This window comes from Aplidium turbinatum, chromosome 6 (genome assembly GCF_918807975.1).
Source record: "Aplidium turbinatum chromosome 6, kaAplTurb1.1, whole genome shotgun sequence".
NCBI lineage: Eukaryota > Metazoa > Chordata > Ascidiacea > Aplousobranchia > Polyclinidae > Aplidium > Aplidium turbinatum.
In genome coordinates this window covers 24,187,091-24,258,614 of record NC_137477.1, presented here as the reverse complement: position 1 = coordinate 24,258,614, position 71,524 = coordinate 24,187,091, and the positions used below count along the sequence as shown (strand labels likewise).

The 71,524-nt window shown below is 38.0% G+C and overlaps 4 protein-coding genes and 1 long non-coding RNA gene across 6 annotated transcripts; 1 reads left to right on the top strand and 4 right to left on the bottom strand.

Moving 5' to 3' along the window:
• Nucleotides 1-16,249: 16,249 nt before the first annotated feature.
• On the top strand, nt 16,250-20,825 carry LOC145772268 (uncharacterized). Its single transcript, XM_082584132.1, has 2 exons — nt 16,250-16,880; nt 18,801-20,825. Exons 1-2 carry the CDS (start codon nt 16,299-16,301, stop codon nt 19,302-19,304), a joined length of 1,086 nt encoding a protein of 361 aa, XP_082440258.1. The 5' UTR covers nt 16,250-16,298; the 3' UTR covers nt 19,305-20,825.
• A 5,332-nt stretch (nt 20,826-26,157) lies between these two features.
• Nucleotides 26,158-31,793, bottom strand: LOC145772865 (adipocyte plasma membrane-associated protein-like). Its single transcript, XM_082584747.1, has 6 exons — nt 31,473-31,793; nt 30,998-31,200; nt 30,479-30,709; nt 29,957-30,154; nt 27,699-27,846; nt 26,158-26,450 (listed from the first exon to the last, which is right to left on the bottom strand). The coding sequence occupies exons 1-6, from the start codon at nt 31,718-31,720 to the stop codon at nt 26,243-26,245; spliced, it is 1,236 nt and encodes a 411-aa protein (XP_082440873.1). The 5' UTR covers nt 31,721-31,793; the 3' UTR covers nt 26,158-26,242.
• An 884-nt stretch (nt 31,794-32,677) lies between these two features.
• LOC145772035 (adipocyte plasma membrane-associated protein-like) lies at nt 32,678-41,373 on the bottom strand. Of its 2 annotated transcripts, XR_014289275.1 has the most exons (7): nt 41,038-41,373; nt 39,512-39,714; nt 38,445-38,672; nt 37,961-38,158; nt 35,388-35,535; nt 33,059-34,732; nt 32,705-32,778 (listed from the first exon to the last, which is right to left on the bottom strand). XR_014289275.1 is itself a non-coding variant. In XM_082583843.1 (6 exons), exons 1-6 carry the CDS (start codon nt 41,301-41,303, stop codon nt 34,522-34,524), a joined length of 1,254 nt encoding a protein of 417 aa, XP_082439969.1. In that variant the 5' UTR covers nt 41,304-41,373; the 3' UTR covers nt 32,678-34,521. The 2 variants fall into 2 exon arrangements, 1 of the variants encoding a protein (XP_082439969.1); XM_082583843.1 differs by having other exon boundaries at nt 32,678-34,732.
• A 7,282-nt stretch (nt 41,374-48,655) lies between these two features.
• LOC145772537 (uncharacterized) lies at nt 48,656-67,968 on the bottom strand. The gene is made up of 21 exons (XM_082584401.1): nt 67,961-67,968; nt 67,700-67,821; nt 67,176-67,337; nt 66,785-66,949; nt 65,146-65,301; nt 64,621-64,782; nt 64,275-64,427; nt 63,667-63,816; nt 63,006-63,164; nt 62,136-62,294; nt 61,077-61,241; nt 60,643-60,801; nt 60,129-60,287; nt 59,720-59,870; nt 55,087-55,259; nt 54,262-54,434; nt 53,925-54,007; nt 53,499-53,658; nt 51,923-52,031; nt 50,577-50,725; nt 48,656-49,105 (listed from the first exon to the last, which is right to left on the bottom strand). Exons 1-21 carry the CDS (start codon nt 67,966-67,968, stop codon nt 48,905-48,907), a joined length of 3,078 nt encoding a protein of 1,025 aa, XP_082440527.1. The 3' UTR covers nt 48,656-48,904.
• Nucleotides 67,969-67,987: 19 nt separating this feature from the next.
• Nucleotides 67,988-69,144, bottom strand: LOC145771914 (uncharacterized). The gene is made up of 4 exons (XR_014289262.1): nt 69,070-69,144; nt 68,642-68,800; nt 68,413-68,571; nt 67,988-68,116 (listed from the first exon to the last, which is right to left on the bottom strand). It is a non-coding gene; the product is annotated as an uncharacterized LOC145771914 (long non-coding RNA).
• Between the last annotated feature and the right edge of the window lie 2,380 nt (nt 69,145-71,524).

Here is a 71,524-nt window from a genome sequence, read left to right as displayed (position 1 = left end):
AGCATAATTTCGCTTTGCATACGATTCCACCGACAGACCAATCTGATTGTAGTTTTAGGTAGGGGTCGTTTAAAATTATTCCAATGCGATGTCCAGCCACACTGTCCCATTGGTTGATTAAAACGTCTGTTTTCGAATTTCGAAAATGTCTGTGAGCATAGTGTTGCTTACTTTAAGTTTGTAAATGTCCTGTAAACACTGGTGTGCGTTTCACCGTCATTGGGTTTCACGAGCAGTGTTCCTTCATGCAAGTTTTTGTTGGCAAAATAGGTCGGTGTGCCAACTCAATTTATAATAAATTGGAAAAATATTTAAGACTTTTTCTGGTATTATGAAAATATTTAGCTTAGTACTGCAAAATGTTGTTAATCAACAATTCTTGCCATGCTAATAAGCACCGCAAGTGACATTTGTCTAATTATCAAGGAATGACGGTTTTACAGACTCTCACAAAAAAGATGACAAACCAACTCATTGCTTTTTTAGAGGGAACATTTTTTTGGTGATTTCCACAAGCGTTTGTTTCATGGTGCCTGGTTTGTTTCTCCCTGTTGTTGGAGTCTATTTTTCAATGATATGTTTGCAGGTCACTATTGCTGCCTGTATTGCGATGTGTCAAACATTTCCTTGTTTACTGATACTGTTAATGGCAAGATATCTTTTCTGAAGCAAAGTGACAACACCACCCTTGCTTGGCGATAAATATTCTGATGAAACCGCTCGCCTCGCTACAAGTGCGCAAAACAAGTGGCCTCGTTTATTAGGCATTGTTAAAGAAGTCAAAAGTGTTGTTTAAGGAGCTTGGCCTGGCAGTAGCGTTGTTCGACTAATTTTGTTGCTGCGGTATTCTAAGATAAATATTAACAACATGTAACGCTGGATACTGGGTACGAAATGCGTTCTTTTCTAGCATAAGAGTCAACTTACCTAAAATTTTATTAATGCGGCCCGCCACAACTCTCCTAAGTGCCAAAGTGGCCCGCATGCAAAAAAGGTTGGTGACCCCTGAACTAGATTCAAAATCTAGACCAGATTATGCAATTTCAAATTAATTTCTTGATATCCTTAAGAGAACCAAAGATAATGTTTCCTTCTTTTTATTTTACTTTGATGTTCTTTATTTTGCTCTTGACAAGCCCTAACGGGGGACAATTTTTATATGTAATGGACACTAGAGGTCGTCGTGTACTTGAGGCAAAGGAATGACAGTCAGTAAAGTCATTGTTTCTGAAATATTCGTCGCTAAACAAATGACAAATGAATTTTCAATGCATTTTCAAGTTTATTTTGAATTTTCAATTGTTTCACTGGTCAAGATTTCTCCATTTTTGACTTACAAAGTTGGTTGTCCATTTATTTTTTTGTTAGGCAAGCATGAAGCGCTTTGTTGCCGACAGCAGATAATAATAGTCCACTCCATAATGCAGTTTAATCGACGCCTTCGGAATCTGAATCGAGATTTTGTTTTACAACCTTTCGTTTTTTTAATTCCAAAACTCTTAAGCTACTAAGTTAGTCAATTTTGAAAATATCAAAGTTGCAGACTACTCAACTGATTGTGTAGTTCTTGTTCTCTGCAAAGCCACAAGCCCACAATTGTGCTTCAAGTATCAAAAACCTTTAGTGGACAGCGAAAGAAAGATTCTAATCATTCAAAGTATGTCGTGCAAGACATAGCATCTTTTCACAAATTGGGACTAGGTGGGCAAATTTTCAAAAAAGGGCACTTTTAGCGCGAGAGTTATGTTAAAAAGGGCACTTTTCGCACGTAAATGATGGAAAAAAGGGCATTTTTCCCCGAGCGTAAAACATGTAAGCTTAAAAATGTAGATTTATCAGGCAAATTGTAGGTAAAAAGGCATATTATAACTAGACTAAACTTTTGAGACCCATAATTGATTCCTATATTCATCCCCGTCCACAATATTTTATAAATAATAATGTAATAAAATTTAATCTAGCAACATTTAGTTGCAAAGGTCTCTTGTACTAAAGTAAAAAGAAACAACTATGATAATATATGAAACACAGCTGCTAAGATATTATAGTGAGTTGAATCTTTTCAGAATTAGATGATTGTAAAGAGCTGGTATTTTATTTTGATGAAAATCAGGAAACAAACTTCGGTAATTCAGACATTTAGAATCTCACACAAAATTTGAGGTGCTCACAACACAAATTGATAATTAATCTGGTTGAATGGAACATTAAGGATATTATAAGTAAGGTCAAAGGTAGGCTCATAAATTCTAAATGTATGCTGAAGCTTGAAGCTTTCTATTTAGCTGTTCATTCTTTAACTAGGATAAAACTTGGATCTAACTTAAACAAAAATTAAGTTTTAAAAACTGCTCACCTAGTTTTAAACTAGGGGGGCAAAGAAAAGGCTAGGGGGGCAAGCAAAGGGACTAGGTGGGCAATTGCCCACCTAGTTTATATGTGAAAAGATGCTATGGTGCAAGAGAAACGACAGCAAACGTTATAGTGAGCAGGGAGATGAAGGAAATGTAAAAACGGCCTTATCGTTTTGAATGCAGCTCGGAAATTGGAACGTAGCCTATATCGTCACGGTACTTGAACAGACCGTTAAATTATACTGTCACAAGCGGCACGGGAGACATAACTTGCGTTACAAAACATTTCCTCTCAGCTGTGGTTCGGTGTGGTTCACGACTCATTGCCATAACTTTAATTATCCAGAACAGTTGACTTACAATAAGTTCAGGTATCACGTGATATTGAGTACTCAATGATTAGTGTTGCCTTTCCTATGTTGGTGCTTTGGGTATGATTTATTGTCGTTATGATGTCACATGTTCTTAATTATGTAAAGTCTTGCACATGTTTATAACGTCACACTCTTTATGTCGCATACCGACACTGAAAAGACAGTTATAGTTCTCCTTTTTTTGACAACAGCTTACTTGTTAAATGTGTGAGTTGGAAACTTTTTCATCATAGCATCGTTTTTAAAAAAATCTTACTGTCATCATAGAATAGAATCTCACGCCAAAAGAGTTTACCACAGTAGACAGTAAACTTTTCCATCTAAAATTTCGTTGAAAAGAAAGGAGACATTGAGATTTCAGCCAAAAATCTATCAACTAGGCATTTGATTTACTTTCATAAATCATAATAATCTATTCTAGCAATGTAATAAAAAGGTTTGCACATTTTTGAAAGATTTCGAAAGACATACGTTTTCAAGTGATAATTATTTGATTCCAATGCTTCACGATATCATTTGCAATCTAAAATTGCAAACACTTTGTATTATATAACAATTTGGGTAGAGAAGTTACTTTTATTAATCATAGACAAACATAACTGAGTAACAGCACAACATTTAACATTGTAAAAGTCAAAAACAAAATAGCAAACGTTTTCGGCTGTGCATTTGGCCCTTATCGAGCCTATAAAGAAAAAATAATTTTACATTGTAGTCTACTGTATAAGAAATACTGAAGAAACATACAGCATAACAACTAAAATGCGGTCTAATCAAAACATTTGAGGAACTGCTTTACCTTGCTCACACACAAAATGATAACTGAAAGATTACGCAGCAGAACGGGAAAAGCATTTGAAAGCGAAAAAAGTTAATTGTTTAGAGAAGAAGTGTCTTAGAAAATTACGCAAGATGGACGGAAGCACAACACGAGATAATTGCACAATATTTTATCAAAAAAATTGAACAAGTTTGAAATTTTTGCAATATTTAAAAATCTCACGAGGAAGGGCCACTTTTTATAACAACTCTTCTTGCAGTTTACTGGTAATTGCAACTGATAGCCCACAGTTTGAAAAGTACCGGGTTAAGAAACTCAAAATTTTCTTTGTGGTCTGTATGAAACCACATCGCGGATCCCTAGGAGGAGACTTTAGGCCCCAAATTAAAACCACTGCACTAATGGAAGATGACAAGAATCAGCTGTGAATGGCATTCATTGAATGACAATGAAAAAAGATGTTGAGACCGTTCCAAATTCTGTGATTCTGTTACGGTCTCGAGCACACTATGAACGTTCGCATTTGTCTTTTTTACTTTTTGTAGAGCCCTGCTATGATCAGGAATGTTGAAATAAGATTTTGGGCCTGGTACTAACAAGAGACCCTGGCTCTGTAAACAAGATATTTTTAAAGAAAACAATAGGGCACTAAAGACTATGTCACGCATTTTTGTTTCCTGGCCCATTGTAAAAAATTCAGGCCTCTAAATGATCTCGGGCCAGGGTCTAAAAGTGTTTCCCGGAACCCCCTGTTAACGCTACTGGTTATGATATGCAAAGTAAATATTTTTCCCTTTGATAACTTAAACAAGAATAAACCAAATTGAATACTCAACAATGAACAATAAATGGTGAAGGTGTTGTTTGTGTTTAGTATTCTTTTTTTTGAACGGTTTCAACTTTAGGAAGAGAACATTGCTTCAATATTCAAGAGAATTAGTCAGACAGATTGTAACCTGCTGCTCTGTTTAAAAATGTTTAATTTCCGTCTTGACAGTGACGCCACAGTCTCATTGCATTCTTTGCAGGCAAGCCATGCTGACACTTTAGTAAAGCACATAGTTTCCGGCCATTGTATTCTTGCAAAATTAACGAAACCAAGAAAGCATGTGAGGCAGGTTCAAACAATTGTGACATTTGCTATTCAGATAACTTCAACATGTAAAACTCATGATGCAACGTAGCCTAGTGTTGCTGGTTTAAAGCTAAAAATATCATTTACCGGATTTCTCATACGCTTGAAAAGGACTGGGAAAATTTAATTCTATTGCAAGGTCCTCGGAATTCCATGGGGGAATATTATCTACATAACCACAATGGCATGAATCGCAAATTATAGCCACCTTAAAATCCAAGGCTGCACCTCAAAATCAAACAAAGCAGGTTAAACTAACATATTCTCAAGTTTGCTTCAGTTTATTCTTTTTTCTTGCCACAACTTTGTAAAAAAACGCGTATTGGCAGAGCGTCGACAGATCTGTTCTGCTACCTTTGTTTGAAATCTTCAACAGGTTCATTTACCATTAGGGTGGATCGATTTAGGTGGGTAAAACACTTTTTTCCTCATTTTGCTTAGCTTGGGGTTGGAAAACTTGCCATTGGGTGTATAGAACACTGTGTAAAAAGTTTATTTCGATCGAACAAATTTTTGATCTGCCACCAGCCACTTGAAAATTCACTATTTCCTTCTACATTAGGGTGGATCAATTTAGGGGGGTGTAAAACTTTTTCCTCATTTTGCTTAGCTTGGGCAGCCAAAACTTGCCATTGGGTGTATAGAACACTGTGCTAAAAGTATATTCCAATCGAACAAATTTTTCATCTGCAACCAGGCCATTACTTATGGACTAAAAACGCAAAAATACAAAAATACATACAAATGTATTTGAATTTGAGGTTAGCATAGAGATTTATTGCAATGCAATGGAAATGATAATATGTATCAAACTTCCTCGCTTTAGATGAAATAGTCACGTTTCGATTCGAACTTGGGCATTTCTTGTCGTGATTCAAATGCGTGAGGGTATAAATCCATCTCGTGAATTAACCCCGCACACCGCCGCTGAAGCTTCCGTCACCAACTTGACGCACCTTTCCACCACCTGTGTGTGACACGGAAATCGAGGAAATAAAAGTTCTGGAGTGTCCTTAGCTGCAATCATGTCTCTTAGTTTTTGGTCCCACATGTGTTTTGCAGTCTGAGATTCTGAGGCACATGCACAAGATGGTGAGTTGGTGAGGCCCCATTGAAACATCTTGCTGTTGAAACGGCCCACCCCAGTCAGCAAGCGATAGAGCTTCACCCATTCCTTCAGAGATAGTTCTGCTCCGGGTGGTGTGTTGGTATTGGGAGGGACTGTGAATTGGGTTGGTCTCGCAACTTCTCTCCATTCACTGTTCCAAACTTCCGTAATGTGGAAGTTGGACTTGCAGATATCTGCAGCATGTCGGGAGTCGAGATTTCAAGCGCTGGGGCTTTTGAGGGTGCGAATTTAGGACAATCTGGTTGAAGAGGTGGTAAAGTCGGTGAGAGTTGAAAGTATAGGTAACCAGTGATTATTCTCATGGTGGTGTTGAGGGCAGTGTCAATTTTGCTAGTGTGTGCGCTGCGGCACCAAGTGGGGGAACATATTCCGAGGTGCTGCGGTAAACAAGTGCAAAATCACTTGTACCGAATGCAGATGTACTAGAACCCCAAGATGTTCCAGCTAAGCATCTCAGCAAGTTGTTGCGTGCTGATAGCTTAGCATGGAGGGCTTCAGCATGGTGTTTGTAGATTAATTGTCGGTCGAGATTCACTCCTAGGTCGGTGGAGCATGGGCTGTGTGAGAGTGGGTTTCCGTTGAGACTGACAATTGGAGCGTAAATTCCATGTTGCAAAGGGGAAAAGGTGTTACAGTGATCTTTGCCAGGCTCAGTTTCAGCATCCAAAGCTTCAGGTAGTCTGCGATTTGGGCCATGTCATCTGTAAGTGCTTCCTCTACCACATGCCAGTACTTGTCAGAATGGAGTAGTGCCAGAGCATCAGCATAGCCGTACTGGCGTGACGAAGTCTCTGGCATGTCACTAATGCAGATGTTAATAGTAGGAGTGATAAGTGTGATCCTTGCGGAACACCATTTCTTAAGCGGCTGGGCCGGCTGCACTGCTCATCACTCGTCTTCAGAAAAAAGGTCCGATTTTCCAGAATGTTGGCGAGAAATCGCACTACCGTTTTGTCTGGGATTATGCGGAGGAGCTTTAGGGTTAGCCTTTGATGCCACACAGTACCATAGGCAGCAGTGAGATCTACCAAGATAACTCCAGCTTTTTTACCCTTCTCGAAACTTTCCTCAATATCCTCGGTCAGGACTGCTTGATGAGTCGCACAGCGTCCGTGCCGAAATCCAGCTTGTTCTTTTGGTAGCTGGGGATCAACAACTGGCTCGAGTCTAGTTAGCAGGAGCCATACCAGGATCTTATATGGGACGCAGAGTAGTGATATTGGACGATAGCTCTTGGGATCATCAGCTGGCTTGTTTGGTTTAAGTAGTGCTACTACAGTTGCATTTCACCAGATTTTAGGTATGGCCTGGAGGGTCAGGCAAGCAGATTAGAAGCTTTTCAACCATGCCAAACATTTGGGACCACAGTGCCTTAAGAATTCTGGAGGGATATTATCGGACCCTTGTGCTTTCCAACTTTTAACTTGTTTAATGACAAATGAAAGTTCTCTTGTTGCTGAAGGGGGCTAACAAATGGCCATCTGCACTTGGGGCGTTCCAGAGCCACCTGCATTCCTGCTTCACTGCAAAGGTGTGCTTCTTATTTGCCACTTTAAATTTGCCATTGGTAGTGATAATCCGTGAGCTTGGACTTAAGCGAATTCAGAAAGCTCGATCAAGCCATCGCGAATAGAGAACAATGCGACGATTCTGCATTACGCCCTTAAAGTTTGACGCCAACAAACACTACGATATGGTTGACTGGCAGGCTCTCAATCTCACCGAGCCTCCTATAACAATAAACATGGGGGACAAAGAACGGCGAGAAATGATTGCAGCTAAGGACACTCCAGAACTTTTATTTCCTCGATTTCCGTGTCACACACAGGTGGTGGAAAGGTGCGTCAAGTTGGTGACGGAAGCTTTAGCGGCGGTGTGCGGGGTTAATTCACGAGATGGATTTATACGCTCACGCATTGAATCACGACAAGAAATGCCCAAGTTCGAATCGAAACGTGACTATTTTATCTAAAGCGAGGAAGTTTGATACATATTATCATTTCCATTGCATTGCAATAAATCTCTATGCTAACCGCAAATTCAAATACATTTGCATGTATTTTTGCGTTTTTAGTCGATAAGTAATGGCCTGGTTGCAGATGAAAAATTTGTTCGATTGAAATATACTTTTAGCACAGTCTTCTATATACCCAATGGCAAGTTTTGGCTGCCCAAGCTAAGCAAAATAAGGAAAAAAGTTTTACACCCCCCTAAATTGATCCACCCTAATGTAGAAGGAAATAGTAAATTTTCAAGTGGCTGGTGGCAGATCAAGATATCGTCAGATCACTTTCTAATTTTGCACAACTGTTTTTAGTAGTAATTGGCAAGTTTTCCAACCCCAAGTTAATAAAATTTTTATAAAAAGTGTTTTCACTCCACCCTATTTACCATGCGTTTCATTAAGCTAAGGTACATATTTTTTATTTAGCGTTTTGGTTTCATTTATAAAAAAAGTTGTGCTTACTGTGGGAAGGACCGTGCGAGCACAATCACTCCCTCCCAGGGTAGAAAGTTTGGTTAAAAATTTAAGTTAGCTTACCGTTTCAAAAAAGCTTCATTTGAGACCACAGAAAGATTTCCAATAATTAATTTCTTGAAAAATTGTATAGCCTATAGTAAGCTATAGTCCAGCCTTTCAGCAGGCTTAAAACTTCGAAAATCTATCTGGGGTATCCTTACCTTTGCTTATCCTAACTTATAGTATTTTTACGGCATGTTTCACTGTTTAGGCTAGCCTATCTCCATTAAAACTTAAAGTTATTAATTTAATTGTTAATTAATTAGGCTATTTGAGTGAGCACTCCTGAGCAGTGTTTACTTTGGAATATTATGCTACATTATTTTGTCAGTATTTTTTGTGGAATAAAACGTTTTATTTCCATAATCCACTTCTAAAACTATGCATGCTCAAGGTCGCTGGTGAGATGAATAAAATGTGGTTGGGCAAGCAAATCTAGCAAGAAAATTTGCAGAAATGAAGAAAATACATATGAACTGTTGCATGTAAAATTACAAGCCAAAAAACGCTGCACCAACTAAATATGCGTGGGCCTCTAGACGGAGGTGCGCCTCCAGCCGGGTTTGAGAAGTAGTAACTACGATCTTGCATGATTTAAGCTATTGAATATTGAGATTCTGTACCTGCATATTTATTTTTTAATGTTAAAAAACATTAAACATACTAAAATAAGTGGGCTCCTAAATAGCAGTTGGCCCCACGGCCGGTGGGCACGGGAGGCGGTTAACACGGCCCTGACTGGAGGCCTACATTAAAAAATAATATGAACAAATTCTTTGAATCAACAGCAGGACTTATACAGCTACAACTTGGAAAATTCTCTAAAAAGTTTTTGTAAAGCCGGGTACCAAAAAAGTCATGATATCTAGGGAATTTTCGCTCTCCGTATTCAAACTCTAGATTCACTTTTTTTTTACTAAAGTACTGGAGGTTTTTATAATTAGACCATATAAATAGCTGCGGTAAACGTTAGAATATGCGGTTGAGTGCGTTTCTCTAGGTTCAAGAAAATCAACGTAGTAGGCCTGTACTGTATTTGCTAGTCATGTCACGAAATGACACGGGGCTGTATCTAAAACGTGCAATGAAGTAAGACTTTAAAAAGCCCCAAAATTTTTCAGTGAACAAAATGTGGCTTAGGTTCATGTGATAGCTATGAGTTACATGTAAAAGTTTAAAAGCGCGTAATGTTACTACATGAGACTATCGATGACTTGGCTGGATGTAACAAACAAATGTGTGAATTAAGTTTAAAAATAGAAAGTTTTGGCGAAATTTTCTGTTGAAACAAGGCTCGCGTTCAAGAAGCTTACTCAAATATCAGAATGCAGTTTAAGGAAAGCATGTTTTAGGAAAGGTGAAAGCAACATGTTCTATCGGATAAGTGGTGTAATTTTTTAATTTAATTTATTTATTTGTATCAGACAAGAATGTCCATATTCGAACCACAAAAAGAAACAGCACAAAGAAAGTATAAAAATAAGAGGCATATAAACAACAGCAACGCAAAAGCATTCAAAATGAAATTACGAGCTCATTTTGATCAGACAACCAACCAGTAGAAGTTAACGTTATCAAACGATGAATACCCATTTTTGAGCCATGGCAGCCATCAAGACTAGGTAACAGCATACATAGTATTATTGTAATGAAGACGATTGGCCGATTTTTGAAGGGTAGTTAGCTGTTCATACAATTTTGAAATCTCCATATATACGCAGTAGCTTGGTAAGAGTGTGTGAGCAGGCTTTTATGTTTGATAAGTATTTAAATGTCTGAAATAAAACGATAGGCTATACAAAAGCCTACTAACGATGGTAAGTAGAAATAACAAATGAGAAAAAGCAAAAATAAAGCAAGAAAAAAACAATGTAAGAAAATAATTCTCTAAGTTAGTGTGGTAGTGTGAAATGATGATACAGCGACTAGATAAAATAGAAAACTGCAGCCAATGACGTTGATTTGCAAAAATACTACATATTGGGCTGTTGTCTCGCTCCGAAACTTATTTCGCTCTACCTTGTGATCGGGCCATGCATGCACTTTAAACATGCAGACCGTAAATGCGTAAAAAATTATTGCAGTTTCGGAATTACGTCATCCTGATTACACTGATGCTTAAATTTTTCAGAAAGTTTTTTATAGCATCTAACTTGATGAGTCATGTTAGAAAACCCCCGAAACTGTGCAAAAAAAAACTTTAGTGTTGACCCCTTCCCTGGCCTTGGCTAATAAAAAGCATGATTCATTTAGAATTTGCCTTTAGTTAGTGCTTTTCACTAGTGCTTTTATTTTGCTGTGGTGAAGGTTTACAGCGAAAAATGGAATTACAAAAAAACACTGAAATGCGACACATTTTCAACAGTTTTGCTGAAATCAATGGCTTCAGATTATCTTTAATTAACAGGTAACGAAGAAGAATAGACATATTTACGACAACCGCCTGCAAACCAAATCCACAAAGCGTTCACTTCGGCCAAGTTTGAGCATTTCGGCAAATCGCTATTCAAAAGAAAAGGCTGCTTTTCAGGCTGGGCTGCTGGGGTAGCTGTTGTCGTGTAAATTGGTTTTTCAACTCTGGTCGAGCAGTTGGTCACAGTTCAGTTGATAAAGCATCTATGCACGTAGGCTGATGCTTCAATTGAAAATAAAACAACAATAACTACAGTACTGTGCAAGTGAAATTCTGTGAAAGCAAGTGAAAGCTCATATAGCCTACGTAACAGTAAATAAAGTTTTTAACTCAATGCAAAAGCTTCCATTCAATGTAATTCCAAGCCTTGGCTGGTCTTTGTATTAGGTTTACATGAGATCCCAGTGCAGGTGCTGATAATGTTTGAAATTGATTGAACGTGACAAAGATTGCAAAATATTTTAAAACCAAATCACTTTAAAGCCAGTTAGTGAAACCTTGAGCTCTAGACTAGAGCCTGCCTGTAATTTAGAATCAAGCTAAAGTCAATATTTACTATTGGAAAGCCAATGTAAACCTAAGTATTTTTATCAGCTTTACAATGGGCAATGAGCATATTATATCGGTTAGCTCTTTTTTATGCACTAGCACTAGAATGACGGGAAAAAGTCTACACCGTCAACGACGGAACTAAGCTACACTATTAGTGAAACAATTTCACTCTGGTGTAAGTATTGGGTAAAAAGTATATTTTAGCAGACCTGTGTAGTTTGTTGAGTTTCAAACTACGTCAAAACAACAAATTATGAGTTCTTAAAATTAAAATTGCAGTTTTGTTGATAGTGTCTTGACAGTTATTATTGCCGCCAGGCGCATTTCTTGCATTCAGTAAGTTTCCCATCACCAGTACCGTACCACATTTTTAGTTAGCTTTCAGCAGTGCTGATGGCAATGGCTGCAGCGTTATTGTTGCCCAGCTTCCCAGCACATTTTCATCGCCTTCTGAAAGATCTGAGGAGTTTTCCTCTGTTTGTTTATGTCTAATTTTTGTATGCAAAGGCTACTCAGCTTATCAACCAGTTGCAAGATATGCGCTCTAGACAGCATTTTGTTGTCAAAGGCAAGCAATTGCAAACATAAGTGGATCTGACTTTTGCTCATATCCACAATTGCATATCAAATTTTCCTGGCTCATTTGTCATAAAAAGAACAAATGGGTAAATGATTTTCATTCGGAACAACTAACTGTTCGGTTAGGCTCCATCTGATGTGTAGATTGTAGAGGATATAGCTTTTGAAGCTAAAGGCTTCAAAAGTCTTTCGAATATGCACAAACTTGTCTGTTGCCCTTTTCTGACTTTGCTCTCAAACTTCAGCACTTTATTTTTATTTCCACATAAAATCTTTTGGTACTGTGTCAGAAAGTATTTTTGGACCATATTTTTTGCTCCATAAGAGCTCAACCAGATATTTTTGTCTTATATTCCCCTGGCATATCGCAGCTGTGAATTCGTCTGGTTTTTCCAAAGACGATAAAAGTATAGCTTACTTTTTTGTCTGCTCTTGTGGCGTGTGCTGGTATATTTTTTAGCATCATTACGATGTTACAGCTCTTCTTCATCACTTTTTTCATGCAACCCATCATTGTCAAAGTCCTCCGGCAGCATAGACATTGGTTTTTCAAGAAAGAATATACCGAGGGCATGAGTTTCGTATAAAACATTCATCGACAATTTTTAGACCTTTATTTTCGGAAGAAATCTGTTTCCAAAAATCTTTAAGAATTTTCGAATGGATCTTAAGCCAAGGCATTGTGACGTTTGCATTTGATTGCTTTCGAAACAGAATAATCACGTTTTAAGATCACGACTTCTTGAGGAGTGGATAAGAAGTCTCGAGTTTTCATTTTGTAGAACAGGCTCCGGTTGTGCTGCCAGGTCTATATTTAATGGCACTTTTATAGCAGTGGTTATGACTTTCTTTTACATTTTAAACTAATATGTTAAAAAGAGACTAGTTTGCTGGCCGAGTAGTTAGTCAAGTCAATTTATTGTTTTGATCGTGCCATGTAACAGAGTGGGTAAAACTTTTACAACGATACGTTGCGCAATGGTACGTCCAAAACAGGATGATAACGAAAGACCAGAAGCGGCTATCCAGTTCGTCGCCATTCAATAAGAACAACGCGAAACAAATCGAATTACGCAGATACACACAAGTGTGCACAGACCCCTCTCTAAGTAGGTAGAAGTGGGTTTGCTATCTAGTCAGGGCATATGAAAACCTTGACAAAATGGCAATAGACTTCTTTCTTGATTATTACCCAGGCGTTGAAGGGAAGAGTTTGTGATGACATGTCGGCTGAGCTTCTATAGCCTTCGGTTCACCGAAATGTCAAGTAGCCTACGTATTGTTGCACTATTTTTTAAAGAGTTGACCAGTTCAGTGTCTTATTTTCACATAATTAAAGACTTGGAGCTTGTGCAAAGCAAAACAAACACTTGTAGTCATGCAATATTTCTTATGTTGTAAACGCTTGTTAGGATCAGCATAATATGTTTACTTGGACAATGGACATTCTTCTAAGCTAAAACTTGCCAACAGCGAAGTTGCCTTGTCCTCAACCCAAATCTTGACTAAAGACGTTTCCTTGTCATATCTGGTGGAAAATATCTGTAGCTGCAAAGCAGCAGGGCCACTTTTAACAGATTTCCACTAGAGAGGCAATATTATCAGTGATTGTAGTAGCTGCTAGGGGGCTTCGCCCTCCAGATCCTCCTACACGTTGCTGAACTCTTTCATGTGTAATTCACATGGCAAAACGTCTTATTTCATTTCCATCAACGTTTATTTGAAATCTGCGATGAAAATATTATTTGAATTTTGCTTATAGGTCCATGAAATGGGCCTACATTGTAAGTGTATTGATGTGCTAGTGTCAAGGATGTAGCCAGCACAAAAATTCGGGAGAGGATGGTCAAATAAGCATTATTTACACATGTCTGTAACCCGGCAACAGTTGACGAATGTGAAACACTCAGAGGGAGGCATGGAGGGTATCTCCCAGAAAAATTTGAAAAAACATCTAACAAATCATAATTTCGAAATAGTTTGTCTTCTTTCGCTTTCAAACAAAATTATTTCTCCTGAGTTTGTTTCGATTCGTTGGTAAATAAACTGCCTGCGTCTCTGATAAACAAGCGAAGACTGACTGACTGTACAGAAGGCCTTAAAAGTCGAAATTGATGGCAGCAAATAAGTGCGCACAAAACTAACTGATACGATTGTGATTTAAGACGATAGTTTTTATTGGTCTGAGAATTACGTCTATCATGTCAAAAGAGTTTTAATTCTGTGAGGAGATTCTAAAAATTTGAAAGATAGAGCAGGTTACTCATCTTTTTGTAAACATTACAGAGACTGTTATTGATAAAATTTAACATGAAGTGAAAAAAATTAATAAAAAGTGGGGAGGGGGGCAAAACGTTTAGGGGGCTGCCAAAACTTTTCAGTGGGGGGAAATTGCTCCCCCCCCACTGTTGAAAAATTTTGGTTACGTGGTCGCCGAGGTGCAACATGTAAGTTGTTAAATGCTATTTTAAGATTAAAACGCTTTTTGTGAATATTTTCTCGGTGTCAGTCAATTTATCGAAATAGTCCAATAGACAGTGCTAATAAATCAACGACACCTTTGTTTCATTGCTAGTTCTTATCCATAGGCTAACAAGTCATTGTAATAGGCTACTAAGCCATTTCCTGAGTTTCGCCAACTAAAATTAGGCTATAGCAAATGCAAAGCGTGCAAGTAGCCTACGCTGTCGCGCTCACTTTTTGTGGGCTATTGTGATATGGCGAACCTTTCTAATTCTATGTGGGCGACGTTTGTTAGATGTGGAGAATGTAGCTGAGCAGTGCAGAATTTTTTTGCAAGGCCGCAAAAATGCACCGTAAGAAATACGTAGCTAATTCTCAGTCTTTCTAAGCGAGTGATTTAACGAGGCATAACGTTTTCAAAACTTTGGACTACTGCTTAAGACTACTGCACAAGCATTTTACGAGATGTTGGTCTCATTTTCGTAAAACAGTCATTTCAAATCACAAATGGATACGAAAGTACAGTGGCAGATTGTGGGTGAGTCAGAGAAGTTGTAGTAGCGGTGTTTGGTAATTATTCACTCAATTTTAACAATGTATCGTTGTCGTACACAGTGGCCCATATCAGTATCAAATGCAAAATTGTAAATTTTGTCTTTGTGGTCATAAAGTTATTGTTCTGTATATTTACAAGCGGACAATGTAATATAAAAACAATGTTAAAACATCGTTGTACCGTGTCACTGGGGTAGGTACGAATATTGTAAAATAAGCTTGTAGTAGCTACGGTATTGCTTTGGCATTGTAGCCTACTTTAGCCTAGAAACTTTAGTTTTCTTTTGAGATCAATTAATATTTAACTCGCATCAAGTTGTAGGACAGCACCGGAAAATGTTCTCTATATCCGACCCTTTGCCACGTTCTGAGTTTGGATTTTTAATTATTTCGAGTCATTCGGCATAGATTGGATCTATAAGACAGCGTATTTGATGGCCCAACCATCTTGACTGTCGTTGTATGATTATGGTAATTGATGTGACTTCTTCGGATAGTTGGTCTTGTGCATGTCATGTCACCATCTTGTTTGTCATGTGTAGTAATTTTGCGTGGAATGCATTACTACTTATATTTCGAAACTGCCTTGTGATTGTTCTGATTTCGCTTGAGTAGGTTTTAGTAGCTATGAGAAGGCAAGCGATTTGGAGATAAGCAGTTTACTGTACGGTGATGACGAGTATAATTTCGGCTGGTACTTTAAATAACATATGACAATAGTACATGAGCACCTTCTCAAGACCAAATCGACGTCATTGTGACTCTATTTACTATGCTCTTGATTTCTTGGCTATTGACTTGCTTCCTTGTGATTCAATAAATTGAATGACTCAATGGAAAATTGATGGGCTATATTATGAGAGGTGCAACAAAACATCTCGGTATTACAAAAGATGCTATCGCTAAATTATGAAGTGAAGAAAAAAATCGTTCAAGATTAGAAGTATTTTAAAACTGCTATTCGTATTCATCACATTCAGACTATAAGTCAGTTATTTTAGCTCATAAACTGATTTTATTGCAATTTTACTTGAACTTGTTTGTAATATTTTTTTGACTAGTGTAGAAAATACAGCATTCTTGTTACGGCTGCAATTTTATTTTTGAAAGAAAATTAGGCTACTTTGTAGACCCATAACTAAAAATCGTTGAATTAAAGATCAATAGTAGGCCTACACGAAAAACGTTCTTAGAGAGGTCAGAGCTGATCAAGTTTGATCAATCTGTTGGAGAAAAAATACTTGGAAAAACCTCAACAGAAATGTAGCTTATGGAAAACTAAACACATTTCTTTGACAATAATCCCTTAATTTTTATAAAATAGTCGTTTTAGACTTTTTCGTTTTTAACAAAAGTATTAACGTGTTGGTTTTCGTTTTCAAACAGCGTATAATGTAAGTAGCTTACGCTTTGGCTAACACTAGTGAGCAATTGTGCAAAAAATGAACACCAATCAATCAACACCAAGCCTTGAATTCAATTTTACTCGTCCAAGCATACAACTTCAGAGCGCGTATCAAGGTTCTGCTGGGCTTTTTGGAATATTGGATTCATATCTTTTCATTGCACTAATTGTATATGAAATATTTATTCAAGATAAGCCTAAAAATGGAAAGAAGCTTCGCTTGCTGTGTGTGCTGGCGTCGTCCTCCGCTGTTCTCCATCAAATTCTTCAACAGTTTATTGTAATTTCCTCTGGAACCAGTACTCCCCTATGCTTTGGTTTAATGGCTGCGAAGGCCACTCTAATCAACGCAATCATTTCCTTCACTTATGCTTTTCTGTGGCTGCGGCAGAAGTTATTCTACTCCAATCCACAACTGCATAGACTGCGTGGGAAAAAATTGGAAACAGCCACCTGGTTTGTACTCGGACTGCTGATCATCAACCCTTGTATCATGCTGGGCTTTCAATTCAATGGTGAACTCTACAGAGCAGTAGACGGTACCTGTCTCGTACTGCGTCTACAATGGCACAGTCTACTTCCATTTATTTTAGTTTCCTTCAGCTATGCAGTTATTCAAGTGAGTACGACGTTTTATAATGATGTTGGCAAGCAATATATAGAATTTTTTTTGTTTTTTTAATAATTGTTTTGTTTTTGGGAATTATGGCTGTGCAAGATGAACCCATGTGCCACATTACCCATGTCACTTCTTCAGTTTTATTAGCATGCTTGTATGGTCTATCTGTGCCATATCTGGAGCATTTTTGCATAGAATAGGCCAGTAGGGTATTATGCTACAAGCAACATGACTTTTCAACTTAATACAGCCTAATCGACTCTGTTGGAGATCTGGTCTCTTGTGAGCGTTCTCTCGTCCCATTTCGGTTTGAAAACAAGTGTTTCAGCGTAGCATACGTTTGTCATAACTTCTTTGAACATTTTTAATAATAGAAGAGCACAGCTTCATGACAGTTTGCATAAAACAGTTATTGCATCAAATTCCAGAATTTATCGCTTATAGGCTACTAAATTATTTGGCTTTATCTGTTTTTCCGTCAAGTTGTTTTGGCAGTTTCATTGATTCAATTTCTTTCTGGGGCTGGGCCATACCCAATTTTAATCAAATATGAGTTGTCCTCCACTATCGCTATTTGAAAGTAGCCTTCTTCAATGTCTGTTCCAAAGAAACTGATTAGAAGTCTCAAGTCCGATCCCAAGCCAAACACAATCGCAAATCTGATTTCACCTTAAAATGGTACAAATTGGCATTCACTAATCACCACGCTGCCATTGCTATAATGTGATTGATCGCTGCCAGCCAAGTAGAACTTAGACGCTTTCCGTTTTGTGATTCACAACCGACTTTCGTGGCCATGTCGACCCTTTGGAAATTTGTTAATCGTGATGTTTTTTTGTGCTGTGACGCTTTGCGGGGATTTGTGGGAGTAAACACGACGTCGTCATTTTGTCCACGCATAAGTGTTATTTTGATTCGCCAACCTGACAACACGCATTTTTGAAAAGATGCCTACAGCCCTACATGTGAACAACATTTTATTTCTAGTGAAATAATCAGCACATGTTTAAATCTCTGAGCAAAGGCCATACAACGTTGGTTTAACTAATAAACTATTGAGATGTACATTTAAAATTTACAATTTACTACTTTACCACGAAGTATAATTCGTAAAATTTGTTTTGTACGTTATTCGCTCTGAGAATGCGCATCGTCATAGTGCGCGAAACGTCAGTGAAGCAATAAACCAACTTGTATGTTTTTGCTTTTACTCTCACTTTCAGCAAATAAACGTTGCAACCAGTGCTAGAAACAAAAGTAGTCTAACTTGAACAATAATTGAACCTTCATTTCTGGCATTCTAATGTTATTAACTTATTATGTAAAATGTACAAAATGCACCAACACCAAGTCGTGACATGTTTAATTTCCATACTTGTATCGCTTTGCTTATTTCAGAGGTCAAATAATAAAACGGTTGGTGACATGCTGAAAACACGAGTGTCAGCTTTCTTAAACTTTTGCTTTGGTGTTAGGCTACTAGTATAATTCTAGAACATAGTTAGGAGTAGTGAAGGAACGTTATCACAAAAGTGCTCAAAAATGCAAAATAAACGTAACTAGAATATACCGAGGCTGGATCATGAAATATCGCATAAAGTAACAAACATCTTCGTCTCTTCCATGTCAAATTGTCTTACATAAATAGCAGTTTCCATTGATATTTATTTAGCTACCAACGTTCTGCAGCCTAACATGAATTTTAATTCTCGACAAGCTGTTGTAAAAACGTCAGCTACATCCAACATATGCGATCATATTCAAAGTTGTAATTTTCCTTTAAATGCAAAAATAAAACTTTATTGTCTAAAAAAAACACAAACAAATCCTACATGTTTGTGAATACAATAAAGGCTACTGTATACACAATGACGTATAAGTTTACTTCAATGTTAATTTCATAACTTTTTTGTGTTTTAGGCTACTTTGGTATACGTGTATTTCTACCCATTGTACAATCGGAACATTCCTCAGTCTTCGCCAACTTCACTGGCACCAAGAGATTATCAAGCCAAAAGCATCGATGCTTCTGTTCATGCAAGAAACCAAGCACCTCACGATGAAGACGTTTTGTCGGAAGACAAATCAGGGCATGTTTGCAAAGCTCCAAACATCCACACTAAAAGTATCCCTTCTTCAGAAAAACATTTTGAAAAGAGAAAGCGTTCTCCGACAAACATTCGCTCTCTCGAAGCCCGAATGAAAAAATGGTTAATTTTAAGTTGTGTGTGTATCGCTTCCGACTTGATAACCGCCACTACCATTGCAGTGTTTCTATTATCGAGCACACCATCCAGTGTAATATCTGTATTGTTTATGTGGCACGACATAAGTATGTTTCTAAATGTGGTCTGCGTCATTGGATGTTTCAAAGATTTCTGGTTGATGTTGTTTCCTTTTGCCAAATTGATTTCAAAAAGGTAAACTTCGAATCAATAATTGAATTATATTTTATTGAAATACTATTGTGAGTGTTAGCCTGGTCAAATGTTTTAAGGTTCAGACTTTTAGGGAAAAAAAGCTATTGATTTGTTTTCTTCGAATCAACAACTGTTTTTTTGAAATTTGAGTCGACTTATGCTTTTTGCTAGCCGTGAATATAGTTTTTTAAGGAATCAAATCCTTCGCATAAATGTTTCTATTGGTCTTTCTTGATTTTGTTTGCCTGCCTTTGATCAGTTTTGATAATAAGAGAGTTTTATTGGATACTGAGTTCATTCCATGTCGCATTCTATGTCTCAACCAGAAAAGTGGACGTTTGCTGATTCGTTGAAGCATGGAAGTTTTTCCCACAGCACCATATAACAAGCCATTGTGAATATGTTCAGTCCGTGAAATTACGAAAATTCTTCCTAATGATTGTGTGTTGAATGTGTTGATGGGGTTTTAAAGTTTTAATGAACATTGATTTCCATGTTTATGTTTCACAAGCATAAGCAAAAAGGGGAAAAACAAGCATTTGATATAGATTGAGTTTTAACACGCCTGTTCTTTCCGTTTCTGCATACACATGTAAACATTTTTCATCTATAGCACAAGTTGCTATTGTATAGTTTTTAACTACACCTTTAACTTGTTTACTTTAGAATTAGTCATGAGACCGTTAAGAGAATATTGTCTAGCCTATTCAGTGCCAAGAAATCTGGACCCCTAAACATTCCTAACAAAATGTAGTAAATATCAAAAAGGAATAGGCTACATTATAGCATAGCAGTCTATTGATATTATCGTCTTTCTTATCTTCACACAAGCTGTGACAACGGTGAATTGTGTTGTCTCAAAGTAACGCCAAACGCTAGACTCCGGACATAAAAAAAATCTAAAAAATACCCTATATCAGTTGACAAGTATGATTTTTCTGATAAATTTTCGTGTAATCATGGTTTTGTATTTTGATTGCGGTGGTAACATCATTATCATCATCTGTGAGCAACTTTCAGTCATTTTGTTTTATCTTTCTGTGCTGCTGCCAGTTTTCTTGTTTGCCACTTTGTGAGTCACTGTGGTAAGTGTTGGTCAATATACAGTAACTCCACCCCTGACTTCAAATGTCCACCAACCAGGTATTATCATTTTGTTTAAATCAACTTCCAGGTTTACCTTCTTGACATACTGCATTTTTGCTTCAAACATATCTATTGTTTAATTGGAAAAATTGGCTATTGTTTCATATACATTTGTACAGTAGGCTATATTGTTTGAGTGGTTATTGTTTGAGCTTGTTATATTAGTTGGGTTATCATTGTACCATTTCAAGCGCAACTGACATAAAGGGGTGTATTGACTTTAATCGCTGGTGAGACCCTTCAGGTAGCATTTAGAATTTTGTGTGAAGGACGAAGGTGGTTTGCATAATTTTCCTGACAGCGACGAGCCAAGGTCTAAAGATATGAGGGACTAACTTTCTGCGAATCTCAGCAACAAGCTCAATAAACTGGATTTCAAGCATGCAAAATGGTTTAGTTTTAAATTTTAAAACTTCAAAGATTGATGCGGACAACAAAGTTCATGTAAATCAATCGTCATCTTTGTTAGGGCTTTTGGGACGATGGTCTATCATCCTGTACCATCTGTACATTTGTGATGTCTTTCCGGACTAAACTACACTAGGAAACTACTAAAAAGCAGTCAGTCTTTAATTTCGTCGTCCAAGACATGCATACATTGTAGTCCATTTGGTGGACTCTAGATGGTAGACCTGTATTTGTTGAAGATGTGGTGTGTTGTCAGTTCCTTAGTGCCACATCCCCATGGAGAATATTTTACTCGTTTGTAAAATCGTGTATTAACATCAATTGATTTCACAATCCTGATTCGCGATGTAGCCTACTGTAGAATGAAAATTGTGAGCGAGATTTTTCTTTTTACGGTTGTCTTTGTAATTGGTTTCATAGAGCAAGTTGTATCCATCCAATTTTAAGAGTTAGCTAACCCAGTCCATGAAATACTTGATATGGCTGGTTTAATTTGCAAAATGGGAAACTTTGCAAAAACCATGATGGCTTTCGTAACAAGTTTTTAGTGCACTAAAAACCCTTTAGTAAAGAAAATTAATGCTCATTTTAGAGTTTATTTGCTAAAGTAGAATAATTGCTTGAGTGCAGCAGTTTGAATTGAATATTTGAAACAACATCTAAATCTACCATTTGTACAACAATTTAAACGTAAAAATAGTTCAAGGTTTGGGCGTAGCCTAATATTTGTATGTGGCTATTGAGTATTACAATCAAGAATTAGAATTTCTGCTTAATATTTGAGTCAGTCTGATTTCTCCATAAGTTACTATACCACCAGCACCCCTACGGACAGATGTGCAAAAAGATCTCAATAAAATTGTAGCCTACATTGACTCAAGATAACATCGAAAATCGCCATCAACTAGTTGGCTCAATAAAATCAGTTTTTGATTTAGACAGCGTTTGAAAAATGATGATCTATCACGCAAATGACCAAAACATGCTCCAACAAAGACCTCGCTCACATATTACAGATTTTCATAATTATTTTAAAGTTTTGACTAAACGATTGTCTGCAACAATATTTAAATGGTGGCTTGGTCGCCACATCAGTTTGATTGAAGGTTTGCAGGAGTATGTAAATATGTAGTTCAAGCACTAGAAGCGAGAAATGGCGAAACAAATAAAGCACTTGCCATCCAATCTTATGATCTTAGCTCGCTCCCCTGCTTAACACTAGAAGGACGGAGGCGTCAAAATCGACACTTTATGATTTTTGACATCTGAATGTTGCATTATGTTTGTTCTCCTATCGCCATGAGAGTTTCAGTAGCTTCATGCTGCTGCATTAGCTTAACTTTTAAACTGTGTTGATAAACATTGTGATAGCCTAATAGTCATTTTTTGTCAGAAGATACTCTTCTAACAACGGAGGTGTTGAAATCGACACCAGCTGCGTTTCGGTAACATTAATGGTACTCAGATTTTGTTTTTGATGACATCGTAAAAGAATAACAACAGATGAATTATAAATAGAACGATTTGGATATGGGTTAATTTTTTTGCTACAAGGCGTTTTACGAGTAGACAAACTTAGAAAAAACACTTCACAAAATATATGAATTGTGAACGTTCCACTTTTTGACAAATAGGTACCACTGGTCAAAACAGGTTGGAGGTAGCTTATGAAGCAGGTTGGAGGTAGCTTATGAAGCAGGGGTAAACTGAAAGTGTTCCATTGTCGATGAATGTTTTATATGAATGGCATACGCTCAATATATTCTCTTGTAAAAGCAATGTCTATGCTGTCGGAAGACTCTGATAATGATGGGTTGTATGAAAAAAAGTGATGAAGAAGAGCGGTAACATCCTAATGATTCGAGTAGCTCATCTGATGAAGATGAAGAAACGACTGAAGGTTCAGAGCATAATTTTCAAGAAATGGAGAAATACAAAGCTGTATATACTATAATCTACTTAAGATTTTGTGTGTAAATCCTAAGTCAATCAACTCTGCTCTTCTACCTAGGATTGCCAAAAATTCTTACTAATGCTGGGAATTATTCAATGATAATGCAATGCTAAAAAATATACCAGCACACATCACAATAGAGGCCAAAAGGGTAAATTACACTTTTATTGTCTCTGGAAAAAGTAAAAGTAGCCTATTCTTAGCTTTGCGATATAACAAGAGAATATACAACCAAACCGTTCAGTTGAGTTTTTTCAAGTTAGAGCAAATATGGTCCAAAATTTTTTTCTGACGTAGGCCTAATGACAACGTTTTTTTTGTGGAAATAAAATAAATTTCTAAAGTTTGACAACAAAGTGAGAGAATGGCAACAGACAAGTTGGTGCATATTCGAAATATTTTCGAAGTCTTTTGAAATAACACCCTCTATATAAATACTCCGGGATAGAGCCTAATCATTGACGAACTCAGTTGTTCCCAACAAAAATAGATGCTCATTCATTCTTTTTATGACAAATGAGCCAGGAAAGTTTGGCATGCAATTGTGGATTTTAGCAAAAATCAAATCCAAGTACGTTTGCAATTATTTGCCTTTAGCAGCAAAATAGCCGACTGGAGTCTATCTTGCAATTGTTTGACGAGCTGAGTGCAGACAAAAATGAAAAAAAATCAGACATAACAAAGCAGAGGAAGAACTTTCTAGATCTTCCCAGAAAGCGATGGAAATGTGCTCGGCAACTAGGCAACAATAACACTGTAACCATTTGCCAGCACTGCTGAAAGGCAACCTGCGGAAAATGTGGTATAGGGCCTACTGGTGATGGGAAGCTTACTGAATGTAGGGAATGTGCCGCGCAGCAATAATCCAAGACAACCACTTTATCTGGTCCAGATCTTTACCAGATCTGGACCAGGCAAAGTGGCTGCATGGGATAACTGTCAAAACCTTATTAAACAAAGCTACAATTTTAGATTTAAAAACTCATAACTTGCTGATCTGACTTAGTTTGAAATGTAACAAACTACACTACACATGCCTGCTCAAATAAACGTTTTACACTTGATTTCGAGTGATGTTGTTTCACTAATGCAGGTATCGATTTCGACACCTTCAATTGTTAACGGTATATACTTTTACCGGTCGTTGTAGTGTTAAGTTGAAAACACCTCCACTTTCTATCCTGCTTGTCATGAAATGGATGTCATGATTTCACGTACCTTAATCAGCGTTTTTTCATTGCAGTTTGTATCGAGTTAGCCTACAATTTTTAATAAAGTCCTTTACTGCTCACCACTTCAGTGACCAAGTGATTATTGCTGTCGCCTTTGCAGCACTGGTAGATATGAGATCGATTCCAGGTCGGGTTAAACAGTAGACTTTAAAATTGGCGCTGACTGTATTCTTTCTTGCGTAACGCAGTGAAAGTAAGTCGGGTAATAATGTGTTGACGTTTTAGATCTGATACAAAATTGAACATGAGCCCTATCGTTAAAAGATCTTAGCAGTTGAAATTTATTTATTGTAGAAATTTATTTTCAAAAGAAAAATACCCTCCGATGGCTCAATTTGCTGAGCGGTAGACTGGAGTAGTGGTATGAATCCCAGAAATATAGCCTACAGAGGTAATTGGTTTGGTAAAAGCATTTCAAACGCCCGTAAGTTGCATTTGGGAAGTTTGCACTACAACTTCACTGAATCCACTTTTTTCAAATTGCTAGCTAGAAAAACATATCGGGCGTTTTCGTAATCTTTCTAGAACCTCAAGAAAGGTTCCGTGTTTCAGTAATTATATCTAGGGCCTATCCAAAAGTACCCTCAAAGTGCCAATGTCAAAGCTTTCGGCAGAACAACACACTTCCAAAGTTAAACCGTAGTCATATGTTCTTGCCACCACCCTATTTGTAAACTTGGGAGTCGGCCTATAGGCCTAGCAATTTATGCATTTTTCATCTGTCTTTTAAACACACAGCTTCGCTTGTTTTAAACAACAAATGCTATTAATACTACAAAAAGTGCTCGACACCAAGAAAAAAAGCCGAGCAGAGCAAATATCAAAACTGAATTTGATATTTGCCTAGTTTATGTATTCTATTTGCCGTTGGCTACATTAGATTAATGGCCTATCCAGGGGTGTGCAACCTTTATTACAGGAGGGCCAGATATAAATAGCTGGGTGAAACCGCGGCCGCACGTTTATTTAACATATGATTTCTGATGGTTGCAGGCACAAAAAAGTAGTTTTTTTGTTATTCATGTTATTCTTATGGCATGATTAAAGGTTATCTCCTTGCAGAAATAATAATTTAAGACGTATAAATTTCTGAAGGAAACTGCTATTCAAAATTATTGTCACACCGACTACGAGTTCAGTGAGAAATTTGCAGCTGGCTTCTTTTCCCGACGGCTTTTTTAAAATTTGCTTTAATGGAAGTGCTCGCAGTTCGAAGTCCATTTTCCAAGTGTTCGTCTGTCAGAACCGATCGATGGGGAGATTTCATGACGCCCATTTTAGAAAAAAATTGTTTGTACAAATACGTTGAGCCAAAAAGTGCCATTTATGAAGCAATGGAATTTTTCAAATGTGGAAAGTCATCATGGTTGAGATGTTTTCGGTAAAAATCGCCAAGATTCATTTCTAAATACTTTGCTTTCAAATCCGTTTTTATTTGAAGATCAATCAATTCAAGCTGGATTTCAGATGGTGCTTTGTCAATGTCTATGACGAATGGCGAAGAGAATATATCAAACAAATATTCATGAGATTTGAAGTCCTTGAAACGAGCCAAAAATTCATACAACAATTTTTCAAATTTAGGTATCTCCTCAGGATGCATTCCATAGTCTCTCAAAGTTGGAAAGTGAAAAAGATTTCCTATCTGTATGTGAGCTTTCCAAAATCGTAATTTGTTCACAAAGCCTTTTATGTGACCATACAATTTTACGTTCCAAATAATTAAACACAATGGATTAGCGGTGGCCGGTGGGAGATTTTTAAAATGGTTAACAGAAGGTGCGAAATCTATAATAATCCACTCCACAATGAATTGTTTACACGTACCAGACTAAACTAAATTATACACACGTTTCACGGGCTGCACACAATTCAAAATTGCACATCTTTACGGGCCGCACAATTTTTCTTCGCGGGCCGCACCTTGCACACCCCTGGCCTATACAATCAGAATAAACGACCTATGCATTTTAGAATAACAGCCTACAAAGTAGTTTATACAATTTTCTGTTAGCCTACCGTTTTTTGCATCTGTTTTAACACATCAAATATCAAATGGCCTAACCGTTTTATGCTAATTTATCTGGGCTTCGACCAGCTAACACAGTTTTCAGCAATGTTGAATGTACTGATATAATTGACTCAACGCAACATAATAGAGGTAATGTTATGCGGTATGCAAACAAATGAAATAACACTACATCAATAAGCACCTCCGACTACGATATGTTTTTCATCAAGAATACTGAAAAAGTTCATAGTATTAGAACCAAGCGCAACTTTTCCATCGTTTAGAGTTATTGCTGTTGCTAACCCTGGAATCAATTCGCCATCCGGGTCATGCAAAGACTGGATGATTTTTCCATCTTTTCTCATTTCAACTAAAATGCTGTAACTGTTTGTTAGAAATCTGCAAAAAAATTTATGAAAAACTATTTTAGTTGTGTATTGATTTGCTGCATCGTTAGCATCAACGCAAAGACCTTCATTTTCGATGATTTTAGAGATGACCATGATGAAAATAATAGACTCACAGTAGCACTATCAGAGAGTTATGACTCTTTTCATAACTTTTCAACTTCATTGCGTCAACACAACCAACAACCACACTGCTATAACTTATTAAAATAAGACTCGTAAATGTCAGATCATTCTGACCAAGAAATCCCAGTTTTATATCCGATCAATGGATCACTTCCTGTCAAGTCTTGCTTCCTGTTAGTGTGAGTGAGACCCATCCAGCACAATATAGCCTACATCAGGGCTACTCAACTAATGTTAGCAAAGGTCCATTTTGATAAGTTGAATAGTTTTGCGGTCCGGTGAATATTTCATATGCAACCAGGAAAATTAAACAACCAGTACGAGCACCGAAACACTTTTCAGGTAGTATGTAACACGACTTGGATTTTTGTCTGACACAAACAAAAAAATAAAAAAGGAAAAATGTATTGTGTTTCTTTGTAGTGTAGCTGTGTGGATCGCACATCAGAGAAGAAAGCAAAACGTTGGGGGTCTGGGAGCGAAGCCCCCAGCTCCTTGGATAATCACAAAAAATTGCTTTTCCCTAATGGAAATCTGTTTAAAGAGGCCCTAAAATGTGGCAATGAGGTTATTCTTCCAGAAGCCCGAGGTCCACTTTCAACACCCAGAAGGTCCAGATTCGGACTGCGGTCCGCCAGTTGAGTAGCCCTGGCCTACATCAACAAGATTTCGTTTGATGAGTGACGCAAAAGGATAGTAATTCTGATGCAAAGATTCAAGCATAAATTTTAAGGATTTTTGCTGATAGGCAACAAATGGTCTGCATAACCATATTCACTTGTTAAAAAAACAAAGCTTGAAATAAAGCAACAAAATAGAATAAAAACATGTAGAAAAACTGAAAACATGATATCACACGCAAAAAAAGAAAGTTAATATTGGCCGTAAAGATTTGTTGGGGCAAGGTTGGAGACTAGGCAATGAGCATTTAGGCAAAGTAATGTAAATTTTCTGTTTAGCTAATACTTTGTATTGGAGTTATTACGCTGCTTTTTCATCTGTAAAGTAAAATGTAGTTAGTGGATATTGCGCTGGTGGCCACTCTCTAATGAAAAGCGTGCTAATGATCCCATAAGGCTCGATATCGATACATATTGCAAGATATGTCATTTACCTAGTTATCGTGCTTGGGTTGAACAAGCCAGCTACAGTTTGGCGTAAAAACGGATACTTTTCCATAAATCCATGTCTTGAGTTTCGTATTGTTGATCCTGCTACCCAATAAGTTCCTTTTCCGGTCGGTCTGATCATGTTTGGCATCACTGTTAAATTGCAGCAAATTGAAAAGTAAATCAAAGTAATGAAGTTACTTCGCTGCTTTTGAACTTTACTCAAGTCATGCAAAATTGTTGTAGGCTATTCTGTATCTGAAATTTATGCACTGCACCAGTAGACTACAATTCAATAATCTGCAAAATATAAAGCCTCTCAGGGATCATCTTAACACATGCATGCCTTTGAACGTCAAATGAAACTGTGATTACGTCGCTACTCAGCAAAAGTGCTTAAATTTTTACGAAGTGAGGCACAGACAAAAAGGCACATAGGCCTACAATTGGTCAGACTCGATCCAATCCATTGCAACAAAAAAACTTTTTCATAGCACGTTTAATTTTGATCAAATTTTTTTTTCAATGCATCATTCTAAATTTTACATTAGAGTAATTTGCTGATGAGTCTGTGTCATGATAGCTCAATTGTTTTTTTGATTGGTTTTGAATCTTTAGTGTTGGACTGACAAAGCTTTGATAGGTTATTCCTGGTAGTTTCGCATACTTGTAGGGGCTTTTGACGCAGGGGGATTACCGAGATTGGCAGAGTGAAGTTTACGATTGTTGAAATGTTGTTGCCGAGAAATTAATTTATGGGCTAGGTGACACTGAGTGGAGAGCAGTCCTGAACTGCGCTGCTCAAGCGCACACCTCGAGAACCGAACTAGCGTCGCGTGCTTTTGAGGCCGGCGCTTGACCACTGAGCTAACGGGGCAGCGGGCGGTTAGCGAGTGACTTTGTGAACGAAAAAACTTCAAGATCAAGTGGCGCTGACTCGACTCTTGGGTAGGCACTTTAACATAGGACAGTTTTCCGTGCGAACCAACTACCACCATTGCGCCGCGGCGCATTGGTTAAGAAAGGTAGGACAATTTTCCTTATAAACTCAATTTATTACAGTCATTAAGATTCTTCTTGCACTCAGTTCAGTTGCAGAAGAAAAAAGAACATTAGCAGAGGGTGGGAATCGAATCCACGCAATCGAAATGACTATTCCCTTGCCCTAACCTTAACCCATTAGGCCACTCTGCTTGTGGCGACACATTCACTTAATTTTCTTTGTATCAAAAATCTTTCGAGTAAATCGGTCAGAATATCACGTGCTGAGTCGCAACACTGAAATCAGCTGATTCGCAAGAAAAACTGTCCTATGTCAAAGTGCCTACCCGACTCTTGAGGTGTTCGCTTGAGCAACGCATTAGAAGGATTGCTCTCCATTCAGCGGCTGAATAGTCCCTTTTCGATTGCTTTCCATTCAGTGGATGGGATTATTCCCCAGCAACAACACTTCAACAACACTTCAACAACTATCGAAAACTTCACCCCGTCTACCTCCGTGACCGGCCTGCGTCAGTGGTTCAAAGCCTTTACAACAGTGATTCTCAACCTTGATGTCGCGGAAGCTGTATTCAAAACCTAAATTTTGTAAAGGGCCGCTACAAAAAAAAACAAGTCATAAAAGAGCATATCACTATTACACACAAACAAAGCAATTAAATGTAAAAATTGATTTAAAAAAAATGATTTGGCTTTTGACGTGTATTGTGTAAGTCTGATAATTTGTGTGATGATTGTTAAAAATTATAATTTTGTGGACTTGTGTCTGATGCAAATAAAATAATAATAAATAATAATAGTGAAACGAGAGAAGAAGGAAGCGAATGACATTACAAGGTCACCAAGTCAGCTTCCATCCCGTCAGCATTTTACAAAAAAAATTAACAATGAAAATTATACTGTAAAAAAAAATGTTGAATAAGGTCATAGTCGTAATGTGGTGGTTAGTGCATACAAGATAATTATTAGAAAATTGTACATATTGTAACAGACATAATAAAAGCATAACACGCAACCTGGGATTAAGCTGTAAAAGAAGCTTTCCCAGTTCGAGGGAAAAGATTCAATCATTTATGAAACGCCGAAAAGTCCCTTTTTGGCTCTCCAAATTTATCCAAATAAACATTTGCATGACAGTCAGTTTTTCCCTCATAGTATTACCCAACATTATATATAGGCCTAGGCTTACACACTGAAAAACTTGAATGAGTGAAATCAATATTCTGTAAACAATGGAAACATCAGAAACTGTTCAGCATCTTACTTGGCAGTGGCACGACCTTTAACGTCTTCCATGTTGTAGTATCCAACAGTTTCAGCCTAAAGCGAAACGTCTCACAAATGTACAAGACATTTTCATCTTCGGAAAGTTGTACTCCGCTTACAAAGGAAAGTTTAGAAGCGACTACATGAAGTCTTCTGGTCTTGGTATTGTATCGCATCACCCGGGAGTCTGTATGACCTGAAAATGTTAGTTCACGGTTACATTGGAGTCTTTTTACTGTATATCGATATGCTACAGCCAAGCCAAGAAGACTATGGCAGTTGAACTGGATGTAATATTGATACTGTGAGGGGAACAGTAGGCTATATAACCTACAAACTGCCAAATTACTTCCATGACATAACAAACAAATCAACAAGTGTTTGGAAAATATGTATTTTTTAAAAGATTCTAAAAACTATACTCAGTGAGACGTGAATTGTATCTCATGTAGATGTAGAAACTAAAAGGATATTTGGCATGAGGTCTGTAATGTCAATTGCTTGCTTATTGAATAGTTACCATCTAAAAAAGAATGAACTGATGACGTCAAAGTATTTCTTGAAGAGGCATCAGAAAAATAAAGAAGACTTCTATCTTTTGAAAAACAAAGGTCTCTTGGGTGTCGCATTGGAGGCTTCATATCATCTATGGAGACCATGAGAGTTGTTTCTTTGGTAAGTAAATTGAATGAATATATCCCATAGACGCCATCGGCGACGTAAAGCATCTTATCATCTTGCAGTCGTAGACCTTTTACAAAAAGAAAATGTTTTTGCAAAAATTTTACTATCACTGTCAACTCTTGCTACATTCTAGGCAACAGCGGAGAAACATTAATAAGTTTATGCCAGCCACGATAGTTTCAAGAAGAAACAACCGGCTTGCTAACAAATAAACATACAGATCAAAAACGATGTTAAAGATCCTCATCACGAACAAACAATAAACTAGACACTAAATCCAAAGCCTCTGCCAGCGTTGCAGTGGCTTGCTGGTGGTAGCCTACTGCACAGAGTAATGGTGACTTTAAAATCTCACCGTGAGGTCTACCGTTTTGAGCGTTTTCAAATGTTGGTGAAATCTTGTGATTAATCCCAGTTGTTATGTTAGTAACATTTCCGGTCCCAATTACTCCTTCCGCTGATGGTCCAACTTTAATTATTCTTCCGTCTGCTAGACCAGTGTAAAGGTTGTTCTGTTCATCCAATAGAAGAACTTCAGGTTCAGGCAAACCAGTTATTCTGTATGGGTGCAGTAATAATAACTGAAGCTATACAAAAGTGTTTAAATTAATAACAAAGTAGGATTTGATGATGAATTCAGCTATTTGTAAGGTGGGGTAGGCAACTAGATTGACAACTAAAAACCGTAGCCTACCCTATGAGTTATAATTTGCTAACTATAAGTTATAACCACATAACCAATTTCCAACCTCTGCAACAAGCTATTAGATTTTACATTTACGATAATTTAAGTATCGCGAAATTAACGAGGATGTTGTGAAACAACTCACTTGCTTCCTTGGGTCAATCGTCTGTTAGCTCTGAGAGACCCAAAAAGTTCTATTTCCATCGATGGGAATGGGATTGGAAGAGCAGTAAAAGGAGCACGGAAATAGCCTACTGCGATGATGCTGGCTGCAATACATACTAAGCATAGAACTATACATAAAATCTTTGAAACACATCCTAATTTTGCTACTTTTTCGTCTGCGTAAATAACTGTACTGGTGTGTTGAGGTTCCGGAAACCTTCTTCTCATGATCAACAAATCTCAATAGTTTTATTTGATTGCAACCGTTCAAACAACAAGCGACTACTAAATTGAAAACCGGTTCAAGTAACAATCCAACGTGGCAATAGCGGTAGAAATTTCCTCACTGCGCATCAGTTGTGATGAGGTCATATTGCCTTGGGCTATTGTGCTTTATAGAAACTACAGTATAATTCAGCTTAGTGGCCGAGGGGTTTCGTCTTCGGTTCTTGGTAGATCTGAGATCGATTTCAGGTCGGGTCATACCGAAGACTTGAAAAGCAATACCGATTATGTTCTTTCTTGCATAACGCTGTGAGGATAAGTCAGGTAATAGTGTGGTGATATTCTAAATTTGATACAGAATTAAATAAGGGCCCTGTCGATAAAAGACCTTAGCAGTAAGTTGCAGAGCAACAATAAATAAAATCATATTAACCACAGTAGCCTATAAGCTAAGTGCTGTGATAACTTTCTGCTGAAGTCCAGTGAACTACAAATGCATAGAAGCTGCAGTATTTGCCAAGCGCTGTTGCAGGCTTAACTAAAAGCGGGTTAGTTCAGTTGGCAACATTTTTGATATATACCATGTTTTTATTCAAAATATAAACGAGGGCCGTTTGATTTTGTTAATCAGGTTTTCTTATAAATGTGATAATTTTACCTTGTATATTATGGATGATCGACGAGGAATATTAAATGTGTACATTTTTAAGTTGTATCCCTTTTTAGATAGGCTATTCTTTTTCAAATATTTTCAGATTCCTGATGAGGGCTTAAGTTAAGCCGAAAACGTTTGACTGTTAAACTATTTGTAAATATGTAAAATATACTGTTGTAATGCTCGACCCTGTTGTGTTGTTGCGTCTTGCTTGTCCTTGGTACAAAAAAGCAAACTCTCTCCCGAAACTATACTTTCTTATCTAGAGTTCGAGATTTGTATGACAAAGACCTATATCACTTTAATAATTGAATAACATATCACTAAAATACTGACAGATAAATAAGATTTTACTTGTCATCATCTTTACATAAAATTGAGGCTACAAAAGGAGCTTAATCTTTTACTTGCAAAATTAAACATTGGCTTTAATGTTTATGTTGTAAGTTTGGTGAACACCTATCAGGTAGTCTTCTATAATGACGTCGTTTCCATGGTCTTCCTAAAAACCATGCTGTAAATCGGATACCAATAGCCATGTCTACAAACAAGAAATTGGATTTTGCAATAATATGAAGATGTCACTGCATATTGTTGATGGTTTGAAAAATAATAAACCCGTAGACTATACTATCAACATTTCCTTGCAAATGCAATGATATAGTTCTGCACAATTTGAATACAACAACAGATTGTATGGTCGCATAATCACATTTAACAATTTGTATGATTTTCCCACCTGAGGCTATACTTCCATCCTATCGACAAACAATTATATTGATCAAAGTTCATATTGACAAAGTTTTAATTTTACCAAATGAAGTGTTCAATCATTTGTTTTCATTGATCAGAGAAGTCCGCACTCAATAAACATTTTGATAATGACGTTGGAAACACAAGAAGACAAAATGTCACATTCTTGATTGGTAAACATGAAATCTGTCCTGAAGTCAGGGATATCTATAACTACGGGATTGGAAACTCTGTGGAAGTGAAAACCATTTTATACACCAGTAGGGTCACTTTTCTTTGTGCGTTGCTGTGATAAATAATCACATAAATTGACCTCACATGGCAGCAAGTAGTAGACTAAACGAACAACCAAAAGTATAACAATCAATTTACCTGCTGTAAATTGTAAGGTCTACGCATGCCTGGTTTGTTTATTTGTTCGTATTCCATTAGTGCAGTCATGTTGTATTTTGTTTGCCGCTTACAAAATTTCCAGAATGACTATTGGTTTTAGTTCTGATGACATCGTAAACGGATTGGTTTCGTACTGGATTGGTCTGTGAACAAGTTGATGATACAACAGCATATGTCACTGATTGCTGAACACTCCTCATTTACTTTTGATCCGATTTGCAGTACCAAAATGCTAAAGAACAACAGTAGGCGGTTTTTGGACTCGTTTATTCATTCATTTTTTGAATTCATCGTTTTTTTTTCGAGCAGCGTAAATGTACATTTATATATAGCCTACATTAATTAAGTTTTAATGTGAGTGTACATTTTGTATTATTATTGTAAAATCGAATTTTGTATATCTTTTAGTCGGTATATTATTTTGTTAATCTTTTTGTAGTCGTAGACTCCTAGTAATGTGATGACCCTACTGATGTACAGTATAGCACTGGATAGAGTTTCCAATCCCGTAGTTGTAGATATCCCTGCATGAAGTATAACACGTCAGTCGTTTTGCTTTATTTCACGGAAGAAAATTGTGACATAATCTACAAACGAGAATTATAAAAATAGATTTTTGATTTCATTTAAAAAAAAATTAAAACAAACCATCACTCAACAGACAAAATTAATTTTAAAATCTTACTTGTTGCTTACCACTTCAGCAAAAGTGACCAGCTGTAAAAAAAATGGTCCTACTTTTCACATAAATTCTTGGTATTAAATTGTAAATTGATCAAAAAATATTAAAGATCAATTTTTTAGCAGATAATTATCTATGATAAGCTTAGTGCAATTACACTTTCCAAGCGTGATATTCATCGTTTATATTTTGATACCATGTGGTCTATCACTGAATTTAAAATTCAGACCATCATTTTCTAAATCTCTGCAATAACTTATGCGATAAATTAAACTATTAAGATATAAAACAAATACTGTAAAATAGATCTGTGGCCTTCGATCAAGCAATTTTCAATCCTGATGCTACATCTTTTTCTTCAAACACAGCAACATGATTCCCAATATACGTTCCAAGAATAAGCCTGCCATCTTCCAGAAGACTGGCTTCGGTTAACCCATATGTTAAGGTACCATCAGGATCTTGTAATGATTGAAGAATTTCACCATCATCACTAAATTCTATGATCATGTTGAATTTCTTGTCCACCAAGCTGGAAGTATTTAGTTAACAACATTTTGATAACGTGCCATTTCAAACTAAAGGTTAGGCCCACAATCAGCAGTATTGACAGGAGGTCTAGTAGAGAGTACTTTTAGATAATTTTAAGGACCCGAAGCCGTTTCGAGGGTCCGGAATTTGGGAGATACTACCGCGTATGCTTTGGCTGAAGTGCGTTGTTATCAAAATATCTTTTGGATTCCAAAGGATTCCATTAGTACCGGGCCCAAAATATTCTCTCAACGGCCCTGCCTACAATGTTTTAATCGTATTTCATACAGATTATGTTTCGATCCAATGCAAACCACGCGATACTACAATTTATGAAACACCGTCTTTGATTTATAAATAGTTTTGTTACTTTACACATCATTATATATAATTTTTATGCTGAGATTTGGCGAGACAAATCACTATGTCCGCTGCTAAGTAACAGCCGAATCTTGATGTTCTTTTGACGTCGAAATAATATCAAAAGGACGCTTTCTATACCAGATAAAAATAGAAGTATTAACAAATCAATCCTTTGTATACTGATAAACAAAGCTTGTAAAAGAGAAGTGAAAGAAAAGGAAGTTATAATTTACAAAGTAGGCCTAAGTTTACAAACTTATAAATCAAAATAACGCAACAAACGTTTATTTTACCCGAGCAATGTTTCGTCACTGAGCAGTCCAGATAGGATTTGACGAAGCATCGGATTTCTTTGCATAAAACCAGCAACAGTTTCTCTAACCGTTCCACCAGCAACCCAATACGTTCCTTTGCCAGTCGGTCTGATATTATCCGGCATAACTGAAAAATAGAGTTCGTTGTGTTGCAATTGCTATCTGCCAGTGTCTGGATGGCTATGATGCTACTTTCCAGTCTGGAACCTCAAATAGCACATCACAAAATGCTTTCTGCCTGGAAAGACTATCTATGGATAGACTATAAGACTATAACACTGAACCATTCAAAATGCATGAATTATTATTGTTGACAGCTGCTATCAAAACTCCTCGCAACCAAAAATCGCCAGAAACAAATGTAGTACTCACTGAAGAAGCTATAAAATATTGAGGCCAAACAATGCACGAACTTATACCAAAATTATGCAATTCTGTGTAGCAAACACGCAAAGCATCAGATGAATGGAAAAAAAGTCTTAATGCCACTTCCAAAATCAGGAGACTTAACTCTACTATGCAATCATACAGGAATCTCACTAGTCACTAGTGAAACGTGGAGCAAAATTATATAATTGATTAACTTTAAACCGTCTACGACTTGCATTTGAAAATACACTTTTAGTAACACAATCTGGATTTCGACTAACTCGTAGCTGCATTGAACAAATTTACTTTTTAAAAAGAATACAAGAAAACTCCATCGAAGGGCAGAGATCACTAGTTATCGCATTTATTGATATTCAAAAAGCATTTGACAGTATAAATCGCTAAGCCTTTTTTACATTTTAGAAGCTGCTCATGTACCACCAGAAGTAACTTGGGAAATCAAAGCACTAGCCTACTTCTGCCTTAATAAATAGAAAAGAATCAGTTGAATTTCCTGTAACTCGAGGAATCCTACAAGATGATAGTTTGGCTCCATATTTATTTATAATAATAGTGGATTGCCTACTGAAAAAATTTCGAAGGGTCAGAAATGGTTTTCAACTAAGCAAAATCTTTTTTGTATATTATGTGGCATTTGCTGATGATGTTGCTCTGCTGGATGAAAACATTAAAGTGCCCAAAACCACGCTGAAAGGCTGCAGCAGCTAGCTTAAGAGGTTGGACTTGTAATTACTGTGAAGAAAACAAAGTATTTGATTATTAATATTCCCACAAGACACTCATTACAAATCAGTGTACTAAACATACAACATACAAATCAGTTTAAATATCTTGGATCACAGATTGGAAGACCTGGCTCAGACATTAGATCGACTACACAAAGCAAATTCAGTAACAGTAAATTTACACAAAATATGGAACAGTAGGCCTACTTTATCATCATCTTTAAAACTGAAATTATACCAAACACTTGTTCTTCCCGTTTTTACATATTATGCTTGTGAAACTTGAAAACCAACATTAAAACTTTAAAACACCAAAGACGCATTTCATACACAATCATTAAAAATTTTTTTTAAGATTTCATGGACTGAACATATTCACAATAACTTGTAATATGGTGCTGTTCCTGTAGGAGCAACTTTCATGCTTCAACAAATCAACAAACGTCAACTTCTCTGGTTGGGATATAGAATACGACATCCAATGATCTCAGTTTACAATGATACTTTGCTACTATCAAAACTAATCCAAGAAAAAAGAAACAAAGGAAGATCAGCACAAACTTTCATGGTTCGATTGCTCACAGAACACAGCTCGGATTAACTGCGACAGTTGACTGAAAATCGCCAATTAGGGTAACGTTTAATTGAGTCTATCGTTTTATCGGTCTACAGTATGTAACAAAAACTTACTTTGAGAGTAGAAGGTTGCACATAGCTCGAAGCTGACCACATTTAGGTTTATTTTATTTCTGACGTTTGCTCCTGAAGAGAGTCAAACGAAAATATGCAGCTTCGAGCCATGTGCAATCCTTCTACTCACAGTTTACAAGTTTTGTAATATACCACCCAACTCTTCAAAACGTTACTTTCAAACTGTTATTATTATAATACTGTAATCTTCATTAACTGCACGAAAGCAAAATACGTTTAAAATGTTAGTTAATATTTTCTATATTTTGTGCAAAGTAAAATAAACAATGTCACATTAAAACTTGTAGGCTAGTAATCTTTGTGCTTATTATTATTAAAACTCTTCGTATATTGCAAGTTTACCAAATGAGTTTGTGTTAAAGTAAAAAAAGTCAAAGCATAGGACGAACAAGTAAATAAATAAACAATAAATGCTTTTAACACAACAAAAAGTGCTTAATGCCAAGCAAACAAGCCAAGCAGAGCAAATTAAATCAAATATAGTTATTACTTTCTAAAACCTCTGCACTGCAGAGAGTCTGCAGCCTGTTTCACTCTAAAACGAGGATCATCAGAAGGTGCTTATTCAAATAGAATTCTATTAAATAGGATTCTATTTGAATAAGGGCCTTCTTATGATCTCCCTTTTAGGGTGAAACAGGCTGTAGAGGTTTTAGAAAGTAATAACAATATTTGATGCAAGTAAATAAACAAATAAGTGTAGAGTTGTAAACCATATCTCCATACTTGGTACTTCAACAAAGCGGAGAGTCTTCCATGTGGATACATCAATGACCCTCACGCGATAACGATTCGTTTCGGATACCAGCAAGAGCTTTTCGTCTTCAGAAAACTGAATACCATTCGAGAAACACAATTTCGAAACGACTGTTCGGACATCCTTAGTTTCCATGTTGTATTGCAATATTCGTCCGTCACACAAACCTACGTAATAAAGACAATGTGGCTTAAAATATTTTATTCAGAAAATTTATTTCACCTAATTAACTGTTGCAGCCAATGATTCTAATTCTACACGAAACAAATAGGAAATCTTTAACAGAAAAGCTTATAAATTGATCAAGCAGGTTACTATCGGATATAACAAAAGGGAGACCGGAGACTACAGTAAGATCCCAGAAGCAGACACAGATCCCAGAAGCAGACATATTTAACACAGTAATCCGGTCTGTATGCGATAAAATTGGAACAGTAATTGACTTTAATATACCTTCCATGGAGGCTTGAACCATAGTGTTGTATGTGTATTTGGCGGTGCAATCAGTGAAATATATGTAGTTTCCATTCTTTGTTACATAAAGGTCATCAGTCATTCCCAATGATGGACTTGTTGCATCCACTCTTACAAGGTGATTCACCTTGTGGGACTGTAAATCAATCGAATATAGTCCGAAGTTTGCATCCGCCACAAATAATGTCTCGTCTCTCAATCGCAAACCTAACAATCACAGATAATTACAAGACTAGATAAACTATAAGTTTCAATCTAATTCAAATTTTCTATGGATTTTTAGATTGCTTGGTCGAGTAGACAAAGGCTTGACATTGAGATTCATGCAGATCACGTTGCCATGTTCTGGTACGACACTTGATGACAGGCGAACAAGAAGATTTGTTACTTGGTCTTCCATCCTGTTCTTGAATTGTTTCAACTGCCAGGGATATATACAATAGCTTAAGTAGTAGGAAAAAAGTTGTTATTTTTTCTGCAGCTATTATATTTAGAGGTGATGTCTTTGTAAACAAAAGACCGGAATGTAGACCTACCTATACCAGCACGTTAATTTAAGTGTCAGTGATATATTGAATAAGGCAATGTTGACCAGAATAACCTACATCGAATCAATCAATTAATCCATCAAGTTTCCTTAAGTAGCCTGCAACTTATCGTATGGTACATTCTTTTATCCATGCGAAAGCTACACCATGGAAGCACCGGAAAAAAGCATGCTGCTATAAGAGTAAAAGTGACCAAGGTATTTAAATAAAATTTAAGCGATAGAAGAGAGATTGCTTTCATCAAAGAATAACAGATAATATCGTGTTACTGTAGGTACCGTATCAAAAACAACCTCAACATGGCTGAAACAACCAAAGCATGATCTCAACGATGAATATGAGTCTTATGATATCAGCAACAATTCGAACTTCAGAAATCTTATTTTAAAGTTTGATTTTTAAATTTTATTTGATTTTTAACTTGAAAATACCCTGTTTTACTGGTTGTGTAAACGAGCTTATGAACCTTAAATATTTTTTAGAAATCAAATTTCTTACCAAGCGGTCGACCATGGGCTCTTCCTTCCATGGCCCGGGGAAGGTGAGAAAAAAATCCAGTAGTCACATTGGTGATGTCCTTACTTTTAATAGGTCCATTTTCCAATGAACTTATTTTAACAATTCGTCCGTCAAACAAACCTGTGTAAACATTACCATTCTCATCTTCGACAAATGATTCTGGACCAGGTAGACCTGTAGCCCTGTAGAAAACATGCCTTAGTTAAAGCATTACCAGAACTACAAATACAGTACATACGGTACATGAAAAAAAGAAATCTCTCGCAGATACTCAATAGCCTACAACCACACCTTGTAAACCTAAAAATTATATCGGAAGTAGGCCTACTTGTTGTTGCGCAAAAAAAAAGAAAGTAGCCTACTTGTAAGTCAAGTCACTGAATTACCAACAGAATGTTTTAGTGCATCAAATTAGACTACTTATCGTTGGCAGCGCAGTCTCATGGTATCTGAAGTGCTTTTTCTAGCATAGCCTATACGCTACACAACCATCAGTAACGCACAGTTCTTTCCAATACATCATATGGAATTTTAATTTGCCGTCTGGCCAATGGCCATACAATGACTATAAAGCGCGCTATTTTTAGTGACCTGGCCCTACAGAATGAAGGTTTTTGAAGATTATTTTACTGCTCACAGTAATCTGCAACAAACTAAAGGTTCTGACGTCCACTTGTAGCCTACAAGCACGTGCCTTTGTCCGAAACTCACATATGTTCAAAAAACGGTGGGAATACAATAAATGTTGGTGCTGTTGGATAAGGAAGTTGTAAAATAATACTACTATCTATTTCAGTCATCAAGTGTAAGTTCCAACCGAAAAAAGTCTACTTTGTTAAAAAAATGGATTTGTTTGGACGTGGTTTGAATCATGGTCTTCAAATGGCTGAGTAAACATTGCCTTGATTTTCGGAACACGACCATCTAACACCACACCAATGCCTACGAGACATTTCGAAAATACACATCTAGATTGTTTGATCGTTTCGAATTGACAAATTGATCAGAGTATTCACTGCATGCCATCACAATAATGCCCAGTGGCTATGACTCTACCGATGAGAGGTCGCTGGAATGCATTACGTTGCACGAAAATGTCGGCGATAGTCGAGTGCAGCATGAACACTGACAGCGATAGACACATTATTTCACCCATGAGGCTGAGCTCATCAGTAGGCTATCGCACCACTATAATTCATGTCACAGAATTCACGACTGCTGCTTTTGTTCAGCGATTATTACGTTTTTCGTAGAAGCAGTTCGGCTTTCTGTATCAGCAACTTACTGAGCAACACGTTTTCATAAAATTATATGGTAAATAGATATACAAAATTGCTTGTCATCGGAGACTTTAGAAAGCACTGATCTGATACTACATCATCATTTGAGGTAGCATTCGATGCTTACTCAAAGCTCTGCAGTATGCAAGTTTCTGCATTTATGATATTAAACATTACGTTAAGCTACTTCTAATCTAAAACAAGAAATGTTTGGTTTAATCTTACTTGAAACCTTTAGTGAGTCTTCTGTTAGATGCCAAAGCCCCAACAAGCTGCGCTGGTTCTGAAATATTGTCTATAGAAAGAGCTGTGAAAGAAGCTCTATAATATCCAATTACAGCAACCGCGCCAAAGGCAGCAACCAAACACAACAGAACAAAAAAGCACTTTGTGAAACAATTAGTTTCTGCTTCACGTGTTTTTACATTTTCAGTCGCTCTTTTTTGCTGCTTTTTGTTAGATTTCCGTTGTCTTTTTCTTACATTTGACATGTTCAAGCAACCTTATTACGAGCACAAATCTATTTAAAGCTAAAAACTGATCGACTGCCAAACTCTGCCACGTCGGAGTTGCTGTCTAAAGCAAATATTTAATTTTCAACTTGAGCCACTGAAACGTGAATACTTGATACATGCCATAACTACAAGTTTGTGCCATGGGAATTAAAATTCATCATATAATGTACCATTTTGTTCACAGTTTTGAAGTAAATGTTTTATTTTTAACAAAAAGTACAGTATGAGCAGGGATCTCTATGAACAAAAAGTAACACAAGCTTTAAAATAACACTTGTCAACAAGAAGTTCGTTCTTCTCCCCTGCGCCCACGTGTGACACGGTTATGGGTAAGCATGCGTGCAACCACAAAGCAAACAAAGTGAATTGTGGCGATGTGGTAAGTTTGATGTCATGTAAGTAGGCTAAAAAATTCGATATGAAGACATTACTCTTTTGAACACAGCTATCTGAAAATTATATGAAAGTGGAACCCAAACTTTAAATTTCGGTAAAGCTAAGTCTCTATGTTTTCTTGTTGCTAATTCCTGGCTGAGATGTTTGAATGTTTGGTATTGGCAAAACTCGCTCTTTTAATGCAGTTTTGTATAAAATTAGGCAATTTTTTTTTAGACTGAAAGCATCATTCTCAATATCGTGACGTCACACGCGTGCCAAAGGGAGGGTTGTAACCCCCAAACCCCCCCCCCCCCCCCCCTTGGCTACGCCACTGACCACAACCACAGTGCACCATTAACCTACAGTTGGCAGGATCAGTAGCGCAGTCAGTTGACGGTGTCAAAAAAAAAAAACGTAGCTAAAAGATTGGATTGCGTTGCGTTGCTAACTCTTATGTGTGGTTCTACATGCAATTAGAAAATTTTCAGACAGCAAACAAACCGTTGTTTACTTTGATTCAACGTTCAGCAGGCAGTTATTGGTTTTTGTTTTTTTTCTTTTCACGCAACGCTCAGAGTTCAAGATGGATACCACTACATCTTGCAGGTTTACAATTTTCCATATGAAATTGATTTGTTCCCTGTCCAATTTTTATGTTCAAAATGTACGATCTGTTTTATGTTTTCTGTCCAAAGGCCAATTACGAACTGTTCGTGTCTGCTCCCTTTTTTCTATTTGTATATATTGTATTAGTTGAAAAAAAAAAAAAAGATTTACTTCATTATAATGGATCGCTGCACTTTCGAAAGGTTTTCCTTCTTGTTATAGGCTACACAATCAAAAATGTGACTGGATTGAGCCATTTGGTTTATGGAAATGGGCGTTCTAGCACCACATTTTAGCTCTTTCTTGCCAATAGTGACGAAAAACTAATTTACATTTCTTCAGCAACTACTCGACCAATTGGAATAGAATTGTTACTGCCATTTATTTTAGGAATATTTTTTTTGAGGGCGAGAGATGCATTAGTTTGACGTAAAATTGCCTTTAAAGAGCATTAACACATGTTTTTATTGAATTCCAGAGACTTTGAACCGCTGACACAGGCCTGCTCACCAAGGTTATTTGGTGTTGTTGTCTGGTAAATTATTTCGTCCACTAGGTGTCACTGAATGAAAAGTTATCTTTTTTGTAGCAATTTGGGTTCCTAGAAATAAATCTCAGTAGCGTTGGTCTATGTCAGATTGTTTTTGTTTGAAGATTTTGAATTAAGTAGTTGGGAAGACAAAAATAGTCAAATAATTATGTCCACCTCAATGAGTCTCTTTCCAAAGGCACAGCCGCATACCTTTAAGCAGTATCGAACTGGTACCCCTTTGAATGTCGCACCAATGTCCTCAACACTTGGCTATGTAGCCGACTGAGAGCTGTTCCATAAGTGCGTTGCTCAAGCGCACACCTCGAGTGTAGAACCATTGTTGCTCAACCTTGTTGTTTCTTTGTACAGAAGATTGGCTCTCAACCGACTGTGCTATCTGGGCAAAGGAACTGGGAAAATGCCAGTACGCTTAGATTGCATAATCGAGACGATTACAATGGCCATGCAGTTGATTCCGATTGATCACTCTTCTTTTCTGCCATGTACTGCTATTATGATTACAATTACTCAAAATTCCATAACAATCGTTTATGGTTGCAATTAGGCGATGACCACGATTACGATTGCAGTTTCTTAAAAATTTGAAACTTGATGAGGATTCTTTGCTGTACGATTCTTTGCTCATTCTGCATTTACAAATCCTCAAAACTCCAAACCAGTTAACCGCGATTAAAAAAATTGAGATCAATTGCTTGCAACAACATGTTGCAAAATAGAATGAAATACCGGTCAAAGCAACTTTTTGTTCAATTTTATCCAATGTGTTTCTTAAATTACAGAAGTTTCATACACAAAAATCAAATAAAGTAAACTTAAACCTTACATACCTATTGGCTTTAAAACACTATAGAGTACTTACAATGATACCTTCATCAAATAGCCTATAAATACCCAGCATAAATTCCACGGCTTAGTGGTGCAGCCTACCAGTGTGCCATACAATTTGTGCAGGCCAAAGAGTCTCCATAGCGACTTGTTTCGGATGATACGCCCAAAACGTTTTCTTGCACATAAAAATTAAATCATTTGCAAAACTGTTCAGACTGAAAGTTTTGTTGACAGACTGAAAGTTTTTCATAAACCAACCGACGAACCAGAACGAAGTGTCAGCAACGGGCAGGATGGCAGCAATGCTCACCCAATCCCATGCTCTCGGGAAGAGGATACCTGGAAAGCTGTTGTGCAGACACGTGCTGGTCGCGTGGTTGTGCCGCCGTCAAGGTACAAACCATAATCCATTTTTATATTATCCTCGTCGTCGTCTGAGCGTCTGGGGCCGAGGGTCTATCCTTTTACCACCCCAGAGTTACGATATTCCCGAACTACACTGGAAGGCTGCTAGAGAGCAGCCAGTCTTTAGTTTCATCATCCATGACGCGCAGACCTTCCACTCCGTTAGGTGGCTTGAAGATGGTACAGTCATTGATGATGTGGTCTGTGGCCTGTTCCTCGGCACCACATTCACAGGAGGAGGAAGAAGCCATTCCCCATTGGTGCATGGTTGAGCGGAAAAGCCCGACGCCCGTACGGAGACGGTTGAGGCGCACCCATGCCTGTCTCTGTAGTGTCAGGCCGATGGGGCGCGTGTCGGCGTCGGGGATGAATGAATGGAGTCTGGTGGTGCTTGACCTCCATTCAGAATTCCATTTATGGTCCGCCCAAGTAGCCGCAGAGATATCTTGTTCATCAGCTTCGTTGATCAGAAGCCGAGCGGCTGGCACAAATGGGTGTCTTGATTTCAGTCGGCGGGGGTGCCCGTTTGGGAAGGCAGAGATCTTGTGGTGGAGAAGATGGTTAGGCTCCAGTGCCCGTCGACTGAGGAACAGAGTGGCTTCTTTGCGACGAAGCTCAGCAGGTTGGATGCCAGCGAGAATGGGGAGATTGTCCAATGGTGTGGGACGCAGGCATCCGGTCACTGTGCGCAGGGCGCTGTTTATGGCAGTGTCGATGTTGTGGCAGTGAGCACTGCGGTACCAGACAGGTGCACAGTACTCTGCAGAAGAGTAGACAAGGGATAAGGCTGCTATTCGCAAAGTGTCAGCCCTCGCCCCCCAGCTAGAGCCTGCCAGGCGCTTCAGTAATGCAGCGCGGGATGTCAGTTTCTTGCGCAGTGACACCAAATGGTGGCGGTATGTGAGCGATCTGTCTAGTGTCACCCCAAGATACCTTGGCTCGGGGCAGAAGGACAGAGGTTTTCCGTTGTTGTGGACATGTAGCTCACGATCAGCTTCCCGATTGTGTAGGTGGAAAGCTGCCGCCACAGTTTTGGTTTCGCTGAGTTTCAGTCGCCAGTTCTGGAGATAGGCTGAGATGGTTTGCATGTCCTGGCTCAAGGTGTCTTCTAGATTTTCCCACGACTTTGTGGAGTGGAGAATTGCCAGATCGTCTGCATAAGCGTATTTTGCGAAGACCGTGGTTGGCAGGTCGTGGGTGTAGATGTTGAAAAGAAGTGGAGCCAGGACCGATCCCTGTGGGACGCCGTTTTTCAGGCGTCTCAGTCTGCTTCGCCGCGGATTTCCGGTGGTGAGGGTAAAGCTTCGATTCCTGACAAGTTCCATAATCATATGGACCATATGTCGGTCAGGAAGCAGGCGAAGCAGCTTGTAAGTAAGGCCGCGAAGCCATACAGTATCGTAGGCAGCTGTGAGATCTAGAAAGACAGCGCCGGCCTTGTTTTTTGCCTCAAAGCAGTCCTCGATGTCTTGGGTCAACAGTGTGACCTGATCTACAGTGGATTTTCCGAGCCGAAACCCAGCTTGCTCTTTTGGAAGGAGCGGGTTGATGATTGGGTTGACGTGGGCATAGATCAGTCTTTCGAGGATTTTGAAAGGAACGCAGAGAAGGGATATCGGACGATAACTCCTTGGGTCCTCTGGTGGCTTGTGAGGCTTAGGGATCGCAACTACTAGAGCTCTTCTCCAGATTTTTGGAATTGTGAGGTGGTGCAGGCAGGAAGAGAGGAATCTACGTAACCAGGACTTGGCAGGGCCAGCATGGAGCACAAGCTCAGGGCAGATCTTATCCGGCCCTGGAGACTTGTGTGGTTTCACTAGGCGGAGGGTGGTGGCGAATTCCTCTGGAGTGAAATCTCCAGAGATTGCTTCTTCTTGTGGTGTTACCACACGCCACAGGGCAGACACTTCCTTGGCAACAAGGCAGGATGTCTCGCGGTCTTTTGTCTTGTAGACCCCGTTCTGCACTAGCTGGGAAGCGATGGCATTTGCAGAAACGGGGCACTGGCGAGGGGAGTTTGCTGAGCGCCCAGTGAGGTTGTTGATGATGCTCCATGCTTTGCGGCTTGAGTGTGAAGAGTCGATGGTTTGGACGGCTTCATTCCATCGCTCAAGCTTCTTTGTGTCCAGCCGCTCAAGTAGTCTGGTGGCGGCGGTGTTAGAAGCAGTACCCGGGGTAGCGTTTAGGTTGGAGCGATAGAGAGCTTCACACTCAGAGTCCCAGCATGGTGTATAGCTGGTTCGATGGCCACGTGGGATTGTGACCTTTCCCGCAATTATTATAGCATTGCAGAAGTCCTGGTATGCCTCGTCTGTGTTGCATGTTTCAGGTAGTGGTAACTTTGCAGTAGACTCATTGGTCAAGAGGCTGTATTGATTCCAATCGGCTTTTTTGAAGTTCCATCGCTTCACCGGTGAACTCGGGACAGGAGCCACAAGTTTTGGGGCGATGATGAGGGACGGCTGGTGTTGGGACCGTGGGAACTTCTCAAGCACACATCTGTCTGGCAGTGAGCTGTCGACACTCGCGCAGGCCAAGTCAGGGTTTGTCCCTGTTCCCCAGCGGCCGGAGTGGAAACTGGCTGGTTCCTTTGGATTGAATAGGAGGGCAAGATGGTTTGTAGAGGCCCAGTCAGCCAGCAATTCTCCGTCGCTGCTTGTGTTGTTGTAGCCCCAGTCGATGTGCTGGCAGTTGAAGTCGCCAGCGTAGAGTCTGGGGGAGGGGAACGTTGGAAGGGATGATGGCAACATTTGCGAGGGTGGGGGCTTGTAGATGTTGACGATGTTGTAGTCTGAGATACATATGCACACCCACTCAATCTCGGCATCAGTTGGAGATTGGTCGACAAACGTCCACTTCAGGCTCTCATGCACAAACGTGGCAATGCCGTGCTTCCTGCTTAAGGTAGACCCGGCTAGCGTGTAGTTGGGAATATCTAGCCTATCTGCAGAAGTGCAGTGGGTCTCCTGGAGGAGGATGACGAGTGCCCGGTTGGTATGGGCAAGCTGCTCCACAACTTTGGTCTTGCTTGTTGTGTAGCCTTCTATGTTGAGCTGCAGAATGGTGGAGCGTCTGAACTTATCAATTGTCCCTTGCTGCTGTGCCGTCCGGGTGGAGGCTCTTTGTTGACAAATTTCGTTTCTTATCTGGTTGAAAGCAGATGGTACTCACAGGATGGGGCACGAGAAGCCACTTGTCGTCCATCCCATATATTATCTAGTATATCCAATCCATTATATTATCTAGTATATCCATCCCATCTAGTATATTATCCTGATTACTATTTTCTCTTCAGGAAAGTTGGATGGCCGTTCTTAGTTGGTGGATCGATTGGTCTGGCTAATTCCGATAACGAACGAAACTCTGACCTGAAAAATACCCGCCGCTCGCTGACCGGCGACGCTGTTACGGCGGCGCCGCCACGAAGGAACGATAGCCGGCGCTCTTGGAGGGACAGGCGTCGTTCAGCCGCACGAGAATGAGCAATAACAGGTCTGTGATGCCCTTAGATGTTCGGGGGCGCACGCGCTCTACACTGGTCGGATCAGCCGGAGCCTCTTCGCTCGATATCCCGGTTCGTTAGGACCCGGAAATCCAGCATCCCCGCACCACCTAGGCACAATCGTGCACCCCTGGTTAAGAACCCTTAATCTAGACGTAACACATCACTGCGTTTTGTCAAAATCGCCTCCTCTCCTGAAACTACTTGCTGGATCCACCCCTTCACGTTTTCGCATGGTAACGAAAAGGTTATTAGGACTTTTGCTTTCAAAGTGAAAAAGGGTAATTTTTTGTACTGATTTGAATAACCTTGTTGAATCTTTGTCAACTTGTTCATCAAAACAAGGGTTGTCTTCGACAGTCTCTTCGATTTCGTTTTCTCTTTTGCAAGCGTGTACGTTGGATTTGATTTCGACCTCCGATTGCTGGCACCAGTTCTTGCGAATTCTCTTTAAGCTTTTTGATCAAATTTGTAATATTTTATCATGATTTCTTTCCGTATATTATTTCGTTGTCTTGTTTTGCATACTCTGTTACTTTTTGCTTAATAGAAAAACTTAAGAGTTGATTATTTTCTTCAGCCATGTAGAATAAGAAGCTGTTTCTTCTCAATACAAAATCCAAGTTTTAAACATCGTTTAGGTGATCCTCAGTTATGTTATTGTCGCTCTCTTATGTATTGCATTATTTTTGTACATCATTCATTTTTTTGTCGATTCACCATTTTTGTTTGGATAATCACATGGTTCATCTGGGGGAGGGCTGGTGTGACGTTTGGCTTCGATCACCGCAAGCCCGCGCGAGAAACTAAATTAGTCTCGAGCTTGCCTTCAGATGATCTCACATTTTTTGTAAGTTACCCGTTTGATTTTTTGACTACGTTAAGCAAAATTCATCAGTTTTTTAGTTTGGTTGAGGTAAAGAATGGTCGTTTGTTTGCTTGTCACTAGAGTTTGAGAAAAGGAAGAAATAAAACAAAAGGTGCACAATTGTTTCTGTTTATTTTCATAGCGTCAAAACTTAGACCAAAGATAAAAGAGAAGAACAAGCCTTTCAGTCTGTTCAAAACTGTGCATGGTAGATTTATATCTCTGCAAAAAACAAATGTTGCAAAAAGAAATACGCCAACAAGCAGATGATAGCTTGCTGTGGAGCACAAATTAAAAAAATATATATGTATTGCAAGTCGGGCAGCACTGATAAAAGATGCGGAGTCTCAGTCGAATGCAAGAAATCAACAAGTTGTAATTAGTCATATCTGACTATCTGTACAATTAAAAGCTAACAAACTTTCTTCAATTTTGTCTCAAAAGCACACAGAATTTCTTTCTAGTCCAGCGTTTATGCCAGTGTTTTGGGTAATCCAATCTTCGAATGAGCTCAATCGTGTGTAGACACCTGGTTCACGAACTGTGCCACAACGATTAGGGCCAAATGATATGATTCCAATGAGATACCATTCGCAAGAACGGCACATTTGACACATCAGTGGTCCACCACTGTCCCCCTGCAACAAGTAAACAAAACGAAAAAATTAAAAGAATTATTTAATAGCTTAAGATGAATAGTTGAACTTCCCCATAGTCATAACTGAGATCTTGTTCTATCGAGTCTTCTAATTTTGGTTGATACACCACGGATCGACACATTCTTGTTGTTGTATACTAATAATTTCTACTTGCTGCCCTAGGTGTAAGCTCGGGGCACACAAGAAGATGGTCCGCTGTTTTGGGCTTGATGCCAACACCGGTTCGGAGTCGATTCAAGGATTTCCAGTTTTCCCAGGGGGAGTTTGCTCCTGGGGGAAGGGACTCTAATAGTAAACCCTTCATTTTCACGTTTGATGAGTCATTTTCATCGGAGATCATAGTAGAAGCGTTTACATCGCGATCCCTGTCAGCACACCATACAGTAGCCTATAGTATAGGCTGTGAATTCTACTAAAACAAACATAGCCTACTTCCACCGAAATAACTGATATGAAATTGCTGCATATACCAGTTTTCCATTTTTGAGTGATAATTTTTTTGGATTATTTATAAAAGTTAGTTTTACAATAATAATTAGGTTGAGTGTTGAAAAAGTTTATAACCTGGGCTTTGCAAGTGCTTTTAAATGCAAGTAGGCCTAACTAAAGCGTAAGCATTTGCTGGGGAAGACGCTTCAGGTACCGTAGCTAAAATATATTCTGAAATCACTAGTTGAGCTTACACAGAACATCAAAAGTTGAGTTTGAAAAACGAAAAAGTACAAAAAATCATTCCTGAAAGCCCTGAAAAAGTAGAAAGTTAAAGCAAACTTCTTAAAACTTAAATCACCAAATTTTAATAACTAAAAGGATGTTGGCTAACACCAGTTATGGTTGTAGATGAAGAAACTTCGACATGAGAACGGAAGTTTTCATGTATATTTTCTTATAATATCACTTTACGTTTTAGGGCCTAAAAGATGAATTAAGGTACTAAAACGTATCCGAAGCGAAAAAATATAGTAAACCTACTACAGTAGCTTCAATAAATGACATCCTTGCACGTCAATTAATTAACGAAACATCTGCCAAAGCCTTAAAAGGTTTAGTAACTAAACTATGTATGAATGGGAGATGTGGATTGAATGTAAAAACTGATTTTGCCAGTCCCAATTTTGACGTGGATAGAGAAAAGAAATTGGAAATATAAAATTATTGACATTAGAAATTGTAGGTTTCAATTTAAGTTATAATTTCTCGGCCTGATAGACAAATGCGTTGATGGTGGAATGAATGAGCTAGTATAGATAAGTGTGCCGAAGTCCTGATGATGGTGGTGCAGTCTTTTTTTATGACGGTGCCGTGTTTCCAGTTTTTAAACTATTTTTAAGTGTAGAACTATATGGCAGCATTTACTCAAGGTATTGACCTATTATTATAGTAGCCTATTAACCTGGCCACTCTAAATCGTATGTAGGTCTAGTCTATAGTCATAAGTGTAGAGTCTTACTCTGCATGTTTCCATGTCTTCTTTGCTTTCCCCTGCACATACCATGTAATCTCGTAAAAAGGAGTGGACCCGTCTACACGCAAAGTTGCTAACAATCTGCACTTTTAATTGTCTTAGAGTTGGTGCTATAACTTGAGAGCCTTGCGAAGCTGAAAGTAATTGCCAGTGTTAAAGCTAGTCTATGTGTAAGCTGCAAGCGTTTTGTGGTATAAAGATTGTGTAGCTACACAAACAAGAATAAATCAATCTAATGTGACTTCTTCTTCTTCAACAGATTGATCATGTTTGATCAGCTGTGATCTCCCTTATGAACTGCCTCCATTTTGTTCTGTCTTTTGTTTTTATTAGTGCTTCCGGCATGCTTTTTATTCCTGTAATTTGCTTGATATTGTCAAAATATTTCATTTTTTGTCGTCCTTTTGTTCGTTTGCCTTACACCATCCCAGTTAACATTGAATTTTCCAACAAGTTGCTTTTTGCAATGTGTCCGAAATATCTCAATTTTCTAAGGTTAATGTTGTTTATCAGACTCCATTTATCGTTTATTTGTTGGGAAACAAATTCATTTGTTTTTCTTTCCATCCAGCTGATACGTAATAGCCTCCTGTGACACCACATTTCAAAACTTTTTAACTTTTTAATGTCACGTTTTTTGCATGTCCAAATTTCACATCCATATGTGGCAATTGGGAAAACGAGAGTTCGCAGCAATCTTAATTTTGTGTTTTTTGTGACGTTAAACACAAATCAAAGACAAGATCAAGATATTGCCTTTCAACGCTTAACGTGACTAATTGAACGGTTTACGCTGCAAATACTCTTTAATCTAGTGGCACTTAAAATACGTTAATTTATTGACTATGGCAACAACACACTTTGCACCATAGCTTACATTAGACCAAGATCATTCACATCAATCTTCCAATCAGTGTTATTTGTGGCCTACTACTGGTGATATCAACAGAATAGTCATAAAAACAAACATAAATCAAAGTTGCAGATGTTAAAGCTCAACATTAAAACAGAGACTTGCTTTAATTATGCATGCTAATACGTAGTTAATATAATGTAGTTTTATAGTATATTCTATCAGGAATTGCAAAATAGAAAAAAAATGAAAGTACTTTTAATCATCATCGGCCATGTTTGAATAAGGTCTCGGCTGCCGTGGTTTTTCACAACGTATTTTCAATATATTTTTAATAATCTACTCAAACTCTTGCAAAATATTCAAAATAGCTTTTGAGATTTTTATGTCTGTGTGGGCCATCTTAAAGAAAGATTTCATATTTACACCAGTAATAAAGTCGTGTTTAAGTTATTAAGTTATAAACCACTGAACTTACTTGCTTCCCATCCTGCCACAAAGCATTCCATTTTGGTTGGAGGAACTTCTCCACGGGGTAAACAAATAGGATGCATGTACACGCTGTTGATAGAAACTTCTTCCGGGAGCTGATGTTCACAAATTTTTTCATCATATTATAAATAAAATAGCTTTTACTGACTACAAAATAGAAATAAACATTTATCCGGTAAACAAAATTAGACTAGAAGCATAGAAGAATGATCCTGCAACACTGACGTAGCCATTGTATGTAAATGGACAATATATTTAGATAAATAATGAACATGAAAACTGCAAATTCAGAAATCTTCTACATCGTGTGTCACACGATGAACATCACACAAGCTCTTGCTTTATCGTTGAACTCGGCTAAATCCTGTGCAGAGTATCTTGCTTTTAGGACAGAGCATTTCTAGGAGACGCTGCATCGTTTGCATCTGTCCACATTTACAACTTGTGCTTCCCAAAAAATATCCCCAGTGTCGCATCAACGTCTTACAGTACCAGTTCTTAAGCGGTTGAGGCATTGCCAATACTTCCAGGGTTCACGCTTTCCGGGGGGAAGGCCTTAGTATATGGGAGAAAGCTCTATTTTGTCCAGTGTCAGCCTGACTGTCAGTTCCTCCTTTAACAGTTGAACCTGCATATTGGCGCGCCTTCATCTTGACCGAGTGGGACAATTGAAGCAAGGAAACTTTTTCTTGACTTTAATCGCCTGCGTACTGGGGTTTGGAAATACACTGGGTGTCTCAAATCAATTTCCTGACAAGATCTTTCTTTTCTGCTAGTCACGCTTCTTCTGATGTTGGGAGAGATAATTCCAAACAGAATGTGTAGCGACGTGATGTTGGTTCGTTTGAGACAGTCTTTAATCAAACGGTGGCTTTAGTTCAAGATAGGATTGATTTTCTTGGCGTGTGCCGAGTGCTCCCAAACTGGGCAGGTATATTCTGAAGCCAAATAGCATAAGGCTAAAACAGTTGACCACATTGCATCCGGAAGGGCACTTCAATCAGAGCTTCCTAGTTTCTGTAAGATATTATTTCAAGAAGCCACTTTAGCTCCTACTTTTTCGATATGTGATTTATATGTGAGGGACCTATTTAGTTTGGACACCGAGGTATGTGAGATTTTTACAATGTTCCAGTTTGGTTCCATTCCAGGAAATGTTTAGTTGGCGTGATGCATTCCCGGATCTAACGTGGAATGCTCAAAATTGGGTTCTATTGGGGTTGGCACGCAGGTGGTTGTTTGTGTGGTATGTAAGATAGTCAGCCAGTCCAGAGCATCGCTGAGTACTTTCTCCGTGGAAGAGAAGTGTTTGTGTTGCGTTGTTATACACAGATCGTCAGCGTATATGAAGCTTCTTGTACGATGATGGATTGGTTGGTGGGTTGTATAAACGTTGTACAAGATGGGAGCTAAAACACTCCCCTGTGGCAGACCATTTTTGTGTTGTCTCCATCTAACGCAGAAAAAGAGCCTGAGTTTTTAAAACTACTCATTTTAACACAAGGATTATAGGTTGTCTGCGCTAGCTTGAAAGTTTTGAAAATGTAGGCTATGTTGCTTACCTGTACAAGAGCAATATCATTTTCAACCAGGTTTTGAGCGGCGTTTATTCGGAAGAGTGGATGAAGTAAAACGGACCGAGCAAAATAGTTTCGTGAGGCAATTGTTAAGTTTTCTTTTCCGCCCCCAAGGCGTATCATTATATTACTTGGCTGTTGGTTTCTAAAACATCAAAAGAAGCATAAAATCTGCATCATACATTAATAAAAAAATGATAAATAATAATTATACATTACAGGAATTCATGTTTTTAGAAATTACAATTTTTCACCTATACTGTATATCATAACAATGCGATCATTTTATGTGATGCTGAAGGCATATCTCAGATGCAGCCTATAGCATTTACCTTTGTCTTTCATAATACATAAGGTGTTTATTAATACTAATAGCATAAAATCATTGCAAACAGTTTTGTGGTAACTTACGCAAGACAGTGTGCAGCAGACACAATCCATCTTGAACTAATTAAGCTCCCACCACACTCCGAAATGGGAGATCGCAGATAAGCCTGTGATAAAGATACAATTTCTACTTGAAGTTAACAACCTTGCAAAAGAATTTAAAATTTTTTTTTTTACAGTTTAGAGCCAGTACTGATTACATTATGGTACAAAGAGTGTTGATCGACTGTGTTGAATTGCGATAGTTAAAAATTTCTGTTTTCATACAGTTGCATTGAATTGCTGTATGACAAAAGTTCAAACTGTTTTTATTTTAGAAACGGTTCATTATACTGTATCGTATATTTTTTAAATATTTTACCATCCAGGGCCACCGTTCTTGAGCGGCTATTTCTCCATGTGCTATTGAACTCTTCGGTGCGTTAATGGCACGGCTTCTTAAAGTATTCAAGCCACATGTTTTATTGTAGTTTATTGTACAGCAGTCGCTGGAGTTATAGCGAAGAGTTTGTCCTGATGGACAGACAACTCTATCTGCGAGTAAAAAATGCAAAACTTTACTTCCATCATCTTGTTTGTGTAGGCTACATCATTAACCTTAGGCTATTGAGGATTTTAAGGATAAAGTTAATATCTTTTGCAGCTGGTCGCACTGATTTCTCTGCACTGCACTTTTTTTAACTTAAACAATCAAGGACCAATGTCTTTTGACTCAATTCGTTCCCATTCGGAAAAACTGGGAAGCTGCAAGTGGCACTGGGCACAACTCAGCAATAAAGACTGACAGAATGCACTTGTCCGTTTATGTCACGTACAAACGGATTTCGACTATTTTATCAGAAGTCATGAACCATGTTACGAACACTATGCCATCCTACCCATGTGTCAATGTATTGCATCTAACTTGTTTCTCACTTTACAAAACAATAGTGTACGGTAAATGTTTGATATTTTGTAATGGCGATATTTTTCGTTAAAATACTTTAGGTTTTAGTGTAGGCCTACATATAAAGTTTGCATATTAAAAAATATAATTCAATATATAAAATGTGCAATAGTACAGTGTAGAAATCAAAGCTAAATTTAACGAATCTTAAGCCAAATAAATATTTTTTTGGTCTCTACATTAACTTTAATGTGTGTATAGTTCATGAAGTTTGAATCCCGTAAAACAAAGGTAACTTACAAGTATCATCACATTGACATCGGTCACGCAAGGGTTGATTGGGACATAGACCACACGTACGTCGGCAGCGCGTCTCTGCGTAAGTCGGTATGTCGACACAGTAAGGAGAAAACGAGTCACAATCTCCGCCTTCGTCATCTTGACACCCTTCGCTTGCACATTGGCACACCTCCCTGAGTAATACATTTCAATTTAATTTTAAATAAAATTAAATATATAAATCCATCTATCATGAAGAAGGTGGGTTACGAGTAACTATCTTATGACTAAAAAAAAACGGAGCTCGAAGAAGTGTAAGGGAAATAAGGGTGACTTTCTTGTCTGACATTTGTAGATGATTAGACGTAACAGCGTGTTTCAAGGTAGATCCGTTGAGGTTGGCTAGAGATAGCGTATTCTGGAGAGAAAGGATCGCCAATATCTTAAGATAAGGCAACCCATTAAAAGCCGCCACAAGTTCCCGTTGCTCTTTTTAGGTGGTATTTCAGCCACAAAGTTGTATTGTCATAACTATGTCATTACATAAAAAAAAATGGTGATTTTTTTTCTTTTTTGATGCATTTTTCTTTGTTTGCCTTTTAAAAGGACACCAGCCACATGGTCAAACATAAATCTCGCGATACCTTAACAGAAGCAGGTGTTTGTTTCGGTAGAAATTTGTCAGATCTTTTTTGAAGGACGTTTCAAAATTATTGTATAAACATATTATATTCACGGTAACCATGGGCGTAGCTATTGGAAGGGCGGTCCTCCCCAGTAGGAAGTCCCTCCCCCGGTCGGAAGCTTGTGGGCGGCAAAATTTTTACATGTAAACAAAAAAGCATAGTAAAAATCTTTTTTAAAACGGATTTGGCTCAAATTCTATTTGCTGGCTCCTACTTCACGCGATCAGGGGTGGAAAAACCATGGTCCACTTAGGCAGCACAAACCCTCGCTATACACCACTGACAGTGGTCGTCGTCAGCCTAGCATTTGCTTCAGTTTCCTCTGCTAGAAACTTTCAAGACGTTTGATGTCACGGCGGTATAATGTCCAGGCTTCACAAGCATAGAGAAGGGTGGATGGAACACTGCCGGGAGGACCATAATCTTATGCGGATAGATATAGCATGGTTGTTGAAAACACGATGGTTAAATTAAGTCTTTCATAGGCACAATGTGCTGCTTTTATACGATGTTCAATATCCTTTGACAGTGTAACAAACAGCCAAAAAAAATTGCCTATGTGGCCGGTGTCCTTTTAAAAAGGCAACAATAAATATAAAGCAAAATAAACAAACAAAAGAAGCATACGGTAACCTTACACAAATTAGAGTCTAGTAGGAAGCACAATATTATAGAGTGTCAAACTGTGAAGAGACATAATTCACTTCTATAACTATAATAGGCAATAAAACTTGCATGTTTCTCCTCACTTCACCTCTTCCGGCTCTTCTTATTTTTTAACAATCTTTAAACTTTCACAAAATCCAGAAAAAGTACGCTGTTCTCAAATATTTATCAACACCTTCCAAAACAGACCCTAAACAATCACTAGCAAGTCCAAAATGATTTAATCAAGATATGATGATGCAATACTGAGTCATTCAAAACGATGTCCTTTTAAAAGGACACCGGCCGTGAATGGGTTAAGAAGAATATAAAGCAGCTTTTGCACACATTTTAGACCACAGAATTTTAAAGCTTACTATATCTTATACTGAGTCTATTTAACCCAACCACAAGATTTTTATATACTGTACAAGTGTACAGTAGGGTGGGCCGTTTTTGACTTTTTTTCGAAATTAAAAAACGGCTAGTCATAAAAAGTGGCACATGCATGAAAAAATTACGTGTGCAAAATTTCATCAGTTTGGGGGTGCATCTTCTGCCCCCGCAGGGGGGTCAAACTTTCAATTTTTCGAAAAAAAGTGGGAAATTTCACTTTCCGTTTTAACATAATTTTTTTTATAATTTTTCTTATGGCTAGTTATAAACTGTAAGTGGGATGTACCCAGAACTTTCCTATGTAAAGGCATGTTCGAAGCTTAATGTTTACTGCCCCCGCATCGACGACCAAAATGCTGAATTTTCACCAATTTGAGATGCAATTTTGTCATTGTTCGATAAACAAACTTGTCACAAAAGAGCGAGATGGTGTTACCGCAGTACGCTCATTTATGTTCTGTCCAGTAACTTTGCATGATAATACGAATTGACAAACTATAATACGTAGTCTTGCTTATATTAAAAGCAATAAGTTAGTAGCCTAAGCTCGATCAGTTAGAGCTATAAAACGCAACCTATAATTTACTTTAGAATAAAAGCAATATGATCTGCTGGTTCCGTAAATGGAATGTACTGTACAGTTTCGACGTGAATTGTTATCATGATTTGTTTACACAAATTTGTCAGTTACAAACCAAAATTAAACGTTCACTTGATAGGCTACTACTACAAGAACCACATACAGGAGTAAACTTTGTTTGACAGCAATGTAACGATAAAAAAGAACTTGTGTTAACAAAAAAAAAAACGAAATTGTGTCAAAAATGCAACAAACAAGAAGAACTTTTAACCAGTTCACCAGATTATTGTTCAAACTTAGTGCTGGTGTAAGTCTAATGAATCATAAAATCTTGTTTCGACTGAAACCGAGGAATTTTTTTCCTTGATTGTAATATTGCTTTAATGTACCCATCTCTTTCAATGCTGTCCACCACATGTGATGAGGCATCTGTCACGAGTTTAATGGCTCTCTCAACGGCTTGTGTGTGGCAGGGAAACATAGGAAACAACTGTTGGGGAGGCATCTTTGTTTTGATGTGCTCTTCTATCACACTGCTGTCAACACCACGCATCATTGGGGGTTCCGTAACTGGAATATTTTGCCAGTCTATCATCTCAAAGTAACGTTCGGAACTGAACTGCAATATTGGCAGGGTGAATTTTTGCTGACGAGTGCTGTGAGATGATAATATTCTTGAATTGAAAATTCTTCTCCATCCTAGTTCCCTTACATACTCTTCGGTATCACATATCATTGCAATCAAAATGTTTTCAGGATGGGCATAAAACGCATTCCTCTGTAGTACTTTGTTGACGATATTGCGAGCTTTATTCGATAGCTTCTGAGCAGAGTGTAGAATTTTAAAGAAATGTTTTGGGCCATTAGTGAAATTGCTTTCTTTTTTAATGGCAAGCCATACTGGAATGTAAACATTCATAATACCATAGTCCACAAGTTCCACCAATACAGCTGATGGTACGTTAGATGCAACATACAAACGTAGAATTCTATTGGCTGTGGTCAACCATTTTGAGTGGTTCATCATACCTGGACTCCTAGATGCGAAATGAATTGATATTCCTCCACTTTTCACTGCTCTATGCATGTGTAGAAGATATTTTTGGTCAGTGCTGAGGTCATTTTCATCAATTTCAATCTCTGGTGCCGGAACTGCTTTATATTTTACAACATCTAGTTGTGTGACAGTGGCTAGCTGCTTTCCAATGGGCCCAGTGAAGCTATCAGGTCCGCTAGTATTGCCATCCAGTTCTTTTATAAGATGCCTATAAGAGGCAATTCATTACCGTGGAGTAGGCATATTAACCATTGAAGCGGCTTTTGGAAATGATCTTCCAGGAGCTTTATCACGCCGCCTTTTTGACCTGTGTTTACTGCGGTTCCATCGCATCCAATTGCCATTACATTATCGTAGCTAATTTTATTGGATCCAAGATATTCAAGAATCCCTGTAGCTATTGACACACTAGATCCTATGCTTTTCGTATGAATTATTTCTATGTCACAAGGCAATATTAAGCCTAACTAGTCTGCTAGCCTCATAGATTATCGTAAGTTTACACTATATTTACGGAACCTGCAGTTCATATAGCTTTTATTCTGAAGTAAAGTATCTGAACAAACCGACCACTGTAATTTATAAGTTGCAACTGATCAAACTTGCTACTGCTTATCTCTTTTATCTCAGTTCGTAACTACGAAGCAACCCAGTCAGCAAAGTTTGTCAGCAATGCAAAGCAACATGGTCCAACAAGAGTAACGTGGCGATACCAAGTGCACTGATGTACCTCATTCGTATCATCATGCAAAGTTAATTGACAGAACATAAATGAGCGTACCATCTCGCCCTTTTGCGACAAGTTTGTTCATTGAGCAATGACAAAATTGCATCTCAAATTGGTGAAAATTCAGCATTTTGGTCGTCGATGCGGGGGCAGTAAACCTTAAGCTTCGAACATGCCTTTACATAGGAAAGTTCTGGGTACATCCCACATACAATTTATAACTAGCCATAAGAAAAATTATAAAAAAAATTAGGTTAAAACGGAAAGTAAAATTTCCCACTTTTTTTCGAAAAATTGAAAGTTTGACCCCCCTGCGGGGGCAGAAGATGCACCCCCAAACTGATGAAATTTTGCACACGTAATTTTTTCATGCATGTGCCACTTTTTATGACTAGCCGTTGTTGAATTTCGAAAAAAAGTCAAAAACGGCCCACCCTAGTGTACAGTAGTATTGCATTATTAAAGCCTTACTTCAAAAGTCAGTGTGTGATAAGTTTTGACATCTAATTGAATTGAAAATAGTATGAACTAAATACAAACTCATACGCAGACTAATTGCCTACCTACAAGATTTTACTGAACATTCTTCAACTTCGAGAGATTGTCCTGAGCAACTCCTTCCACCTTCACATCTGCGCACTCTATACCGTCTACCGAGATCACAAGTTTGGTCACACGTAGACCATAATGTCCAAAACGTCCAGCTTCCAGGTGCTAGGAATTTTTTAAAATATTATCAAATGGCTTGTTATGTTGAGAATATACTGTAGCCTACTTTCATTAAAGTTAAATTAAAAGTTGCCCGAAACATGTGATGCCCAAATAAGAAGCAGCCAGCCTTAAAAACAGACGTGTTTTCTCACATTAGGAAATTTTAAAATCGCTATGAAATAACCTACAAAAAAATAGGCCTAAATGTATCATAAAAAGCCATTTTTTGGAATTCATAAACATTTTTGCGAGGAAAGTTACCTGGAGGACATGCAGTTATGTTGCACACAAATGTTTGGATTGAAGTCGTTCCACAATCACTTAAATTTTTGCTGTTGCATGTTCGTGTTCGCGATGTTGTACCCCGGCCACAAGTTCTGCTGCAAGTTGTCAAAGAACTCCAAGAGTTCCATGTGTAAACTGTTGGAATTTAAAGTCAAACGTGCAGCAACATGAATAGAACAATACAAAGTATAAGAAATTCCAGCTTTGAAACTGAAGAATGTGAAGATATGAGGCTAAGCAACGTTTGATAAATCAACTTTGAGATGTTAATATACCCGGCAATTTTGTGCTTTTTCTAGACACAGATACGGTAGTCTAGATTTAAAGAATATATATTCCACAAACACTGAGAATGCCGGACCGGCGCATCTGTTTCTGAACCACCAATTACCATGACTGAGTATTTAACGTTAAATGCGCTAAAATCAGAGTTTCCACTTTAAATCCAAGCTTAAAACACTTTGCCACTCATGCAACAAAGATATGTTACCTTTAGGACATATATTCGTGTTACATCTCTGTGATTCTGCTGCTTGACCATCACAATCTGCAACATTGTTAGTAGAACAAGATCTTCGTCTGGATGTAATTCCATTGCCACATGATCTACTACAACGGGACCAGCCGATCCAGCTATCCCAAGACGGTTCTGCATTTATCAAACAAAGGATACTTTTAGGAAAAGTTCTTTCCATACAATAGTCTACTCAGTAGGTACAACGGGAAATAATTATCCACTTATGGAATGTGTTTTAATTGTATTTAGGCCGTTGTTTCATTTGTTATTGTCATTGCTATTGCCATATTGGTTGTTTTTTTTTTGTCATCACTTGTTATACCTGTAGTTATTATAGGCTATGGACAACTATATAGCGGTACCAAGCGTAGGATATTTTTTAAATGATAGGAGATAAGAAAAATTACCGACTGGACAAGGTTGTTCATTGCACGGTAGTGATTCTCTGAAAGCCACACCACAATCGACAATGTTTCCTGTAGAGCAAGATCTAGTTCTTGTAATTGCTCCTCCACCACAAGAGTTATCGCAAGCCGACCAAGAACTCCAGAGTTCCCACCTCTGCTGTGGTTCTGCAGCAGATAAAGTGATTTATTAACATTACGGTTTTATTTTGCATCGCTATTACTATGTAAATGCAATATCACCCTGACTTTTCTCTCCGCATCAAGAACACAATCAGTGTATTTTTTAAAGCTACGTGTAGGCTTAGCCTACTTTATTGTTTTTTTTTAAACAAAACAGATCTTTCAAAGCTCATAGCAAATGATGAAAACTTTCTAAGATAAAATCAGACTAAGGGTATCATTGTCTGTTTGATATGCCGATTGCTGAAAGTATTTGTTTAACAATCAGGGAAGTCAGCATGTTCGACGCTGCAAAGATTGGCAGGTATTCCCAATAGTCTCTTCGGGAAGGGTGCAAGCAGCTAGTCACAACAGGCAACACACAGCAAGTTGGGCAGTGAAGGGGGTGGATACGAAAATTGTGGCACCAAGCAGGAGTGCTACATCCACCAATGATTTCAACAAACGACAGTGTTGCAGTACGTAATATGCGTAAAATGTTATTTTTGTGTTACCATGTGCCCATAAGTGGAGAAATCCTGTATATGGCCTCTGTTTTGTGTTACTGAAAGAATTGCGGGTTCTGGGTCTCAAAATATAAGCGATGGAAGCTGTTGCTGGTTAATTTCATCGCATGTTTTGCCTCTCGATTGTTTGAAATTTGAAGATAAATGCTACCTCTGCATAGCTTTGCTCCTACCTACCGCATAGTTTTTTCGCATAGTTCCGCATAGTTTTGCAGTTTCCACTGGCAGAGGTATTTTGGTAAAGTTGTCATAAAATTCTATGGCTAGAAGTAGTCATGATAATTATGCTACATTCTTGTTTCAAAAAGGTATAGGTGCTGTTGCACTGGTTTTCACTCTGCTCTTAGTTGTTAAAGCAAAGCTATAAAAGTACCTGCAGGACAAGCTTGTGTGTTGCAAGGTAATGTTTCTTGTCGAGATAATCCACAATCAAGGTCACTACCCGTTGAACAAGTTCGAAGTCTGACTGTACGACCTTCCTCACAAGTTTTACTACAGGTCGACCAAGCAATCCAATCGTTCCATGTAGCAGCTGTATACAGTAATTGTTTAAATGAGTTGTTTACAGAATTGAAAGTACGAATTTGAATGATAACAAATCTAGACAAATTTTTATTGTAAAACAATTGTGCCTAGAACATTGACACGTACAATGAGGTGATTTGACTACTTAGTGTTAATTGACGTTTATCCTGGTCCGGGCTGTTCATCGTCAATCTTACATGAAAAGCCATTCGTACATTTTACTCACTTGTCCTGTCAAAATTCTGAGATAAACTTTTTCCGCTGATAACTATTCGTAATTAAATATCAGAAGGTATGCTATTTTAATCAAGGCCGGATTTAGCTGACGGGGGGGCCGAAGCACTTTTAGATGCCCCCCCCCGTGCAAAAAAAAATTTTCGCGCCTACGGCGCAAAAATACACTTTTACGTCTACAATAGCATTAATCCAGCACTGCACTGCACAGCATTTTGCCAAAACTTCAAAGGCTACAAGAAAAAATAATAATAACACAAAATCATATTTTCTCCACGTGGGGAGGCTCTTAAAAAGCTGGAGGGCCCGGGGCACCTGAATCCGGGCCTGATTTTAATTACTGTTGAACCAACCTAACACACACAGATTGTTTATTTATGAAGAATTAAGTTAATTTTAAGTATAGATTAATAAAAGCGAGAAGTCAGAATTATTTGTTTATTTGTAATGGCTGTGATGTATCTTTTATATTGTTATAACATACGTGGTGGGCAATCTTGGGTGTTGCAAGGGAAAGTTTCTCTAGCTGGTGAGCCACAATCAGCCACAGTGCCAGTTGAACAAGTTCGCCTTCTACTTCTACGTCCTCTGTCACAAGACTTGCTGCATTGAGACCAATTATTCCATGTGTTCCAAGTGGCAGCTATGATATCAGTTTAAAACAATATTTATTAAAAAGTTGGTTCAATCAGCAAAACATTATCCTAGCTAAAGATATTTAAAATCATTTAAGCAGTTTTGCTACTAATTGGCCGTTTCGTCACGACAAGTTTCCGATATTGTAAGACCTACCATTGGTTTTACTGCAGTGCTTTTCAAATTCCAGTACAATCAAACAGGATAAGATGCCAATGGAAGCCAAGTGCCCACTCATTCAGCCACCACACTACTTTAACCAAGGTTTGTCTTATTTGATATTGCTAGAAAAAAGTAATTTTGACAACCACTATATTAGGCTAATAGGCCTTTCTCAATGCGATTCCAACATTTAACCATCCGCTTTGTCAAAAGATTTGGAAAGTAAGCATTTTTGAATAGATTATTTACGAAATAAAATCGGAATTACGGTTATAATATTTATTATTAATATGTTATTAGCTTATATGCTCATTGATTTTTTTATGAACCAGAGTCTCTAGTCTTACGTGGACAACGTCGCTCATTGCAGTTTCCTGTTTGTTGAGCTCTGCCTCGGCAGTTTCTACTGTTCGCTGAATTACATTCTCGATTTCTTGACCTGGTTCCTGAACCACACGTTACACTGCAAGAGCTCCAACTATTCCACGAGTTCCAAGCTGTTTTGTATGTAATAACATCATTTAATCACTTTTAGAGACAAAAACAATGAACATGTTTTTTTGTTTACTTGAAACATTAAACTGAAAGTAAAGGTGGAATTAACGGATAAGACTCTCCTTTGGTTCGACTCCCAGCAGGTTTATGAAAAAACATCGTGGAGTTACATCGTAGGTCGCGTAATCGCTGAAGGAAAGGTGACTCGAGAAATAAATTACTGGCCAAACAAATCTCATTGGTGCCAAAAGTCTGGTAACCTATAATCAGAAACTTAGGCTATGTTTTAGACTTCCGTGCCGTATAATGCATGATATTAAGTATAGAACCACTTTTGCATCTCTACAAAAATACTGATTGACAACTATTCATCGCCTATTATTACGTTTTTTTCTTTTGGAGTAGGTTACTTGCTGATTAAAAATATCATGTCTCGCATAGATTATATTATTAAACTCACTTGGGCATTCTCCTTGATTGCACTCCGCCATTCGTCGAGTTACAGAGCCACAATCTGCGTTTCTACCAGTGCTGCATGTTCGTGTTCTTCTTTTTGTGCCCTCCTGGCCACAGGTTGCACTGCAAGAGCCCCACGCAGACCAACGGTTCCATGCTAACATTAATATTCTGGTTATATTTTGTCACTCTTCCATTAGTAGCGTCCCTCGTGGGAACTCTTATTTTAAAACAAAGCGCTTGTTGGGAAGTTTTAACTTGTGGCTACTTTCGCATTCTACCGTAGCCTACTTGGACAGTAAGCCTATTTTTTTTAAATAAGTTTATAAACACAATAACAAAACACCTACAGCTACGTGTGCACCGGTTTGTGTTGCAATTTACAGTTTGTCTTCTGTTAGAACCACAATCTGCGTTTCTTCCCGAACTACAGGTCCTAATTCTCGATCTTCTTCCAGTGCTACAGGTTGCTGAACAATCTGACCAAGCGTTCCAGGAATTCCACGTACCAGCTGGAAATTAAAAGCAGTTTAACCTTCTGATACACACGTGAATAGTTGACACACAAAAAATATATATACAGTAGTTCCTTTCCATGTACCTGATAATGTGATTGTTTGATTTCCAGAAAATAAAACTTTTTCCCGACTAACGATAACACCAATAAGAAAAGTTCATCACAGCATGCTATATTCTCTATGACAATGCGCGGCCATGTTTAGATTTTGATGTTAGTATACGGCAGCTTTTATGTAATTGGCAAAATAACTGAATGACTGTCATCCAGAAAAGTGTATTACAAACGAACGCTTTTGAAAGTCGCACACAATCGTCAATCGTAGACTGCCTGATAAACAATCGAACAGTGAACTTACTGCGACAAGGCTGACTGTTACAGAGCCAATTTTGATAAAACAGCGTTCCACAATCGGCATTGTTTCCTGTTGGACAAGTTCTGGAACGTTCTTGAGTTCCGCCGTTACAAGATTTTGTACACTGTGTCCACTGCGCCCATTCATTCCACCTAAAACCTGTTATAATTTTTTATAGGTTAAGTATTTAAAAAGTAAACTATAGGCTAATGTTTTATAATGTTATAGTATCCTACTTTAATTTTAATCAAACCTTGCAGCTAATAGTTTTACAGAAATCCATAGTCTTGAAAATGTGCGTCTGAAAACATAAGCCATTATTGGATCACGACCAAGCTATTTGCAACCGAGCTATTTAGCTATTTGCGACCAACGACCAAGCTATTTGCACTTTCGAATCTTAACTTTCGCAGTGTCAATTTGCTATTAAAATTTTTACTTCGTTAAAACTTTGATAGGCTGTAAATTTTTATTTCTAGATCTGCCACTAACTGCACTACCAAATGAAGTAACGGCCACAATTGTTTCTATGTTTTACGCGTTAAGAGACTTCGGAAAGTTGAAAGACTTTGGCTACTGTAGTTTATTGGGATATCAAACGTTAAACCATCAGAAAAATGGTCGAAGAGTTTTAGTTATGAGATGATAGATGAAGTCCTTGAAGGACCAAACAAATGTTTTACCGTTTCCAGCATGTAAACAAATCGAATTCTGAACAGCAAATGTCTTTGTTGATTTCAGAATAAATATACACTTGCATCAGCTACATTACAATTGACAATCACTTACGCTTTCACAATCTAATCAATATCGTTTAGAACTCTACAGTCGTCTTCATACTTTTTGTTACACCTTCTAATCTCCATATTACATAACTCTAAACACAACTCTAATCACAACTCTAGTAATAACTGTAATAATATCATACTCAAATCACGCAGCTATTTATAACAGGTTGGTTGGACCAGAACCTTCCAGAGACAAGGGTAATATTACATCACAAGAACTCATTCTTCTGGTCAACAAATGAAAAGATGTTTCGAGAGTCGCAATGCAGAAACTTCTGGTTTGGCAATAAAAGATTGCGTCATTAAAAGCTACTGTGGGTCAGTGATCGACGAACCACCACAACATGACAACAGTATCACACAATAAAATATTTCACCTATTTTAGGACAATAATGCAACCTGCCGCGGAGCAGCTATACTCATATTGATTGTGATAGTAAACTTTAATGCAAATACTGTTTTCCAATGATTAGTAATGCCCTTGGAAGAGAAATGTAAAGAACAAGAGTGATGATGAAAGTTTTTGGCGTGTGTTTGTAAAACTTAGCAGAACGGCAAAGCTTTTTAAAAAAATGCCCAGCACACAATTCTTAATTGGAGCAGATGGAGTGTCAGGTGCAAGATCTTGTGGTTATGAACAAAGTATGCCATGACATGACATGAAATGAATCCTTTACACACTTGAATGATATCAAAGATTTACGTTCTACGCTGCATGTCAAAGCAAAATCTTTGACAATGAAGGCAATCCATAATTCGACCATATATCATGTGAACGATTAATCATTCATAACCAGGCATCTAACAGTTCTTTATTTTATTACTAGCGTAGTTAACTTAGTAGCCTACTTACTAAACGGACAAGAATCAGTATTGCATGGAGTTGTCATTATTGCTTCACGGGCCACACCGCAATCTGTTATTTTTCCACTGTTACAAGTTCGCCTCCTTCTTCTTGTACCATCTCCACAAGACCTTGTGCATGGTTCATACGTACTCCAAGGGTTCCAAGCTATTTCTATAAATGGATTTAACTGTGGCATGTTTGATTTTAATTTGACAACTAGGCCTACTACGCTTTAATGATGATCCACTTCCAATTTAATTGTGAGTTTTGGCAGTACGAAGCTTGCTCTTACATATATGGTTATACAAACAAGTCATCAGTAGGTCATTTGGCCTAATACAATCATCTAAAACTTTACAACGATAGATCTGATTTCTAGTCATGCGTTTGTTTCTACCTGGACATTGATGAACGTTGCATGGTACAGTTTGTTTGTTAGCAGAGCCACAATCCGACCTTCTTCCACTGCTACACACTCGCACTCGCACTCGTACACCTCCTTCACATGGGTCACTACACGCCCTCCATGAACGCCAAGAGTTCCATGCTGGCTGAGTTGCTAAAAATGAAAATAAAACGTAAACTTGATAATCAGAAAAGGCAAGTCTGCAATCATAAATCATATAGCCCATCTTGGTTTTGTGTAAGATATCCAAACATTTTCACAGCCTTTTGCAACTTTTCAATACACGTTGATGATTTTCTGACTCTAATTCTATTCTAGCTAAACTTTGGATGCAGTGAATAAAAGGCCAAAGGTATTTAATGCAATAGCATTTTGAAATTTTTGAAAAAGCAGTATATTTTAATATTATTGCGACAAGTACAGTAGACTGCTAACTTATTTAACACAGTATAAAGGCTGCCATACAATTATCAGAAATGAAACTTTTGCCGCAAGTAGGCCTAATGCATACTTACGCGTTGGACAACGTTGCAGGTTACATATCCTTGAATCAGTGGCAACAGACCTCGCTGTGCAGTCAGATCGTCTGAAAGTGCTGCATCTTCTTTTTCGTGATTCTGTTCCTTCACCGCAAGTTCTGGAGCATGAAGACCAAGAATTCCAACTTAGCCAGGATGCCGCTGGTTGAACATCATATTTATTTATTCTGTTTCCAAAACTTTATATTGATGATATGCCATCATATCAGGTAGGTAGGTGCAAGTCTAACCACTTACGAGGACATGATTGAAAATTACATTGTTGTGATTCTTCACTCGAACTTCCGCAGTCTGATGTTAGTCCAGTTATGCAAAGCCGACTTCGAATTCGAAATCCGACTCCACAAGGACGAGAACAACTTCCCCATATTTCCCATTCCAACCAGGCGACAACTAAAGTAAACATCAAAAACATGTAATTTTAATTCATACACATGAAAGTGCTACCATTTATATTTGTCAGGATCACACTGCAATTTAATATCTCTCCATTCCCACACTGCCATTCGCTCAATAGACTTGTATTTGGCTTTCAATCCGTTTATGAGCGATCCTTTCTCATGTCTTCCTTTTTCTCGCCAATTTACCTCAACTCAGTGATGTTTGACCCATATCTTTCATAAATGATGAAATTTAATTACTTTACAGTATATTAAGTCTTGTTGAAATAAAAAAGAAAGCCCACTAACCAGCGCATCTTTGAAAGTTGCATTGTTCTGTAACTGAAGGAGAGGAGGAACCACAATCTGTATCACGTCCGGTTGAACACGTTCGAGTCCGAGTGCGAGTGCCAACATTGCACAATCTTGTGCATGAGCTCCAGGGGGACCATCGATTCCAAGAAATTACTGCGCACGAGCAAAATAATTTAAGACTACGTGGCCCATTAGCACAGAAAGTTAATAAACTTTTACCCACCTCTAGGACAAGGAAAATCATTGCAAGTTTGAAAATCTGTTTTCAATGTTCCACAATTTCTTGATGGTCTGATATTGCAAGTTCTGCGTCGAACTTGCGTTCCAGACTCACAAGTTCGAGTGCATGGACCCCAGGCTGTCCAAAGATTCCAAGTATACACTGTGGAAAACAACACAATCGTGTTCATAACAAAAGTAAAACAATGAAAAAGCCTAAAACAGTAAAGAATTAGTGAAACAAGAAAAAAGCAAACGTTATTGCATAACGCAATCTGCAGGTTTTGCTGTAAGCACTTCGCTTGTGACCGTGGTGTTGAAGCAAATTTATGATTCTATTTTGATTGATTGCAACTTTCAATTGGAATCGTCATCTGATTGAACATTGTTTAAATTGGCAATATAATAACCTCAATATTATTTCAAACATACCAGCCGGACATCTTGTGATGACGCAGGATCTTTCGTTTCTAGTTGCAGCGGAACAAGGAGTTACTCTCAAACCAGTTGTCCGACTGATGCAGCGGCGATTTCTGGAACTTACACCGCTGCCGCAAGTTTGAGAGCACCGCGACCAAGTGGTCCACTGGCTCAATCTGACAAATACTCCTCCTGTATACGTTGTATAGTTTAGATTCATTTCGGTACGCACAATTGCACAGTGGCCGAGTGGTTAGCGCGTTGGGCTCGCAGTCGAGAGCCTGCATGTTCGACTCCAGCCACCCGCACTTGCTGTTGTTTCTCTGGGCAAGAAACTTTACGATAATTGCCTCTACCTAGTGATCGATTTCGAGTAATGGGTAGTACCAAATTTAAGTCATAAGTACAGTAGACAATCGGAAACAGACATTGCCGTCGGCTGCAGCGTGGGTCAGGTGTATGTCGGAAGGCGTACACCGATGCATAGCGCTCAAGTCCGCTTTCTCGCAATGCAGGATAAAGATAAACAAACAACAAACAACAACAACAACAGTTATGCATAAGTAAGAATTTCAAAATGTAAGCAAGAAAATTTAAAAAAGAGCTCATCCAGCCCTAATCTCTCCGACTACTCTCCTTTCACATCAGATGTGTGCGGAATCAGGCTTTCTGGACTCTTACATCACTATGACTCCGAAGTCTGTCACTTCAAATTCACTTCTGCTCCAAATATTTTGAGAATATTGACTCCAAGCTCCAATCCGACTCCAAACACAAAAGATAATCTACGATCTAGATTTTTTTATAACCTGCCACGTGTAACAATTATACCTTCCCCATTTCTTGCCAAGAAAAGAAAAACATATTTTTAAATGAATAATTACTGTTAAAAAAATAAAACCATAAAAGTCCACAAAAACAGCAACTGTGCCAAATGCACTGAAAATATTTGTATGTTTAAAAGTATTAGCTGACAAAAAATCGGTTTCCCACTCCACTTTGGCTTTTGTTTTTTCCAAGAATTTCAGACTACAGCTCCACTCCGACTCCGGTTGAAAATCAAGCCTCCGGCTCTTAAATAATTTAAAACTCCGGCTCCTGTAGCCTACACCTCTGCTTTACATCCCTAATTGAAAAAAAAACATCAACGAAGTAAGAATAGTTACATTATTTTTTTAAAAATGTTACGCAGGAGGACAAGCTTACCTGCAGGTGGACAAGCTTGTGTGTTGCAAAATCTAGCGTCTCGATTACGTTGAACAGCACAGTCTTGGTCACGACCGGTGCTGCATCTTCGTGTTCTGACTGATGATCCTACGCCACACGTCGCTGTGCATCTCCCCCAGTTTGTCCACGCTGCCCAGTTGCCTGCAGAAATAACTTTGGTACATGATGCAATTGATTTTGCATTGATAGTAGTGTCACGTCATGCATGGGATGTCAAACTTTTTGTTTTGAAATAATAGACTTCCAAGAACCAACATTCGTTTTCGAAAGTGTTTGGTTGTGATAAATTAACTTATTGTTTATTTAAATGTTTCTACGTTGAGTTCTCAAGCACATCTCAGCGTTCAGGTTTTGTTGCTTTCTATATATTTTTGATTTCTGCTATGTTATTAAACGTAGTCTATTGTTTTACAGGGGTGGTGGTCATAAATAAAACTAAATTTCTAGGCAAACCAAAATGTTTTGTTTGTTTATTTGTTGTATCCAGGCATACGCCCGGTGATTGAAGATTTAGAATAAGTGGACGGAAAGCAATCTTCGTGTCCACCTTCTGGCATGCCTTTAAGTGTCTTGCCAAAGACACAGTCGCATGCTCTTGAGCGGTGTCGAGCTGGCGCCCTTTCGAACGTCGTTCCAGGGCTTTCACAACTCGTAATGCAACCACTACGCAATGCAATCAAAGTGTTGAAAATTGACAATAAAACGGTGAAATTAAACATTTTTGCTCACCTTTTGGCGTACAAAATCCACAGCTTAGCCTACAAGCTCTGTGCAACGAATCTCTGAATTGATTACAAACTCCAACTACGACAAATTCGGAGCAGAAAGCTGAGTTTATGTCTTCGCAAGGAGGTTCGCCTGTACAAGAAAAGTTTTCCTAATACATCCAAAAATTCATACGAGTTTATGGTAGACCTAATCTAATAAATTAGCCTTTAGCTGTTGCATAATAATCAAACTACATTTTTAAAGTTGCCTGAATAAAAAAATACAGTACTTGGTCAACCATTAGGTAAATAGTACGTTTGCTGTCTAGATAGAAGTGTGAATAAAAGAGGGTTCGAAATAACAAACGAAAAAAGTCTTTACTTGAACACTTGCTTCAACACAAAAACAAGCAAACTGGAATTTTTTATTGAAACATATTAGAAAAACATATGTTTTTAATATTAATTTATAGAATTGCCATACAGCCTGTCACAAAATCACTGGTTGATTTGTTGTACTTGTCATTAAGCTA

Excerpts from the sequence above, each read along its gene's own strand:
- LOC145772268 (XM_082584132.1), top strand. The coding sequence starts at position 16,299 with ATGAACACCAATCAATCAACACCAAGCCTTGAATTCAATTTTACTCGT. Across the intron at positions 16,881-18,800 it reads TCAGCTATGCAGTTATTCAA|GCTACTTTGGTATACGTGTA; the intron begins GTGAGTACGACG and ends TTTGTGTTTTAG.
- LOC145772865 (XM_082584747.1), bottom strand. The coding sequence starts at position 31,720 with ATGAGAAGAAGGTTTCCGGAACCTCAACACACCAGTACAGTTATTTAC. Across the intron at positions 30,710-30,997 it reads TCAAAACGGTAGACCTCACG|GTCTACGACTGCAAGATGAT; the intron begins GTGAGATTTTAA and ends TTTTTGTAAAAG. Across the intron at positions 30,155-30,478 it reads AGTTCATTCTTTTTTAGATG|GTCATACAGACTCCCGGGTG; the intron begins GTAACTATTCAA and ends TAACATTTTCAG.
- LOC145772035 (XM_082583843.1), bottom strand. The coding sequence starts at position 41,303 with ATGTCAAATGTAAGAAAAAGACAACGGAAATCTAACAAAAAGCAGCAA. Across the intron at positions 38,673-39,511 it reads AGCCCATGGTCGACCGCTTG|GTTTGCGATTGAGAGACGAG; the intron begins GTAAGAAATTTG and ends TGTGATTGTTAG. Across the intron at positions 34,733-35,387 it reads AGTGACGAAACATTGCTCGG|CTTGGTGGACAAGAAATTCA; the intron begins GTAAAATAAACG and ends AAATACTTCCAG.
- LOC145772537 (XM_082584401.1), bottom strand. Across the intron at positions 61,242-62,135 it reads CACACAAGCTTGTCCTGCAG|AACCACAGCAGAGGTGGGAA; the intron begins GTACTTTTATAG and ends TATCTGCTGCAG. Across the intron at positions 49,106-50,576 it reads AAGACATGGAAACATGCAGA|GGGGACAGTGGTGGACCACT; the intron begins GTAAGACTCTAC and ends TACTTGTTGCAG.